Source organism: Lutra lutra, chromosome 13 (assembly GCF_902655055.1).
Source record: "Lutra lutra chromosome 13, mLutLut1.2, whole genome shotgun sequence".
Classification (NCBI taxonomy): Eukaryota; Metazoa; Chordata; class Mammalia; order Carnivora; family Mustelidae; genus Lutra; species Lutra lutra.
This window is the reverse complement of record NC_062290.1, coordinates 39,060,765-39,132,853: the sequence shown is the minus strand read 5'-3', so window position 1 is coordinate 39,132,853 and position 72,089 is coordinate 39,060,765. Positions and strand designations below refer to the sequence as shown.

The window sequence follows — 72,089 nt, the reverse complement described above, 5'->3', positions numbered from 1 at the left end:
AGCCAAAGGCTGAAGACCGTACTTTCCCAGCACTGATGCAAATGGGAGGATAATATGGCAGTCACTTACCCCTTCCCTACTACAAATTATCCCCCAATCTACTATCTGGGGAATAGTGTGCTTACTCTGCAAACTCAATTGCAAGAAAACATATGGGATTAAAAACAGTATGCATATCTTCCAAATGTTTAGAGGCAAGTCTAATGTTTAAATATTTTAAGTCATTAAATGCTCACCACAACTCTATGAAGTAGGTCCCAGGATTATTACACCATTTTACAGATGAGAAAGTTGAGGAGAAAGAAGTTAAGTGGCTCTCCAGTATCCTATAGCTAGGTAGCAGAGCTGGGATTTGAAACCAGGTGGTCATAATTAATATCAGAAAGATCTTTAGACAAGAAGCAATTGAATTTTACTAAATATCCTAGATTTTAGAAATTCTTTTGGGAATGTCTACCATCAGTTTCAAGCTTCCTTTCCTACATCTGTTTTCTGAAGTTTCCTCTTCCTTCTTTGACTCTTTGCCATCTCTCATTTCTAACTTCTTCCTTTCAGGAATAAAACTATAAACATCCTCCCCCAAAAGTTGTCCCAGAATATTAGGTAGAGAACCTCAACTTTCTCCATTTTGTATTATCAAAGTTAGCTTTAAAAACCTCCATTTTAATAGTCATTAACTAGGCTGAGGGTTAAAATTATTTTTTCAAATACCATACACCTATTTAAATTTTAGCAAGGCTTTCAAAGGCTGTGTTTGTAAAATATTCTATTTTCTATAATCCATTTGCTAATACACTGATTCTGATCTTTTTCTCACCACATTTTAGGTTCCAATTTTCTTAGTCATGTTTTGTTTGACTCTCATTTCTAATTAATGGAATCCCAACCCTTGAGGTTTTAAAAGGCACAGGTTTTCCTATATACCTTTGAGAGAAATCTCACAAGATAAAAATGAGAAATTACTTCTCCCCATACAGCTGCAGAAAAGTATATGCTTTTTGATGTCAATGAAGCAATTCTTGCAGAAGTTATTTCTAACAAGAGTCTCATGATACACCCAAATTATAAAGAATATATCTTTGTTTTATGGATAATTCTTAAGCCCTAACAAGAAGTCCATAGCTTGTCTTGGTTATCTTAGTAATATATTGCCCCATTAAAAATTAAAATATCTATTTTATGAAAAGTTTAAGCAGTTATGAGATTTTTTTTTAATCAGAAGTAGATCATTGATGTTTATTTTCTTTTTCTTGGAAAGAGACCAAAACAATGAAAATTTGTGATTATGTATTTTTTGTATTTAAACAGAGTTTGATAGCCTAATCCCAGTTAAATGAATCAGATATAAATATGGATATTTGCATTTTATATATTTATATATATATACGTCCTATGTATATTTGCATTTTATGTATTTATGTATGTATTTTTCCAGCTATATTGGTTGCATGTATTTATAAAGGACTATCTAGTTTAACTAACATTGGTAATTTAATTATATTTGTTCATCCACAGATGATAATTTCTATTCCCCTGACAAAAAATGCATATTCCTATTAAAAGTTGCTTGATATCCTTTGCTGTATGTGTGGCTAAGCAAACTTTCTATTAGTGAGATAATATTCTGGGTGTGGAGTTTCTCTGCTTTGACAGTGGTTAGGTTACCTAAGGCTTTTCTCGTTTCAAAATTGACCCTTTAGGAAGTGGCTTGTAGCTTTATCCCTTTGCTTTTTTATTTTTTAAGATTTTATTTATTTATTTGAGAGAAAGAGAGAGGGAACAAGAGAGAGAGCACAAGCTGGGGTCTTGGGTGGGGGGAGGTAGAGGGAGAAGCAGACTCCTCACTGAGGAAGGAGCCCAGTGCAGGCCTCATTCCCAAGACCCTGCGATCATGACCTGAGCTGAAGGCAGATGCTTAATTGCCTGAGCCACCCAGGCACCCATGTTTCATACCTTTAAAAAACACTGGGTACTAGCAGACTTGGGAGAAGGCACAGAACCAGTGACTCCACAGCCTTTTAATCAGTTAGCTGAGAAATTGTACCACTACCCCAGTGCTTATTTCTTGTCTTAGACCTTGAGTTACTCTGACCACTATGCAGGCTATAAGCTACTTTATTCTGAGGTCTTTTCTTTGGCTGATACAGGGCTGTTAATTTATCAGTCTTATTAAATTTTACATTCAGTCTGACCTTTGGAATTTTATGTATGGAGAAATTCTCATGCTTAAGGTTTGCTAATGATAATCTCCACAAGTTTTTAACACTACAGTGAATCATTAAATTTCTTCTGTAATTTAAGTCTGAGGAGGAGCTCTCTATTTAGTAAGACATCATAAACTGGAAATGTTTATAAAGCTGGAGAAAGTTGTAATAATTACAAAAGGGAAGGACTATCACTATATGAGATTCTTATGGAAAATCACTAATATAATAAAATTAAAGTATAATCAATGTAGTCAAATTGTGTAGTTGGAATTACCAATATAAATGGACACTAGCTGCTAAAGGTAGTATGAAGTAAAGGCTTTAAAAAGGTAATATTAATGGTGTCCAATTTCCTTTTAAATTGTTTTTATAAGATTTCATTTTAACTTGACATATTTATGGTTTCTGCACTCTACAAACTCAATAAACATTTCTCTAAATTATGATTTGATGTAACAATTTACTGAGTAAATGTATTACATATCCCATATTCTGAGCGCTTTCTCTCTAAGGAATCTAAATCATATTTACAGAAGTACAACTAATTTTCAAAGTGTTCCTTTGAGGAAGAAGAATAGGTAGGGGGAAAAAAAAGCTTAGAGAAGCAAATCTCATAGCAATGTCCTAATACAAAAATAACTTTTAAAGACATGGTCTCATATTTATGCAAAATGGGATAAGGGATTTCATTTTATCTTTATCTGAAATTAATAATATATATTAATTATTGACATCCCTGTTATTTAAGTATAATAGAAGGATAAAAAGAAAAGCATATAAAATTCTTGAGGGGTAACTAGGCCTTAATTTACTAAACATCATTCAAAGTAATTTGTGCCTTGTGTGAAATATAAATACTTGGGAATAGACTTAACTCTCTTAAGTGCAAATAATAGAATTGCAATCATTTCTACAGATCTAAACCTCTTTATTGCAGTTATATTTTGTGCTCAGCATTGTGCAATTTCAAGAATCCTTGAAATTCTCTGTAAAGGGACAAAGTCTTAGATAAGGAATGATTATAATAGAACTGCTAAAACCTGCATACTTTTGTATTCTTCTGGTTCATCCACCCGCAAATAACCAAGCATTCACAAGGGTCATCAAGCTAGAGTAGAGCAGAGAATATGTTATTTCTGTAAAAGAATAGCTTTTTCTTTTTGGTGACAAAAATAATTCACTAATTACACTGCTGAGTTCAGTTCAATAATAGTGGAAAGCAAAAATTGTCCAAGTGGAATTTTAACATGTAAAAAAAATCTACATAAATTTTCCTTATTAAAGCCACATTCTAAAAAGTGTATCTTTTATTTAGTAATGTATAATAGAAACTGCAATGTTGTTGTTACTCCTCTGTACAGATATTTTTCACTAAAAATAGGTTTTTCTTAGAACTCTGTGAAGACAACAATGTAAGGCATATCAATAACAACAAAAAATGCCATATATTGAATGTTAATGTATCAGCCAGGTATTAAAAAAAGAAAAGTAATATTTTGTGATTCCAATGAACCCAATATACTGAGAGAATGGGGAAAAAAAAAGAATCTGAACCAGTTGATTATACATATATATTATGTATACAATTTTATTTATTATTTATTTATTTATTAATGCTTTACTCAAATTATTCAGAGCTACAAATGTTCTGAGGAAAGGAAAAGAAAGGAGTAAAGCCTTGGATTCAGAAAATGTTTTCCAGATGAAATAATAGATGCACTGAGTTTGAATTCTAAATGGAAATTTTGATAGGCAAAAAGAAATCAGTATGGACATAACATGTAAAGAAAAAATTAACAATCACAATTCTTTTCCAGACTAATTCTTAGATTGCTATGCTTATTCTTTCATCTTCCCTCCTGTCTCTCTCCCTTTCTTCATTTAGTTAGACTTGTTTTGAGCAAAAAATATATTTGGGTGAGACCATCAAACCCTTTGTCCACTTTCCACGTACTATTTTTTTTTTCCTAAAATAAAAGTATGACCAGTCACCACAACTTCTGTTCCCTTTATTCTGAGGTCCCCAACCACATATAAACATGTGCTCAATCCTTACCCTTTGCCTTGCCTTGACTGATCCCTGGTCCAGTTACTGTCCTTCCCATAAGTATCTGTCTCTTAGAAATTTTATTTTTAAGTTGGACCTCATAATCTGTTCCAATCTTATTACAGAAAAGATCTTATATCTATTCTATTTACCAACTGACCTTCTAACTGATGAATTTAATATTTCTTGCTTTAAAGCCCCTTAGTATGAAAAGGTTAGTTAGAAGCAAGGTGGGTATTTTATCTACTCTGATGTTGCTTTGGAAATCCCTTCATGGCCACTTGGCTCCCTTAACCCAAATTTATTCTCTGGCCTCTACAACATTACTAATGGTGGAAGGAAAAAACTAAATTTACTCCTTTACTAATATTGGTAGGGAAAATTTCATTCTGATTGGAACAAGAAATGTTGTCTTGTACCATCTGTCAAAAACATAACTAGGATAAAGCTATAAATGTGGCTAAGAAAGGGACATTTGCTTCATTGGCAATAAGATTTAATTCAGCTTTTATTCTTTTCATTTTTAAAAACTTTTTATTTATAATTTTACCTTATTTTATGATTTTATTCCAAGTACAGCATTATATTAGTTTCAGGTGTATAATATACTGATTCAAAAATTCCATATATTACTCAGTGCTCATTAAGATAAGTGTACTTTCAATTTCCTTCACCTATTTCACCCATCACCCCATCCACCTCCCCTCCGGTAACCATCAGTTTGTTCTCTATAGTTAAGAGTCTGTTTTTCAGTTTGTCTGCCTTCTTTCTTTTCCTTTGTTCATTGTTTTGTTTCTTAAATTCCACATATGAGTGAAATCATATGATATTTTTCTTTCTCTGACTGACTTATTTTGCTTAGCATTGTACTCTCTAGTTCCAATCATGCTATTGCAAATGGCAAGATTTCATTTCTTTTTACGGCTGAAGAATATTCCATTGTATATATATATATATATACAACCTCTTTGTTGATTCATCTTTCAATGGACATGGGCTGTTTCCATGTTTGGCTATTGAAAGTAGTACCACAATGAATACAGGGTGCAGGGCGCCTGGGTGGCTCAGTGGGTTAAGCCTCTGCCTTCGGCTCAGGTCATCATCTCAGGGTCCTGGGATCGAGCCCCACATCGGACTCCCTGCTCAGCAGGGAGCCTGCTTCTCCTTCTCTCTCTTCCTACCTCTCTGCCTACTTGTGCTTTCTGTCAAATAAATAATTAAAATCTTTAATAAATACATACATACATACATACATACATATAGGGTGCACATATCCCTTCAAATTAGTGCTTTTGTACTCTTTGGGTAAATACCCTGTAAAGCTATTACTGGGTCATAGGATAGTTCTGTTTTTAAATTTTCAAGGAACCTCCATAATATTTTCCACTGTAGCTGTGAGGGTTCTTTTTTTTCTATATCTTTGCCAATACTTGCAGTTTTTTGAGTTTTTTATTTTAGTCATTCTGATTGGTATGCAGTGATTCCTCATTGTGTTTTTTATTTGGATTTCTGTGATGATGAGTGATAATGAATACTTTTTCATGTGTCTGTTGGTTATCAGTATGTCTTCTTGGAGAAATGTCTGTTCATGTCTTCTGCCCATTTTTTTAAATTGGAATATTGGTTTTTTTTGGTGTTGAGTTTTATAAGTTCTTTATATATTTGGATACTAGCCCTTTATTAGCTATGTCCTTTGCAAATATCTTTTCTCATTCAGTATGTTGTCTTTCAGTATTTTTGGTTGTTTCCTTTGCTGTGCAGAAGCTTTTTTTTGATGTAGTCCTGATAGTTTATTTTTGCTTTTGCTTCTCTTGTCTCAGGAGACATATCTAGGAAGATGTTATTATGACTGATGTCAGAAAATTTATTACCTGTGTTCTCTTATAGGATTTTTATGGCATTAGATATCCTTAATCCATTTTGACTTTATTTTTATTCATGATAAAAGAAAGTGGTCCGGTTTCATTCATTGTATGGTTCTGCCCAGTTTTCCCAACACCTTTTATTGAAAGATACTACATTTTTCCTATTGCATATTCTTCTTTTCTTTGTTGAAGATTAGTTAACTGTGTCATTGTGCATTTATTTGGGGGACTTCTATTCTGTTTTGCTGATATATGTGTCTATTTTGTGACCATATTATACTGTTTTGATTATTACAGCTTTGTACTTGAACTTGAATTCTGGAATTGTGACACCTCCAGTTTTATTTTTTACTTTTCTTTTTCAAGCTTGTTTTAGCCATTTGAGGTCTTTTGTGGTTCCATACACATTTAGGATTGTTTATCCTAATTTTGTGGAAAATGCTTTTGGTACTTTGATAAGGACTGTATTGTATCTATAGATTGCTCTGAGTAGTGTCAACATTTTAACAATATTTCTTCTTCCAATCCATGAGTATGGATTTTTTTTATTTCTTTGTGTCATCTTTAGCTTTTATTCCATCAATATTTTATAGTTTTTAGATTACATATCTTTCATACCTTTAGTTAACTTTATTAATACCTATTTTATTTTTTTTTTGAGTGTAATTGTAAATGGGACTTTTTAAAAACTTATCTTTCTGATACTTCCTTTTTGGTGTATAGAAATTCAATAGATTTCTGTACATTGATTTTGTATCCTGTGACCTTAATGAATTCATTTATCAGTTCTGTAGTTTTTTGGTGAAGTCTTTAGGGTTTTCTCTAAATATTATCATGTTATCTGCAAATATGGAAGATTTTACTTCATCCTTACTGATTTATATTCCTTTTATTCCTTTCTCTTATCTGGCTTCTGTGGCTAGGACATTTAGTACTACATTGATTAAAAGATGGTGAGACTGCACATCCTTGTCTTCTTCCTGACCTTACAGGGAAAGCTTCCAGTTTTTTTCTCCATTGAGGAAGATGTTCGCTATGGGTTTTTCATAAAAGGCCTTCATTATTTTGAGTTATGTTTCTTCTAAAGGGAACAGAATTGAGGGTTTTTATCATAAGTGGATATTGTACTTTGTCAAATGCTTTTCCTGCATCTATCAAAATGGTCATATGATTTTTATTCTTTGTCTTAGTGATATGATATATCACATTGATTGATTTGTGATTATTGAACCACCCTTGCATTCTCGGAAAAAATCCTATTTGTTCATGGTAAAAGATTTCTTAAAATATATTGTTGGATTCAGTTTGACAAGATTATGTTAAGAATTTTTATATCAGGGCACCTGGGTGGCTCAGTGGGTTAAGCCTCCGCCTTCAGCTCAGTCATGATCTCAGGGTCCTGGGATCGAGTCCCACATCGGGCTCTCTGCTCAGCAGGGAGCCTGCTTCCCCCCCCCCCTCTCTGCTGGCCTCTCTGCCTCCTTGTGATCTCTCTTCATCAAATAAATAAATAAAATTAAAAAAAAAGAATTTTTACATCAATGTTCATCAGAAATATTAGACTGTAGTTCCTTTATTCCTTTTTTTGTTTTGTTTTGTTTTGTTTGATGTCTTTATCGTGTTTTAGTATCAGGGTAATGCTGGCCTGGAATGAATTCGGAAGTTTTCCTTCCTCTTTTATTTTCTGGGAAAGATTGAGATGAATAGATATTAACCTTCTTCAACTCTTTGGTAGAATTCACTTTCAAGCCATCCGGTCTTGGACTTTCATTTTTTGGGAGTTTTTTATTACTGATTCAATTTCATTGCTAGTTATCAGTATGTTTGAATTTTCTGTTTCTTTCTGATTCATTTTTGGGAAGGTTGTTTCTAGGAATTTATCCATTTCTTCTGGTTTGTCCAATTTTTGCATATGACATATGATTTTTCATAATATTCTCTTAAACTTGTTTATATTTCTGTGCTATTGTTATTTTTCCTCTTTCTTTTTTGATTTTGTGTTCTTTCTCTCTCCCTCTTTTTTTTCTTTTTATGAGTCTGGCTAGATGTTTATCAATTTTGTTAATCTTTTCAAAGAAGCAGGTCCTGGTTTCATTGGTCTGTTCTATTATATTTTTAGTTTCTATATCATTTATTTATTTCTGCTGTAATTTTTTTTTTAATTTCTCTCTTTCTGCCAGACTGGGCTTTTGTTTGATTTTTCTTTTTAGCTCTTTTAGGTATAAAGTTTAGTTATTTATTTGAGATTTTTCTTGCTTCTTGAGATGGGCATGTACTGTTATAAACTTGCCTCTTGTAACCTCTTTTGCTGCATCCCAAAGATTATTGGACTGTTGTGCTTCCATTTTCACTTATCTTCATGTAAGTTTTGGTTTCTTGGTTGGCCCATTCATTGTTTAATAACATGTTATTTAACAATTTTAATTACTATATGTCTGGTTGTGGATAAACTTGGGTTGATTTTGTTGAATATCCTTATGGCCATTACTTTAAATTCTCCATCAAGTTTGTTATTTATATCCATTTCACTTAGTTTTCTTGCAGTGGTTTTGTCCTGACCTTTCATTTGAGACATATTCCTCTGTCTCCTCATTTTATCTATCTCTCTGAGTCTGTTTCTCTGTGTTAGGAAAGTCAACTTTATCTCCTGTTCTTGAAGAAGAGGACCTATAGTGTCCTGTAGTGAAGTGTCCCATAGTGAAGTGTCCCCTATTTACCAGAAACTGGTGTTTCAAGTATGTCTCCTATGTGTGTTGCATATAGCCCCCTGTTTTATCTTGGCTGCTTTTTCCTTCAGCCCATTCATCTACAGTGACTCTCTTTGCCTATTGTGGGCAGGGTTTGTCCTTGTGTTGTTAGTAGACCACTCTGAAGCCATGTTAGGCTTGAATTAGGCAGACTTGGCTTTTGTCAGAGATGCAGTAGCACCAAACTACAGGGTGATTTCCTTATGTTGTCTCCTGAGAAGTTTTCATTGGTGTATGGGACAAATAATCACCAACTGACCATCTGTAGCTTGCTGTTGGGGCTTCAGTCTGACTGGTGTGTGTGGTTATCATCCCCTCTCCCCAGGACAGGAGTCACTTTGGAGTGATGTTGTCCCCTGTCAGGTTCCTTGCATACTTCTAGGCTTGTGGCCCTGATTTGAATGACCTATTGCCAAGAACATTTTGGAAGGGGTATGGTGCACAGTGCCTAAAATACTTGCATACTGGTGAGAAGCAACATGTGATCATTGCAGGAACCAGCCTTCCAGGGCCAGTCACACAGTTTTAACAAGGTGTGTGCTGGTCTGCTGCAAAAAGAGACCTTCCACTGCTGCTCCCAGGATGACGGCCAGCCAGGGCTAATCTGCAAAATGTTTGCAGAAGGGTGTGCAGTTTTAAGAATGTGCAGGCTGGACTTCCACTGTATGTCATTGTCATACAGCATGTATAAGCTTGTGTATGGCCTAATGACTTGACTTGCATATATCATGAAATGATTACCACAATAAATTTAGTTAACATCCACCATGTCATGCAGATAATGTGATGAAACCTCCTAGATTCTACTTTCTTTACAGCTTTCAAATATACCATATAACAATATTACCTATAGACCTTCTGTTTTACATTGCATCCCTAGTACTTACTGATACTATTACAAGAATTTTGTATCTGTTAAGCACCTTCCTCTAATTCCCCTCTCCCCCTTGCCTTTTATAACCACAAAGCAGTTACAAATTTTTTGTAAAAATGTTTTTTATTGGTTTGTTTTAGATTCCACATAAAAGTGAGATCATATAGTATTTGCCTTTTTTAATCTGATTTATTTCACTTAGCATAATGCCTTTAAGGCCCAACCATGCTATCCCAAATGGCAGGATTTCCTTCTTTTTTTCCAGCTGAATGATATTCCCCTGTTCATATATACTACAACTTCTTTACCCATTCATCCATTGATGGATGCTTATGTTGTTTTTCTGACATGGCTCTTGTAAATAATGCTGCAATAAACATGGGAGTACAAATATCTCTTCAACATAGTCTTTTCATTTCCTTTGGATATATTTCCAGAAATGGAATTGCTGAATCCTAGGTGGTTCTACAAAGGCAAAAACTCCCTGCCTTCTATATCATTGTGTAATCATGATTATCACAGGGAATGTAGGTGGTCAGCATAGATTTATTAAAGGACAAATCTCCATAAATTACATTATTTCTATTCCATGCCTGGCTCAGTTAATGTATGGATTTTCAGTTGCTGTGTAACAAAAGAGCCCCAAACTTAGCTGCTATACACAATAAAAATCTATTATTTCTTATTATTACTGTGTTGGTTGAGTGGTTTCTTTGCTGATTTCACCAGAGTTGACTTATACATGTGTATTAAGCTGGAGGATTTGCTGGACTAGAAAATCCAATATGGCCTGTTTGCATGTCTATGTATGCTTCTATGTATTCTCTGTAAGATAATGGTTACTTACTTTAAATAGTACGCCAGGCATGGTTTATTTTTCTCTGACTTCTCAATTATATTTCTTTATTGTTAAGTAAATGCACTTTATACTCCAAAAATCAAAATTATGATTTTTATTTTATGTATCATCTGAGTGACCTTCCTTTATGTAGAAGATCTTTTCACCCTTTTATAGCACTATTATAATCTACTATAATGCTACTCATCCTGTGAGTAACACCATTATAAGTCTCTTACCTGAAAATATATTGCTCAACCAGCCTTGGCACAGTCACTTTGATTTATTTATATTAAATTTTAACCACAGTCCCATGCTTTCCTCACCTGGCCCATATCATCATTCTTATGTCTTCCAGTTCTGACCAAAATCCATTTCTCTCTTTTTTATACACTCCAACATAGGCATGTGTGTATGCACACATATATTCTCTCTGTCTCTCTCTCTCTACCATCCCTCCCCCCACAATCAATGGAGGAAAGAAACCCATAAAATTTAGGGCCATATTCTAGAATATTACTTCTATCTGATTTTAGGTAAGTTTCATGAGCTCATTAAGACCTCATTCCCGGGACGCCTGGGTGGCTCAGTTGGTTAAGCGGCTGCCTTCGGCTCAGGTCATGATCCCAGTGTCCTGGGATCGAGTCCCACATCGGGCTCCTTGCTGGGCGGGGAACTTGCTTCTCCCTCTGCCTCTGCCTGCCTCTCTGTCTGCCTGTGCTCGCTCGCTCTCACTCCCTCTGTCCCTGACAAATAAATAAATAAAATCTTAAAAAAAAAAAAATAGAATGTTCTCTCCTTTCCTATGCCTTCTCAGGTGCCCACCTGCCCAGAGGCTGAGTTGGTAAAGAAACAAATACAAAATATATAAATTGATCACAATTGTTATACGAATTTTGAAAAAAAAAAAAAACACCTCATTCCCTTATCTTCAATAGTAAAGTCAAATTATACTTATCTTAGCAGGTCCCATGAGATAAGCATTAGAAAAAATAAAGTTTTATAAATTGTAAAGGACTATACAATGGTCAATTTGAATTCTATGGACATATTTATGTGAATATATAATGTGTACCCATATTCATATTTTCAAATTTATTGCCTTTTCATTTAAGAATAAGTGATTGTATAACTTACTCAGTTCTTTTACTTAAAAACTTAAGCTGAGATACATTGCAATTTATTATTGTTTTTCCAGTTAAACTTAACTTTGCTATAGTTGACTAAAAAATTAGTAATTATAGAAGACACTTGACATATTATAAATCATTATGACAGGTATTTTTTTTTAATGTGAGTTTGTTTTCCTTCATTCTTTTATTAAAATAAGACAATTCTCAAAATTTGTCTATAACATGTTTAGTAATACATATTTAGACAGAAATTCATTTTTCTCATGTGCCCTTAGTGAAATTTTATTAGTATAAAAATAGCAATTTTTAGTTTTACTGTTAACTTCATTGGAGAATGAGTGAATTATCTGAATTGCGAGAAATGTAAATCAGTCTTCAAATTACCAGAGCACATAATACAATGAAGTGGAGGTGATATATTAAAATAGCATTCTTTCTTTTCCTTTACTTCTTTTCCTCTTCCTTCATATATATATGAAAGCAAGAATGATATATATGTATATATATACATATATATGAAAGCAAGAAGAATGATATATAATATATATATACATATCATATGTATATATATATATCATATGTATATATAGAAAGTTCATGGTTTGGGACACAGTTGATTAAGTGTCTGCCTTTGGCTTAGGTCATGATCCTGGGGTTCTGGAGTCAGACTAGGGCTTTCTGTCCAACAGGAGTTTGTTTTTCCCTCTTCCTCTGCCTCTCCTAACTCTTGTGTGCAATTCGTGTGCTCGCTCTCTCTCCTTCTCTCTCTTACTTGCTCTCTCTCTCTCTCTCAAATAAAAAAATACAATCTTAAGAAAAAAAAAAAGAACATTGATGTTTTGTAATGCATTCAAGAATTTTCTGGAGAAAAATTTGTCTTTCTTTTCTTTCTTAGTTATTACTGCTTTTATAAGGCACGAGTATAATAGTTTACGTGCCCTAATTTTCTATCTCTTAAAATGGAAAACTTATGCTCTGCTTTTTGAGTGAATTTCACTTCTGTTAATGTTGTTTATTTTATCACATCAGGTCACACTTAACTACTTCACAGAATACTTTTTTTATACTGAGTTCATTTGGAAGAGATGTTACAAAGTGAGAAATCTCAATTGCTTTAGAATTTATAGAGCAGGTTCTTTACATTTCATTATTAAAATGTAACTTAATTTAATCACCCAACCTCACTTACACTCACAGTACATTAGCAAAAGCTACCCAGATCTTCATTAATTTAATCTTATCTTACAGGTAGTCATGGAGAATGCCTGTGGAATTAATAAACAAATTTAAGATGCTCTTAAATAAAAATAAGAAGAGCATGTCTGTTTAAATTTAATCTTCCATTTATAAAAATATAAAAATATAAAACTTATGATGGAATATTATGCAACAGAAAGCTTCACATAGACATTTGAAATGGTATATATTGCAAAAATAATCAGGTCTTAGCAATAATTATGGATAAAATTTGTGACTGATCAAAATAATTATCATCAAGATGCTTCAAAATATGTAAGTATGAAATGCATGTGTGAATTCAATTATCCAATTATAGTTTTTGAAATATGTAAATATAGTGGTTGTATCCCTGTTGATGCTATAAAAACTGGAAAATATTTATAATAACATAAATAAGAAATATAGCCTTGAATTTTAATTTTTAATGTACTGCCACATTATCTTAAGGATACAATAAGCAATACAGTATGCCACTTTTTGATTTATGACAAAGATTTACTAATTTTACTACAATTATCTAACCTTCGGGGAAAAATTTTTCAGTAAGACATGTAGTTTTTTTTTTTGTTTTGTTTTTTTAAAGATTTTATTTATTTATTTGACAGAGAGAGATCACAAGCAGGCAGAGAGGCAGGCAGAGAGAGAGGGCGAAGCAGGCTCTCCTCTGAGCAGAGAGCCCGGTGCGGGGCTTGATCCCAGGACCCTGGGATCATGACCTGAGCTGAAGGCAGAGGCTTTAACCCACTGAGCCACCCAGGCACCCCAAGACATGTAGTTTTAAAGAGAAATATTTTACTGAGAGCACACAATTCCTACGTGTACAGGGAGAAACATTTTTAAAATGTGAATACACCAATGCAACTACAGTCCATAATGAAAATACAATATTATTTTGTTACATTTACTTCAAGGTATGAAATATTTCCTATGCTGTTATAAAATGGTATTGAAAATTTTTATTTTTTTCTGTCTGGCTAGAATTGACTTTTGAAAATTAACCTTACCTAAAAAATCGTTGGCAAGATTACTTCCTACTTCCAGGAGTTTACAGATTCTATTGGATTTCCTATGTACACATTCAGACTGCATATTTTTTAAAAATTTATTTTTAGAATTACCTTCTGAGACATTTTCACAAAATTTGAGAATATATTAATTCACTCAATTAGATTTAAGGAAATCAGAAGATCAATACTGGAGTTACAAGAAAGAACTCCAAGGGTGTAAATCTAAGATAATATCTTCTAGTATAAAAGACTGATAATGGACAGGGAGATGAAAAAACTCAAAATTATTTTAAGAAAAAGTATTTATACTTTATGAAAGATCTTCAGTTCAAATGAACAAGTATTTAGATACCATGAGCATGTATCATATCAAATAAGATATGGCATATTTAACATATTAGTACACTTGTTTTTGTAAAAAAATGGTTTGAAAAATTTTTTAAGGACTGTTGTGATGAAGTTAAACATGTTTACTTTTTTTGTGTACCTCCTTTTACCTCTTTCTTATTCTTTAGCCATTGCAACTTTTTCTTTTTCTTTTCTTTCTTTCTTCTCATCTTCTGTCATAGTCTCTGATCCTTTGGAGAAACTATTATAAGTCATATTTTATAGGATTCTTTAAAAAAGGTCTGGGATGTACAGTTGCAGATGGCATTAATCAGCTCCACTACACATTCTTTATTAGTTTTTCCATCCTTTTTGGTTCACTTCCCCACTCATTCTGTTCCCAGGTACCTGCTTCAGACTCAGCATTTGAGGTATCCCAATGAAGATACATACAAACAGGATGTCTGAAAACTCAGCAAATTGCTTTTCTTCATTAGTTAAAATGATTGTAATTTTTCTTTATTCTATTTATGTAATGAATATCAGTGATGGGTTTTTTGTTGCTATATCAGGTATTCCTATATATTAATTTTTTCTTCTTTCATGGAAGATTTGATTAACTGTAACTTATTTAAGTTTTTGTATGTTCATAGGTAAAACAAAATTTTATTATTGTTTAAAATTAATTTATTGAGTTATAATAGTTTTGAATCTTTTTTTTGTTTTTCTATCAAATTAAAGGATTTCCAAATATGTAAAAAATAATTTAGATGTAGAAAACAGATTATTAATAGTTTTCAGCACATCTCTTTGAACTTTGCTAGATCAAATAGAGAAGTGTTAGATAAAGAATATAGGTAATGAATATAATAAATATCTGATTCAGCTTTGCCAAATGTTATATCCATATAAATTATAGGACAAATCTCAAAAAACTTTTTGTTTAAAAAAAGTCATCTCTGGGCCCAACAAAATTAAACTCAGTAAACATGTAAATGTTTCTGTATCTCATGGTAAACAAAAATAAAGCACAAGTAAAATGGTGGCTTTTTGAAAACAAAATAACTTTTGTAGCATTTATTACTGAAAACTGTGACATCTATAAATTAAGAGTTTTCACATTGTAAAGAAGAAAGAATACTCAAAAATGCATCAATAAATTCTTTAGAAAATTATACAATCTTCCAATAATAAATTTAAAAATGTTAAAATTCAAAAGTAACATTGTTTAAAAATTAAATTATAAAATTATATTTTCCTATTGATGAAGCAAAGATTATTTACCTTTCTATGTAACCTATGATCATATGCCATGAAATCAGCAATTGTAGGATACCTGTGATTATAAGCTTGCATAAATTAATGTTTACTCTGCCAACATAAAATAAGTGATAACGTTTATAAGCTTGTCAATAACTCAACTTTAGGAATTCATTCTACAAGCATAATAAGCAATGCATAAAATATTTTGTACTATTTGTAAAAGTGAAAATTTGGTAAGAGACATATGTTTAATAGATAACATTAAACTGATAAAATTAAACAATTAGAGGTCAATTAGACTATGTTTTTTATGAGTTTCTGATGATGTGAAGAAGTGGTTTTTAGAAATAGAAATTGAAAGAGATAAAAGAAAGGAAAGATAATTTTTTTTCTAGTTTAATGAAACTATTTAGGCTAAAAGAGACTGCAGTCCTACAGATTTAAATGTAATCAATGTATAATTATTAAGACTAGCATAGTAAGCTTAATTTTATTATGCTTTGTTATGATTTTCTTAAATGAATATATATAACATTCTACCCACAAAAAAGTTATTCTTAAAAATGAAATACAACAAAAGAGGTTTCCCTTATTATATTTTATTTTCTTTGATTTCTATTATTTTATAATTTATAGCTTTTATTTTATCTCTCTATATCCACTATAATGCAGGAAATAGTTTGTAAAAAAAAATAAAAAACCTTCATTTATCAAGCATAAATAGCTCTTGGAATCATCAAGCTGAGGTGCCTTCTTTCTAGAAAATGTATATAGAGAAAGAAAATTTAAATATCCATAAATATACATTGATGGAAACTTTGCTTTGACTGAAAGCAGAGCATGAATTTCAGAAGCCTCTTACTTAAATAAAGCCTTTCTATTCAAGTTATTTCATTTCTTTTTTCATTTTCCTTCAATCATATAAACAAAATCTTTTGTCAAATGTCATTCCTGCCAGCTTACACTAATCAAATGAATAATTGATCCTTATGTTACACCACAGGGAGTTTCTTTCTTGGCTTGTGTTTTTTTTACAATATATTTGAGGATTTTGTGAGGCAATTGAATCCACTATTTGCTGCCTTGTCTCTCATGTTAGCTATTTTACGTAAATTTATTTACTGGGGAGTTGTAAATGGCACCCTGCTGTCTTCATGAAGAAAAAAAAAATAGCTTTTTTACATTCACAGCAGAGAGCAGAAATCAAACCATGGATGAATAAAGAAAGAAGGATGCTTTAAAAGTAATATATTAGAAAAGATACCTGTTTTAAAATTCCAGCTTCTGACCTCTTTCTAGCAGAGAACTATTGTCTTCTTTATTTACTATAATCACCTGCATTAACATCTCAGAGTTTTTGCCTAGATTCATATTTGAAAAGATATATGTGTGGTAGTAACAGTAGTAACTTTGATGCAGGCAGGCTGGGTCTGAGGACCAAGAGGTGGTTCCCACAAGACCAGCCAAGAGGATCCTTGGCATTATGCAGAATAGAAATCAAATGTGAGCCAGCAAAGGTGTATGCAAAATTCGTTGAATAGCTTAAGTGACAGGTAAAGAATAGTAGATAGAATGTCTTGGAGATTCTGAAAGGAAAGGAGAATGAGTCTCTTTGTTGCCCGGGGTTAGAGGTTTGTATTGGAAAGGGGTTCAGGGATGTTTCCTTCAGGAATTTGGGGTAGGCTCTGAGTAAAGGCAAATGTCAAGTGAACAGTAGGTGTTATTCCATGAATATTGATTAGTGTTGATGGTAGTGTCAACCAAAATTTGTATGAAGCTAATATCCTGGAGCATGTTTAGGATCCAGCTTTTCTTAGATATTATCAGGTATTTGGGGCCTAGGATTCAACTCAGAGTAATTAGCTTCCTTTTTCCCCTTGAAGTGGGAACATAGCTTCTTTGGCTCATCCAGAGGCACTATATAGAACATGGGTAAATATATAGAACATGAACAGAAAGACAGCAGAGATGGTGATTGTAAAGTTTCGCAGGCGAGGTAAACACAACACCAGGCAAGGTAGGAACAAGGCAAGATTTATTAAAGGCATCTCCAGCGAAGTTTTAGGGCTCGGGAGAAGGGGAGCCAGGAAAGTCCTGCGGAAAGGAGGTGGGCACCCTCCAGCGAGGTTCCGGGACTCCGGAAAGGGGAGTGGGGGAAGTTGCAGTGGGAGGGAGTCTGCGGGAGTCTTTTATTGGGCCAAGGCAGGGCATGAGGGCTCCTGATACTCCTGTTTCCTGTATAGGTATCGGGTTACCTATGGAGACCTGACCTGGGCTTATACGCTTTTGGCGGGAGAGTCTAGGGTTAAGGAAGGGGGTGGGGAGGGGACTGGAAGATGGCGGCCCCGGCGGTCATTTCTATTGTTCCTCCTGCATTCCTGAAACCGCCGACTCAACAATGATGTTCTAAAATGGAGGTCCTTTGAGCTTTCCTACCTCAACTTGAGCTCAGAGTGCCTTAGATACTCCCAGAAGCATTTGAGAACTGCAAGAAATACTGGTTGGAAAGTGGGAAAATTGTTCAAGGGAAGGAACCTTCTGAGTATATTCTCTCAGTGATTTTAGCATAAATCTATGGCTACAATTATAAACATCATTGCTATTTTTGTATTTGTCTGTCCATATATAGAAGCCTGTTTTCTCTTGTCCATAAATCAGATTATATTTATTTCTCTTGTTATTACTCCTTGCTAGCTTTTCTTAAAATTATCTAACCAAAGGAAATATTTAAGATGACATTATATACCCATAAGAAGAGCTTGTGAAATGAAGCATCATTAGGTTATCTTTCTTAGTGAAAACAAGTCTTATATAAATTACTTTGTGAAAAAATATATATTTTTCAAACTATAATTCCATTTTTAAAATATTCAAGAACAAATTTAAAAAATATATCAGGAGGAATACCTGGGTGGCTCAGTTGGTTAAGCATATGTCTCTTGGTTTGGGCTCAGGTCATGATCTCATGTTTTGTGAGATCCAGCCCTATGCTGGGCTCCGTGCTCAGCAGGAGTCTGCTTGGATGTTCTCTCCCTCTGTCCCTTCCCCTACACACACACTCTCTCTCTCTCAAATAAATAAATAAATCAGGAAATTGCTACACTCTATTTGAAATTGCCTGTATCCTTGGACATTCTCACCAACCATGTATGAGAGTTTCAGTTTCTCTACCACCTTTTTAACACTTCATATCATCAGTTTTACTATTTTTTTTTTATTTTTTAATTATTCTAATCAGTAGACAGTGGTATCTCATTTTTATTTCAATTTGCATTTCCCCATAATTGATGATGTTGAGTGTATTTTCATGTGTTTATTTGACACCCATAAGGTGTATGCTCTATCTCAAAATGTCTCTTCATTTTTTGTAATTTATCTGTTTATATTATCTTATTTTTCATTTTAACAGTTATTTATATACTCTGGACTTATATCTTTTGTCATAAATGTGATTTATATATATTTTCTCTGTTTTCACCTTATCTATTCATTCTCTTAACAGTGTAGCAATGCATAAGTTTTTTCTTAATTTTGATAAGGTTTAAATTATCTTTTTTTGCTTTTGTGCATCATGGTTTTGGTGAAATAATCTTTGCTGAATCTAAAGGTATTCATATTTTCTTTTATGTTCCATTCTAGAAGTTGTATTAACTTCTGAATCAAGGTCCAAGTTTTGCCGTTAGAGGTTCAATTGTTTCTATACCTTTTTTTGAAAAGAATACACTTTCCTTATTGAATATAGCCAACTTCATACCTTCATTACAAATCAGGTGACTATATTTGTAGGGCTTACTTTCGGCCTCTAATCAGATTCATTTATCTAAATTTCAGTACTTTCACTCAGAGGTGGATTGCTTCACTTTTTAAAAAATGTTGATATTTACATTAGCTATGTTAAAAGATAAACTGAGGCATATTAAAAATTTTAAGACCTTATTTGAACAAAAATGAATTGGAATCAGGTAGTACCAATCCAAAAGTAGTTAGGAGTGGTCCAATGCAAGGAGCTGGAGAAAGACTTTTGTGGAGAAGAGGCAAAAACAAAGCAAGGAAATCATCTGATTGGCTGTAGCTTAAAGCCTAGTTAGCTGTTTGTGATTGATTGTCCTTAGCTTTCAATTCATATCCCAGAGGCACTTACATGCTTGGATTTTGATTTGCTTGCATAAGCTGCTATAGCATGAGAGCCACCTCAGTCTAATGGCTTCCATTTTTAATTAATTTAGCACCTACCTTAACATCAAAGGAATTAATACATGCAAAAATTTCTGATCAAGGGCTAGCATGTAATGAATGCCCTTTATGTGTTAGTTTGTCTATCATAATATCTGACCTCAGATCAGCAGCCTGTTTCTCTGTCTCTCCTTTATGCTCTGGAATTCCCATAGGGCTATTTATTAGACAATTAAGGGACAAGTATATAAGTAATCACATGTGAAAAACAAATTATTAGGAAAATAAGTTACTAACATTTGTTTCTAATTGGAAATTTGTAAGCAGAGTCTCCCTATACTATTTCTCAGAAAACAAGAGTTTCTCAGAGTATGGTTTAGGAAATGCTCTTCTAGCTGTTATGGTATATAAAATAATCAGCTTCAAAAGTTTGCTATATAGCAAAAAAAAAAGAGAGAGAGAGAAATAAAGATATAGGCCTTCCTTTTTTTTTTTTTCATCTTTAGTAAGTGTTTCTTTGGGGACACACAGGTTTGTCATTCAGTTGCATCTGGAGAAATCCCAGTTCTAAACATAACTTGAATTTGCCTTTGAATATAAAAGGGCTGTGTAATTTACATTTTTCCATATTTCTGTGTTTCTCAGCACACCAGGTTTCCATTCATCAAAGTAGGATAATTTTTCATATTGACCATAGCAAAAAACAAGTGTCGTTTCTTCCATTGCTTCTTTTATTACCTGTCTCTAATCTCTCTTCAGCACAACCCTCAAGCATTATCAGCCTTAGAAGAGAATAAATTGAAAAATCAAAGGGTGATTTTTAAATCTGTGCACAGCTGCTCTAAAAACCAAATTCCAACAAGGGGCCTCCCTGTTTCTCTGTCATGAGGTTTGGCTATAAAAGCATGCCTGTGAGGGACAAAGGGACTCAATCTCTCAGTGAGAAGAGCTCTTTATTCAGATCAAACACAGACCTCTGGGTGATTGACAGGGGTTTCAACCTCCCCTCTGTTTTCAAGCACCCAGCACACCCAGATGTAGTCCCTCTGTCCCTTGTAGATTTTCTGGGCAACGCTTCTTCGACAAGGATTTTTAGGACGTATCTTCGAGTCCATAGTTTAGTATGTAATGCTTAAAGTCTTGGTAAAAGAACGATACTGGTAATAACTATTCTCCTTCATTATTCTAGAAAATTCACTTAGGAATAGTTAAAAACAAACATGCACCATCTTCCATTATTCTTGTTAAGAATTTTCTTATTAAGTTTTATTAAAAATTTTCACATATGTGTATGTGAGAAAACATTTAAACCATTTAAAAACAGCATATCTGTGAATACTGTATTCTAATATTCATGATTCTGTTATGACAAATATCAGTGAGAGAACACTCTAGAATATAGAATTAGTAACTCAGGTTTGAAAAGTTTGAAAGTATTTATATAGTCTCTTACAAGGTGTATTGACGTTTATTTATTGTGATATAGAAAAGCACCTTAAGTTGTACCTAGTATAAATGAACCAGATGTCACTTAGAAACAGAGAATGTGTGGGGGCGCCTGGGTGGCTCAGTGGGTTAAGCCGCTGCCTTCGGCTCAGGTCATGATCCCGGGTCCTGGGTTCGAGCCCCATATCGGGCTTACTGCTCAGCGGGGAGCCTGCTTCCTCCTCTCTTTCTGCCTGCCTCTCTGCTTACTTGTGATTTCTCTCTGTCAAATAAATAAAATCTTTAAAAAAAAAAAAAAAGAAAAAGAAACAGAGAATGTGTGAAAGGAAGTGTACTCTGGAAGATGGGGACATTAAGAGCATTATTGAAGATTAAACAATGTAATACAAGGTTTGTGTGGGTTTGTTTGTTTTCAGAAACTTTAGATTATTTTTGAAGGAAAACACCACAAGCAAGAATGAATAAATAGCTCAAAGCAATTTTTAAAAACCTCTTTATTGAGGTATAATTAACATACAAAAAGCTGTACATATTTGATAAGTACAACTTGGTGAGGTTAGAGCAAGTTACACATCTGCAGGACCATCACCACAATCTATGCCATAAACATATCTATCAACTCCTAAAGTTTCCTCCCACCCACCATGCAATTTTTAGACACATGCTGTGTATTTTATATATTCTCTTTTCTTGTGTACAGACATGTATGCACACAGTGCACAACCATTACGTGGATCTATAATGTAATTTACCTTCCTGATGTACCTAAGATATTGATAACTGCAACTAATAATAAAACCAAAGGACAAAAATCAACATGAATGCTTTCAAAAGGTGCCTTAATGGGTTAAAATATCAATATTCACTTTTATTAATTATATGTGTTCCATAAACTCTTAGTGTGATGATGACACAAACAAAAGGTTAACATTGTTTTTTGTGAAAACAAAAACAAAAACATCTATTTATATTATGTTGTGTGTTGAATTGTGTCCTTTAAAATGATATATTGGGGGCGCCTGGGTGGCTCAGTGGGTTAAGCCGCTGCCTTAGGCTCAGGTCATGATCTCAGAGTCCTGGGATCGAGCCCCGCATCGGGCTCTCTGCTCAGCAGGGAGCCTGCTTCCTCCTCTTTCTCTGCCTGCCTCTCTGCCTGCTTGTGATCTCTCTGTCAAATAAATAAATAAAATCTTTAAAAAAAATAAAATAAAATAAAATGATATATTGAAGTACTAATCCCTGAATTTATGAAAATGACTTTACTTGGAAACAGGGCATTTGCAGAAGTAATCAAACAAAGAGGAGGCCATGCTGGATTAGTGTGGGCCATACATCAAATCATTTGTATCCTTGTAAGAGGAGACACAGAGATATAGACACACATATGAAGACAAACAAAGATTGGAGTGATGTGTGTCCAAGTAATGTCAGCTGTTGCCAGTAACTACCAGAAGCTAGGAGAAATCCATGCAACAGATTCTCTCTCGGAGCGAACATCTTGGATTTCAATTTTCTGGTCCCCGGAACTGTGAGAGAATAGATTTCCATTATGTTAAAATACCTCGTTTTAGGATATTGTTACAGATACCCTTGGAATCTAATATGCTGCTTTTTAACTGATATACTATAGAAACAGAATCTATAAAATATAATTAAGAAAATTTTAAAAAACTGAAATTACAAAGTCTAGAAGGAGCTGTAACTTTTATCTGTCCAGATTGTCTTTCGTTAAAATGTTCTTTAGCTTTATATATTTTATATGTTTACCACATTTTAGTTGTTAAGTTTATTAAAAATTCCTTTGCACTTTATTGATTTTTATATCATAATAAAATGGCTTTCCCATTATTAAATATAATTAACTTAAATACTTTTACTTTTTCATTTTTATATTTAAATATTACAGCTCTTCTGTCCCTCCCCTCCCTTCCTCCTTCCCTTTCTTCCTCCCTTCCTTCCTGTAGTGTAATAAGAAAAGCTGAGCTTTATGCTTCAAACAACCAAGACTCAACTGAACAAAAAGTCTCTATTACCTATAGTATTTCATCATTTCTCAAATAACTTGAACTGTGTCCTTTATTACACATTACATTATATATGACAATGACTTCCTTTTGTGCTTTCTACTCTGTTTCATTGATTTTCCTCTTAATTATTGAAAGACTGTCAGCTGTTGACAGTCTTTTTGGTTCAGATTCTCTCAGTTATTCTAAGAAGTGTAATATTTCAAATAAAACTTAGAATTACTTTTTAAAAAGCCATTGTCATTTAACTTTAATAATATATTTAGCTTATATAATCAGGAAACTAAAAATAATAATAGCAGTTATTAGAAGATATTTCAGTATATGTGTTCTAAAATATGTATGATCTATATATCTTGTTCTAAGCAAGAAAAATTTAATATAGCATATTATTCCTACATATATAATTTCATTCCAATCTTGCTCTTTAGTTAACTGAATCCATATGATATATGCTATTTTTCTTTATGGGTACATCAATCATCTGTACCTACTTCAATCATATCAACAGTCTTGCAACTCTATACACAAATGAGCTATGATAATTAACAAATATGTTTTTCCCTCAAAACTATCTACATAATTGCCATCATAAATTTTTTTTTTTTTAAGATTTTATTTATTTATTTGACAGAGAGAAATCACAAGTAGGCAGAGAGGCAGGCAGAGAGAGAGGAGGAAGCAGGCTTCCCGCTGAGCAGAAAGCTCGATGTGGGGCTCGAACCCAGGACCTGGGATCATGACCTGAGCCGAAGGCAGCGGCTTAACTCACTGAGACACCCAGGCGCCCCTGCCATCATAAATTTTGTAAAAATTAAAATAGTTTACTGATTTTAATTGCTTTTCTAATTTAGTTAAGGTATACTCTTTCTGTCTTTCCAATTTTATTTCTTTATTGTTCTTCATTTTGTTTCTTTTCCTTGGAACAATGCAGCAATAAATATGAATTTATTTAAGTACTTTGTAATTGATAAGTTTACAAAGTAGGATAGTTGAATGATCTCTATTTTTGAAATATATTTCAATTTTTAAGATATTGCAATGTAACTATAATTCACTTTTGATTACTCTTTAAATCAAACATCTATCAAATTTTCAATTTTTAATTTTTTTTTTAATTTGACAGAGATCACAAGTAGGCAGAGAGGCAGGCAGAAAAAGAGGAGGAAGCAGGGTCTCTGCAGAGCAGAAAGCTCAATGCAGGGCTCAATCCCAGGACCCTGGGATCATGACCTGAGCTGAAGACAGAGGCCTAACCCACTGACCCACCCAGGTGCCCTGATTTTTATCAATTTTTCAATATTTTCCTTTTTGTAATATCAATGCATGTCTGCCATTTATTATATTCATTATTAATTTCTCTTATTAATTTCTAATAAGAACTTTGGATAGAAATTTTATTTGCTGCAATAATATTTTTATTCAGTTTTTGTTTGTTGATAGTATTTATATCTATTCTCATCAAATATCTATTTTTTAATAGTTTCTTGATTTTTATTCTTATAAATGAATTTCTATACTCAAATAATTCATATAGTGTCTTAGATTTCCTTGTAACATTTTCATGTTTTTAAAAAATACATTTAAATTTTTTTCTTCTTCTGGATTTTAGTTTTAACTATGATGAAGTCTGGAAATTCATTTTTCTCTCTCTCTGTTGAATACAATATGTCTGCTACCATTTATGAATCTAAGATTTTTCCATTTTTAACTCCCAAACTTTTGCAAAACCTATAACCTATTTGGCCCAGGTTTTATACAGTCCAGAATTAGTGCCCTGGATTCATCCTCAAAGAACAAGGGAGTAAAGATGGGGGAGAAACACTGCAGCCTTCCTGCAGTCAGATATGGAGTTGTTTATTCCTTTCCATTCAGCCAAGTGAATGGAACCCCCATACCCACAAACAGAAATCATACACATGTATCTTCTTAGGAATACTTTATTCCACCTTTCTTCATTATCCCTCTTCCTTCACTTTTGCTTGCTAAAATCATCTCCCAAATAAAGTACTAGCACTCAAGTCTTTTTCTCAGGTTTATATACAAGTGAATAAAACTAGAACAATTTTTAAGATCATTTTATTTAATTCCATGAAAAACTCAAGATTCTGTTGGGATTTTATCAAATACTTATATTAATTGTGAACTTATATTTTTAGGATGATATCCAAGGATTTTCTGTAAATAACTTTACATTTGCTTTTAGATATTTTTTTACATCTGTTAATGGTTTTATAATAGTTTCACGTAGATGTTGTCTTTTCTGAGTATTTCTTCTTGAGTTTTTTCAAGTATTTTATTGTATTTCATTGTTGCCAGTGTAATATTTTTGTTCATTTCACTGCTGATATTTAAGGTTAAAAATTAAGATAAATTTTTTCATTCTAGGAACCCTAGCTTGGGAATTTTCTAGGTTTTCATCTTTTCATTTAGCAAATCAAGGAGATTTTATATTTTCTGAAGCTGATGTAAGTCACTTTGTTTTCACCTTCTATTTGCCAAATTCTCCAAGGAAATGTTAAATCATAAATGTGATATTAGGCATCCTTGTCTAGATAATTGTTTTAAACAAAGCAATTCATTGTATCACTTTTTTTTCTCCAGATGTATTTCCACTTTTTACATAGGCTTTCTTTTGGGTTATTGATACCAGTCTTTATTATACCTGCTTTCTGGTCCAGTGATAATTAAGAATTTATATTAGGCTGCTCTGTTGAATTTTATCAAATGCTCTTGCAGCATCTATTGATAGGGTGTAATTACTTTTTTCTTCTCCTTTATTACTGATGTAATTAATTTACTAAGAGGCAACTGGCTTATTAAGAATATTGGTATGCTTTTTACAAAGACTGCATAAAATACCAGACAGGTTTGGGTACTCTTTTAAAGGTTATAATTTATATTATTTTTTTTTAAAGATTTTATGTATTTATTTGACAGAGAGAGAGAGATAGCAAGAGAGGGAATACAAGCAGGGGGAGCGTTGGAGAGAAAGAAACAGGCTTCCTGCTGAGCAGGGAGCCCTACCCAGGGCTTAATCCCAGGACTCCAGGATAGGACCTGAGCTGAAGGCAGATACTTAATGACTGAGCCACCCAGGCACTTCTGTAGTTTATATTCTAAACTAGAAAACTATATAAGGAGTTATTTATCCCATGTCCAGTGTGTATGGACCTGAAAGCCAAGCAATGGAAGTAGAAATGGCTTCTTTTGCCATTATATCTAATGAACCATTTCTACATTTTCTTCTTCTCCTAAATTTATAAACTTTGTTCATCCAGAGGCCTTTACACTCAGGAATTGTTTCCATTAGAAGACACAACAATAATTCCAAGAGAACTAGATATTGAGGTCCTCTCCCTCAAAATATAAATTCCTCATGTCATTCAACAAATAGAGAACAATGGAGGTTACTGCATTTTCTGAGATAATTATTATCAAGGCAGGTGAGATTGGGCACTAAGAATGTATCTGGAATCTGAGAACCATTTGGGTAATTCTAAGTACTGTCACACCCAGTAGTAAAAATTAATAAATTAATTATAGTAGTTCATCTAAGCTATACCTTAAACACTCAGATATTTCATTTTTCATAGTTTGAGTTACTCCATCAAATAAAAATCACTGATTGAAAGAGCTATTTTGGAACTTGGGGCATAAGAAATAAGCAGTAAAATACCATTATAAATAAGATTATGACAAAGTACAAAAATAGAGAATATAATAGTTATCCATATTTTTTACCTTACTGGGTTTCTGTGTATGTTTTGTATATAAAGCAATTATTTTTTTTTCCTGTTATTCCTTTTTACAGCTATTTTATATAAACACTGTTATTGGTGACTAATTATATAATTTATCCTTTAAGTTATAGAATACATAGGGGGAGACTGTAGTTAACCAGAGGTAGAATAAGTCTCATGCAGGAAGAACTATGAAGAATGATATAACTTTACTTATTTTGTGGAGAGATTGAGCAATTTTTTTTCTTTAGCAAAAAAAGCATTGTTACAGTTTTTATTGTGTTAAAATTTAAGGATAAGTAGATGAGTGTATTTAAATGTTGAGTAGACAACAGTTATACTGTATTGCATATAATCAGTTGACATTTGGTATCCATTTCTACTTCTTTCCAGTGAGCTTTCATGAAGAGCAGAAGTTGAATATGTCAATCCAAATGTCTCATCCTCCTTTACAACATATTTAGATGTAAATACGTTTCCATTAAATGCATTCACTTGCCAAATTTGTGCAACAAGCTTTGCTTTGTGCTTCTTTGTCTATCTCTGTTCTTGCAAAATGTTGGGGAAACTTGACTGTTGGGATAACTTTTCAGTGGCAACTACCACCAGACCCAAAGATCATATCACCTAAATCAGGTGCCCAAGGCAAGAGCATCATGCATAGCCTCTTGAATTCCATGTTTATCCAACCCTTTACCTTGAAACTACTTGCCTGAATAAAATCCCATATCCTTAAACATGCAAAAAGTTATTTTTGTTTTTGTTTCTGTTTGATTGCTTGCTTTTGCAATGATACAGACTTATTGGAGATAGGAAAAGGAAAAAAAAATCGATTGGGGAAAAGGAAGATTAAAAAATACAAATGTTAACAAAATGTTTTAACCCATAAAGGGAGACATAGAGAAGGAATTGAATAGTCATGAAAAGAGAGTAATGTACCTTATGAGGGGAAATGGTTGGAATGTTGCTTATAGATATGTCTAATTAAGAGTGCTGGAGAAAGGATAGAATAGGGTTTAAAAACTGGCAAATCTCTTCACGGAGAAGGTGAAATAATTATCACTCATTTTTAGTCATTTATATTTTTGTCTTAAGGTTTAGTTGTTTCTGGCACTTGATCACCCAGGTCACTTATTTGAATCTCAGTAGAGATTATTTAGATCTGTATCTTTGCTACTAAAATATTATATTTAGGAACACATATTTTTTTAACTCTTTGAGTTTTTTAATATTGGATTTATTTAAGTAAATGCATTGGATTCTTTGGTTTGCTCCTTTTCTCTCTAAGGTAAGTGAAAGCTAAATGAAAAGTAACAAAGTGAGATTTGAATATTAAGATTCAATTGTAGAAAGATGTTAGTCCATCTCATGCTAAAAGGCAGTTTATGCATTAATATACAAACCCTTCCCCTTTTTAAAAGCATTTACTTTTTTTTTTTTTTAAGATTTTATTTATTTATTTGACGGGGAAGGAGAGCAAGTGAGCACAAGCTGGGGGAGCAGCAGAGGGAGAGGGAGAAGCAGGTTTCCCACTGAGCAGGGAGCCTGATTCAGGGCTTCATCCCAAAGGCAGATGCTTAACCAACTGAACCACCCAGGTGCCCCTAGAGTATTTACTTAAAAAAAAAAAAAAAAGTAATTGTAATTTTTTTCTCTGCCCCTTTGAAATATAGATAATTTAAAATTCTCCTTCTAGTTTTATAACCCAGGATTGCCTTTCTCAAGTCCTGAGAGCCATCTTTTTGAAATATAATAATCAAAGAAGATAATGCCCCTACTTCAAGGTCTGTATGGGAGGGTAGTATCCTAACTTCATTGATACTGTGCTACAAATGACCTCCAGTTGTGAAGATATGATAAGACAGACTATTCCTTTGTTTTTGGGAAAGGGTAAATGACAAACACAAGTGGCTTATGATCCTCGTGCTGCAGCTATTAAAAATATTACAGCACTTTGTTTCATTAGAGTTGAACTTATCTTGTGTTCTGGATTCTCTGCCCTATTATAGTACTCTTAAAGTCTTCTTTGCTTCCCTTTTTGCTTCGACAGAGTTCATTTTAGAACAGATATTAATAATAAATATTAACAGATACTGATGCTGATATTAATGCTAATTGATTTATTAACAGATATTAATGCTATATTAATTAACATATTAACAGAGGGGTCATAGGCCTTCTATTCCTAAACACTATGGAAACGAGTAAAAAAAAATCATTTTAATTCTTCCTTCTATGCTTTGTTTATTCCTGGAAAAATACTGAAAGGTTTTATTTGTTTGCTTTCCCAATATTTACTTTATTTATTTATTTTTAGTGCATTGAATGAGCTGGTCTTGATAAAATACAAGTTAAAGCAAATTTATTCTGTAAGGGCCTACTTAGCCAGAGCGACTCCATCTCGGCTAAATAGCCATTTTGTTGTTTATGCAGTAAACTTAGATTGACCCTGCCCCCTCCAGAGGAACTTACTTAGAAACAAGTCTGGGAAACCAATAAAATATGGCCCACCAGTCCCTGATAACAGAGCCCATATACCAGGACATGTCAGGTCAAGGGGAGATAACAGAGCCCAGATGCAAGGACAAGTCAGGCCAGGTGGAGACATCCAATCAGTAAAGCGCACATACTATCTCCCTGACTACCAAAGAATGTGGGCCCCGCCTTTTGGGCGCCTTTTGGGTGCCAATTCTGACCAAGGTGATAGGCTAGTTCAAATAGCTAGTATAGGGTGAAGTGTAATTCAATTGGCCACCTGTGTGTGACTGCGCAGCATGGCTGTGCAGCTTTCTCTGTGTGTTACAATCTCATTGGCCACTTGTGTGTGGCCAGGCTCAACCACATGGCCTTTGCTCTATAAAATTTAGTCTGTAAGGCAGGGAGGGGTCGCCCTCTCTGTAAGAGGTGGCCCCGACCGGTTGGTTTGATTCTCGATGCTTGGCACAAAATAAAGTTTTGCTTTACCTTTGCTTTGTATCAGTCTCATCCTTTTGTCCATGGGCCCTTCAATTCAGTGTTACAGCTTATCCTTTTAACTTGCTTCTTTGACTCGCCCCCCCCCCCCCTTTTTTCTTTTAAACATCTGGATGAAATCTTGGGCTTATGCAGTAAGTCTCAGGTAATAAACAAACCCAGCTTACTCTCAAAATCCTTTACTCTCATCTCTTACCCAAGTTGATGCTACTTTAGGCTAGAAGGTGGTGGAATGCAGAAGGTATGATTGGCTTCTTTTGCCCTCTTTCCTTCCTTCCCTCTTGCAAGCTGTTCTTTGTGGCCCTCTGGGGTTAGGCGTAATGAGAAAGGATTTTTACAACCAGATGAGATATAATCCAGCAGATCATGGGCACCAAAGATAGTGCTTTCTCTTATAGGGTGCTTTTTTGAGTTCCTCATAAATGTCTTCTCTGGGCACTTTCGAATATAGTTCCCTGATGTGAGCAATGCCTCCTCATTTTTAACTTATGACCTCCTCCTCCTTGTCTCTATTCTAGTGGTCTACTCCTCTAAATACATTTCTTCTGAGGGTGGATCCTTGTGAAATAACTCATATCCAGATCCCTTCTTCAGTGACTAAATCAAGTTCACAGAAGTGTGCAAATGTCTTCTCTTGACCAAACTTGAAACATGTAGGCAGCTCTCAAGGTAGTTACCTTTCCCTTTCTGCCATCCAGCATCTTGATTTTAAAGATTTTTTTTTTTTTATTTGACAGAGAGAGACCACAAGTTGGCAGAGAGGCAAGCAGAGAGAGAGAGAGGAGGAAGCAGGCCCCCTGTGGAGCAGAGAGCCCGATGTGGGACTCGATCCCAGGACCCTGAGATCATGACCCGAGCCGAAGGCAGAGGCTTAACCCACTGAGCCACCCAGGTGCCCCCAGCATCTTGATTTTAATCATTTGTTTGTAAATTAAGAGCAATCCCTAAATGCCAAAAAGACTTATGCCAAATAGCCTATGTGCTTCTCTTAGTGTCAAAGTCACTGGAATTAAAGGAGGCAAGAAGCAGCCTCAGTCTTTTCCAAGGATCCAACCTCCCTGGTATCTGCTAATGCCCTATAAAGACATTTTTATTCTGCAGCCCTCCCAGTTTCTTCAGTAACCCTAAGTCAGGGCTCTAGTCTTTCCTAATTAAAATTGTCTACGTGAGTAATGAGTTAAGAGTGTCAAAACTTGTCTCATAGTAGCTTAGCATAGTTTAAATGAACACTGGAAAATTTTTCCTGTGTAATTTAGGCCAAGTATATGGTTTTCATATTAAATTGTAGGAGAATGCAACTATTTCTCAGATTTAAGCTTGCCATTGATACCCCAAACCAAAAGTTACAATTAATATCCTCTTACAAATTTTTGCCAGTGAAAATACGGATTTTGGTGAGTAAATGGATAGATGATATTCTGGTATCTTTAAATTTTCTTGTCAATTTTATTAACTTAGCAACAAGATGTAAATCTCTTTCTTTACTATTTTATGCCAATTTATATTGCCATTTTCCCTAATTGTTATGTATTTTACATTATTTCACTAAGGAAAACACGTACTTATGCACGTTCCTTCCATCATTGAATATCCGCTTTTTTTTTATATATTAGGTGTTTGTAATGTTAATGAACACTGCTTTCTCTGCACTCAACTTTAAATGATACCACTAAATTTCTCTATTCTCTACCTTTAGTATATTTTCTTGCTCTACTTTTACCTGTTGTTTCACTTCTCAACATTATATTTAATTGTATTTCACTGTGATCCTTTAGACCTTAGGAAGTCATAATTGGGGTTTTGTTCTTATGTGTTTGCTAGCCAAGCTAAGCACATCTGAGATGTTTCTGTTGCTTTTGCACAATGTCATTGAAACATAACCAAAACTTGGATTGCAGTTTTTTTTTACCATCTGCATTTAGAATCTGTGATCCTTTGGTGATTTTTACCTTGAATGTTCAACAGGAGAGGTCTATTGGTCAAGGGAAACTATTGTTTTTTTTCTTTTAGCTAATCTTTTTTTTTTTTTAAAGATTTTATTTATTTATTTGACAAAGAGAGAGATCACAAGTAGGCAGAGAGGCAGGCAGAGAGATAGGGAAAAGCAGGTTCGCCGCTGAGCAGAGAGCCTGATGTGGGGCCAGATCCGAGGACCCCGAGATCATGACCTGAGCCAAGGCAGAAGCTCAACCCACTGAGCCAACCAGGTGCCCCTCTTTTAGCTAATTTGAACCTTCTTTTTGGATGACTATAGATTTTTTTCTTTGTGCTTAAACTTCAATATCTTAATTAAAAGATATTTTAGCATTAATTAATTTTGTTACTTTATTTTGGTTATTTAATTTATTTATTATAATTCTACTTAAATTATTTTGTGTAGTATTTTTGTTATTTATGAACATTATATATCTAAATATTTGCTCTCTGATGTTTGTCTCACATATTATCATTGACAGGCCCTATGTGTGTTCATTGATTTTTGCTGTTCAATTTCATTAGTATTTGCAAGGTAAATTTCCAAGCTGATAATTAACTCTTTCTTTCTCTCCATTTTGCTTTGCTTCTACCACATCTTTAGTTTATGAAATAAGACAGAGCTTTTAAAAACTTTTCTTAAATTAGACATGAAGATTACTCATAATAGAGTATAATATCTTATATAATTCCAGTTCTAGATTTTTTAATGAGGGAAAGAAACTCAAATTACATTTTAAATGTTAAGCCATTGCCCTGCATGCATTTTCTATCTATATAAAGTTAATCCAATAAAATATAATTTCTTAACATATCAGACATTTTATACTTACTATTTAAAATTGATGTGGAAGTGAGAAATTAATTAGTTATGTTATAATGGTGACTTTATTTTTCTGAATCTTTTTATAGCCCAGAACCAGATATGATAGCTATTTCCAGAGATTAGTTCATGGAATGCATTTTATTACATTTAATTTAGATTTATCTCTCAAAAAGCATTGAGTTTTATTAGGTGAAGACTCAAGGATTATGCGAATATTGAGACTACATAGAAAACAAATGAGAGTAGTCAAGCAGCTACAAAACAAAAATTCCATAGTTAGAATTATAGATATATTTTAACTGCTCAAAAATATATATGACATTTTAAATGTTATGAATGAAATGAATCTTAGGTGAGCCTTAAGTAGGATTTAAATAGCATTGCATGGAGAGTGAAAAGATGTTTGCTATTTCATAATTGCCATAATGTTCATAGTCTATCTTTTTAAATTTCAAAAATAATTGCATTCTTTTATTGTTTAGTATAACAACTGTATGGCTGCTCTAACATATGTGTGAAGAATTTAGAGTGTTTGATGACAAGACATTTTCTCTAAATCTTGTCCAAATGATGGGGACATCTCATTGCCCACAATGAGCCATGTGTGTAATATTAGAGAGTACATAGAATTGAGTAGGAGGATTCATAAGGGAATAAGGAAGAAGAAAATGTTTTAATATTATTCAGCTTTTAACAATATTTTATACACCTAAAGCTAACATTTCTACTGTAACTTACAGAAAGAGGTTGAAAGGTCTACAAATGACAATTTATTAGGAACTAAATCTAGAAAACATGAACTCCAATAACTAGGAAATATATAATAGTTTGTCATTCCAAAATATTGTCTTCACATTCATACATATAAATAATTAGAACCTCTCTCTTCCAGGGGAAGTGGTTTTCTTATGATGTGCTTTTCAGACACAAGTCAAGTAAAACCAGGGAGCCAAATGATGTATCAAAATTACAAAATTAATATATATGTTGTGGCTCCAAATGGAAAATATTTTTTTTTATTCTAAGTGTAATGGCCCCTCCACTAAATTATACTATCTTGCCAGTATATTTCAGATTTAATAGTTTTTAAAAAGATTTTATTTATTTATTTGAAAGACAGCAAGCTAGCGAAATAGGACATGTGTGGCAAGAGTCAGAGGGAGGGACAGAAAGAGAGGGAGAAGCAGATTTCCTGCTGGGCAGGGATCCAGATCTGGGACTCTATCCCAGGACCCTATGATCATGACCTAAGCTGAAGGCAGATGCTTAACTGATTGAGTTACCCAGGCATCCCTCATAGTTTAATAGTTTTTAATCATTTATTTTAGACAGAATTTAATTTATGCTATAGTGAGTAACATAACTATTTTTTAGTAATGTGTTAAGTACAGAAATATATTATGGAGAATTTTTTTCACAGGAAATTCCGTATATGGATGTTCGTTTAAGTTCAGCTAATACAAGTTTAAATTGCATAAAAATTAGCCAAAAAATAACTGAAAAATGATTTAGTAAGAGAAGATCAATACTTTAAAACCATGGGAAATTAATTCTGAGACTATATATTTTAAAACCAAATGAAAAAAAGCCAAATTCTAATTTAAAACTTTCATAGAACCAGAAAAAATTAATCTTATAACAAATGCATTCTGAAAGTGGATTTTAAAATTTGGTTTGGGAAATATTTAAAAAAGTGAACACCAAGTTCTATATGATTCTATTATGATTTTTATTTCATGGAAACAAGTGATTAGGAGAATATTCAATTTTATGGGGAGAAGTTTCAGGGCAAATAGACAATTTTTAAGACCCTCATCTAAAACACAAAGAAAAGTGCATGAAGATGTATCTTAGGACTACATTAAATAGTAGGTCTTTGATTTTCATTAATTGTCTCGTATATTTTAAATTGTTCTGCCTTAAAAAAGTAAATGAAATATTTTTTGTCTTAAGTTAGTCTTAGAGCCAGAAAAGAGAGTCAAAGTGTTGTGCATTTTGTATTTGTTCTCAATCAGTGGCTTTCATAAAGTCTTATGGTGTTTGAAAATGTATATATTTGCAGTGAAAGGGAGCAGCATACACCACCCTAAAATGTGCCATTGTGGCACACAATTAATGTGAGCTGAAGGCAATCAAGACCTAGCAGATTCAAGAAAAACTTTAACCTCTCCCTTAACTATCTAAAACAATTTAGACAGTAGGTTTGGGCCAGAAAAAGAGCTATTACCAGAAGTAAAATTTTAGCTGAATAACCTATCTGTATGCCAAGGCAAGCATGTAATTATCCAATATCTGGAGCTGTTTCTTCTTTTCCTTTTTATTTAAGATTGTATTTATTTATTTATTTATTTATTTATTTATTGAGAGAGATTGGATGAGCAGAGGCAAGAGGCAGAGGTAGAGGCAGACTCTAAGCATGGAGCCCAATGTGGGGCTCGATCCCAGGACTCTGAGATCATGATCTGAGCCAAAAGCAAATACTTAACTGACAAGCGACCCAGACACCTCAACAATGTCTGCTCTTCTTATTGTCCTGTGACTTACTCCTTCCTCTTGATGTCCCAGCTCTATCCCATTCCTTAACTCAGGATGGCATACAAGCCTCACCTACCTGACTTGCCCTCGGATCTCATATTTTTATAGGACTCCCATTCATAAGAAATTAAGTTTGTTTTTCTCCTGTTAATCTTTCTTTTGTCAATGTAATTATTAGGTCAGCTGAAGAACCTAGAAGTTTCTTGTTATTTAGATGACACAGCTTAAGAGAAGCTTCATTAGAAATTGAATAAATGTCTACTGATGTGGGGACCCAGATCAGTGTGGATCAATTAGGCCTTATTATTATTTTTTTTTAATTTGCTCAGTTAACTCAGAAATATAGAAATAAAAATTTGAATGGCTATAACTAGCTTTGAAGGAGATGCTTTGCAAAGTCCATTGAAAAGTTAACATGAGATGATATCAAAGTGTCTTCTCAGTGTCAGAAAATATGGTGACTTTAGATACCAGATATTTATCTGAGTATTCTCTATCAACTGCTATTCTGTATAGATTATGAGCAGAAATAAAGAGAGAATAGTGTGAGGACCTTGGTTAGAAGTTAACCAACGAGTTATCCAGGAGGGAGAATGTGAAGCAGAGTTAGCTAGTTATACAACAAAATGTCATATTCACTTACATGCTGTTGAGCTGATTCTGGAAAGTGGCTATCAAGATTAGTTTTCATAGCCACTTTCTTCTAGGTGGAGCTATATGAGTATCTCTAACGAAAAGTGAGAGGAAGTGATATGTATAACTTCAGGCTTAAGTAAATAACAAACAGGCGGACCTTCATCCTTTCTTTTTTATGCCTGTTAATCAATGATATACAAGTTGCGGTTAAATCCATCAGCCTGAGTCACTAAATGATTTAAAATAGATAACCTCATCCTGTCCCTCTCATCCTTGATCTCTTACAAATATATTTTGATAATCAAGATATAAATTTTATTGTGTGAAGCCACTGGAATTTGGGGAATTTCTTACAGCATTACCATAACATATAAAAATTTCTAGGAATAAAATGAGCTTAAGTAGTATAACTAGTAGTCTGGAGCGTGTGTCCACATGGGGATGGTTGAAAATACTTGTTATGAGTGGGTATCAATGAGCAGAGTCCTGATGTAGATGAAGAACAAGTTTATAAGATGTAAAAGAGGTGAGATAATAGAAATAGCCAGAAAGAAACTGATTACATCAAGTTCAAAATTTATGGTGAATGATTACATCAAGTTCAAAATTTAAGTGTTCATTTATAATAATAGTCACAAAATGGGCATCTGGGTGGCTCAGTCAGTTAAATGTCTGCCTTCGGCTCAGGTCACGGTCTCAAGGTGCTGTAATCAAGCCCTGCATAAGGATCCCTGCTTAGTGGGGAGTCTGCTTTTCTTTCTACCCCTCCCATCTGCTCATGACCTCTCTCTCTCTCTACCTCTCTCTCACCATCTCTCTCCCTTTCAAATAAATAAATAAAACCTTAAAAAAAATCGTTACAAAATGCTTATAATTTGTTACACTATTTTTAATGTTTATTATATTTATTTCTCACATCCAAACTACAAGGTAGGAGGATAAATTTTATTCATTTTATTTATTTATCTATTTTTAATTTTAACTCAGCTTTAATTACAGTCATACATTTTAAATTCAAACAGGTGACCAAAGGTGAAGCTTTCAGAATGATCTCATTCCAAGTCTGGTTAACTGAAAACAAAGACTTCTCCACTAAAAATGCATAGTTTTCTATGAATTCCTGTATAGAACTAGATCTACAAAGTAATTTGATTAACAGGTTGGGACTGTAAGGCAGTGTAAGATAAGTAAGAGGAAATGGCTTAATTCTTAAGAATATATTAGATTTGATGCTATTTCATAATCTGTTTGTAAAAATAAAGATCAATATGTTGTCTTGATTTGTAGGTTTTCCTCCCATGTCAGTAAAATGAAGAGCTTTTCCTGATGTTTTTCATACAAGTAAACCTTGAGGCATTTGCCCTTAGGAATGTTATGGAAAACTGGCTTCTTCCCATGGGCAGACAGCAACCCCTCACTGGGTAAGATTGTCAGGATTGTCAGGTTCCAACCAAATAATTTCCCAGCAAATATTCTCTCACATGTTTTGGATTTTTTTTTTTTTTTCTGCATTTCAACATCTTCACATAACAGCTCTGTTACACCACTGAGAGCCATTGCTCCTGCCACTGGGGAAGCACCTCCCACATTCAGACATAAAAGTTATTCTTCATTTTAAAGATGAAGAAACTAAGATGTGGGGAAGTTAAATAATATTCCATTTGTAAGGCCATAGTTCCAGTATGTAATAAAATCTTTTTTTTTTTTTTTCAAATGATACATTAACCCAAAGTTCGACATAGTCATGGAGGTATAGAAGCCATAATTTTGTGATATAGAAGTCATATTGTGCTGAAAGTAGGATAAAATCTTTTTTTATAAAATTATATAAATACTTTAAAATGCTTAACACTTGGGGCCCCTGGCTAGTTCAGTCAGTTAGTTAAGCCTTTGACTCTTGACTTGGGCTTAGGTCATGATCTAGGTCATTAGATCTCAGAGTTCTCGGATCAAGCTCTACAGCTGGCTCTATGCTGGGCATCGAGCCTGCTTAAGACTCTCTCTCTCTCTTTCTCTCTCTGTTCCTCCCCACTCTGCTTTCTCTCATGCACACATGTACACTGTCTCTCTCTCTCTCTTAAAAAAAAAATTAAAAACTTAAAATTAGCAAAGCATCATTTCATTGAAATTTCATTTAACTTAAGATGGTTAACACCGTGAATTGTACAGTTGTTGATTTCTGATAGGTAATACTGGTAGTAATGCATTAAGATTTGCATCATTAGCTATCATTTCCTCCACTGCTCTTTTAAGCCCTAAAGGTTGGAGGGAGAGTGTACTAAGAAACTAAGAAAGTCACAAAACAAAATACAACCCAAATAAACCGCATAGTAATTCCTGGTAGTTATAAAGTCATTTTGACTAAGCTGTCTAGGCAAACAGCTGGGAAAACAAAACAAAACAAAACAAAAACAAACAAACAAACAAAAAACCCCCAAAACTACAGATATTGTTTCAGAGCTGATAAGAGATTTTGTTTTTACAGCTTAATAAAAGTTCTATACTAGGTGAGAAGTCATAGTTTAACTATGCATGTTCTGCCTAAAATGTTAAATGAATGATGTGACACATGGGTTGCTTTCACGTAGTGACTATTGAGGTTCTAGTTAGAAGTCATCATGATAATAGGTATGAGAAGGTTCTAGTGTATGTTTCAGACATAGCTCCTACTCTCCAGTTTCCAATGTAGTAGGCAAGAAAAGACTATTTTTTTCATATACACAGATAGAAAGTAACCACTAACTACTCACAAAGAAGAATATACTAGAAGTCATGAATTTGTAAGTTTTGGGTGATGGAGGGATCTTCTTGGAAAGAGCAGGGAGACTCCTTGGAGGAGGTGATTTTTAGTTGGTCCTTAAAAAAGATTTATTTTTCTAGAAGAAATTTGGAGGGGAAAGTCTACTGAAACAGTAACAGATGAAACAAAACGTTAAGGCAAGAAAGACAAAGTATAGATATGAAATGGAAATGAGAAGTGCTCTAATTTACCTGGAGGATGAAATTGGGATAGGAACTATACCTAGAAAGAAACAAAAATTAAAGAGAGAGAGTGAGAGAGAATTAAACAGGAGAGGGGTAGAGGGAGAAGCAGACTCCCCACTGAGCAGGTAGCCTGATGTGGACTCCATGACCTGAGCCAAAAGCAGTTGCTTAACCAACTGAGCCACCCAGGCATCCAAAAGAAATTTTTGTTAAAAATATTGTATGTCTGGGATGCCTGGGTGTCTCCATCATTAAGTGCCTGACTTCAGCTCTGGTCATGATCCCAGGGTCCTGGGATCAAGCCCCACATAGGGCTCCCTGCTCAACGGGAAGCCTGCTTTTCCCTCTCCCACTCCCCCTGTTTATGTTCCCTCTCACTGTGTCTCTCTCTGTCAAATAAATAAAATCTTAAAAACATATTCCATGTCTTACATTTTTTATATGATGTCACTTTTGCTCTAAATAGAATCGATTCTAGTAAATTAAAACTTAATACAAAGTTCAAAGGTGATGAAATACTTAGAAAACTTTAGCAACTTGCAGTGTATATAAGAGGTATGAGTTACACTCAAGAGAATCTTATTAAAAACCCTGTTCTTTCTACAAAATACAGTCTTGTCTCAGTTTTAAGTTTAGGAAGGGAAGTTTATGAGGGACTTGGCCACTATGCATAAAGGTTATTGAATTTCTTTTGGTAGTCCCTAGGGAGAAATGAAACTTAATTTTAAGCAAAGAAAACCCATTAACAATAGAAGTTAAAGCAGGTTGACCTGATGAAAACATATACGGTCAAATGAAGGAAAGAATGAAGGTATAGTTAAGAGAGAAAATACGAAGTGGTTGAAGATGAAAGATGTTTGAATGCATCATGGGTCTATTTGAATAAAAGATGATTGGTCAAAGGATGAAGAGCAAATATTGTGGTGTCAAAAGTCTCTACTTCTTAGGCATTCTTAGAAAAATGATTTAGTCTTGAATCTCAATTTTCATATCTGTAAAATGAAGTTAGTTATGAGAACCATCTTAGAATTGCCATCTCATTTAAGTAAATAACTATTGAGAAACATTTTTCATGGTTTCTGGCATCCAGTAAATACAAAATGACAGTAACTAGTATAGTTATCATTCTTGTCTTTGTATTGTCATTCCCTATCACTGTTATTTTCACTTCTATACCTAGGTAAATTCACATTACACATACTCTGAGAGCCACAGCATGAGTTTTTCTTTTTTTTTTTAACACTGGGTGAATAATTAGAGTTGTCTCAATATCCCAAAATGGTCTCCATATTTTATTTTCAGAAGCAAACTGTTGATTAATGAAAGAAAAGAAATAAGTCAGTGATATGTCTGCCATAAAATTAAGGATCTTTGTTTGTATTTTGGTTCCCCTGGGTGTTATTTATTTTATACAGAATCAGAAGCACAAACCAGGGCTCAACTAATCTGGAATCATCTCACTGTGTAGGAAGGTGTTTAAAGATTACTGTTGGCAGGATACTAAGAGGCCAACCTTTAGAGAAAATTACTTTTAAGAGGTGCTGATTTCTCTCTACTTTGATGTGCATATTTCTTTGCCAGATGGTAGTAGTCCCATAAGGAATTACTTTAAGCAATAGGCTTCTACTTACAAAATTTCTCCCTTGGAAACCAATGGATCTTTTCTGGTTGAGTAATTCCATTGAGAAGAAAATGATAAAAACAGTCTTGAATTTAAGTGCACTTAAACTCTCATTGTATGTGGGTGTGTATAACTGTGGCATGCACTCAAATATATATGCATCTTTAATTTCTGGAAAATTGTTTTTCTTTTTTGAAAATGAAATTCAAATATAACTCTATGAGTTATTTTATTTGTTGGTATTTGCTGATATTGCTGAATATGAAAATTTACTGATTTTAAAAATTCTTTCAAAAATACATAAATGTGGGCACCTGGGTGGTGGGTTAAAGCCTCTGCCTTTGGCTCAGGTCATGATCCCAGGGCCCTGGGATCAAGCCCCACATTGGGGTCTCTGCTTGGCAGGAAGCCTGCTTCCTCCTCTCTCTCTGCCTGCCTCTCTGCCTACTTGTGATCTCTATCTGTCAAATAAATAAATATAATATTTTTTAAAAATACATAAATGACTAAAATATAATACAGTAGGGAAATCAAAGAATAGGTGATGGGCCACAGGAGGAATAGAATTATATATATATATATACATATATATGTATATATATATATATACACACACACACACACACACACACACTCGTACACATATATAATATAAAAATAATAAATAAAATAGTGTAAATAATAAATGTAAATAATATAAATAATAAAATAATAAAATTAAAATAAATAAAATTGTATATTTTTTTTCTGGAATACAGGAAAAAGAATACATGGCTTGAGGATCAAATAGTAAGAATTGGTGCCTTGAGTATATAGAGGAGGAAAAATTATTTTTCTTGTATGCTTCTAGGTTCTTGGCTGAGACCAGTCCCTGTAAAAAGACAGATGAGCAAGAGAAAAAAACATAACAAAACAAAAGTTTAATAACATGTATACCTCCTATATATAAGGGAGATATTCAGAAAAGCTGACTCCCTGAAATGGCCCAAGTAACACCCTAAGGAATGTGTTTAGCTAAAGACAAAAGAAGACATTAGGCAACCAACTGTGGGGGGTTACTGGGCAAAGCACAGTAAATGAGGGCAAGGTTGTTATGCATATTTAAGTCCACGTCTTCTCCACTGATAAATTCCTAGATTTACTCCTCCTTCTTTTCCAGTAACTAGAGAGAGACACCCTTACAAATGGAGATTTTCCTTATAAACTTAAATGCCTCTTACAAAAAGATAACTTAATACTTAGTTTGCAGAGCTTTCTCTGTGTGTACAGTTTCTTGAAAATAACCAGGTTAAGATAATCTTTATGCCAAAGATAATCCTTATGCCATTTTGGGGTACTAAATTCTGCCCCCTTAATTGGCAAAGCTGGCAGCAGGATGTTTCTATCAGAATGCCTCCTCTGCTGAAAAGGCTATACAGTGTGCTCCACTAGGAGGAGCTTAAATTCTCTCTCAGTGTCCATCAAATCTGGGTTTACTTCCTTTGCTAAGGCTACATTTCACACTCTCTTTCATAGTTAAGTGGGTCATGTGACTGGGTTCTGACAAATATGATGTGGATAGAACTGATGTGTGCTACATATCAAGCTGGCTGAAGAAACTTCCATGATTCTTCCCTCCTTCCCTTCCCCAACAGCAAAAACAATTGCAAGATGATGCCTCAATATTAACAGCTCCTGAATATCAGTCTCACTTAATACAGAGCTGTCTGTGAGGCAGTCTGACCCAAACTGGACCAAGATATAAGCAGGATATAAATTTAAACTATATCCATTAATTGAAATTTTGGGGGTATTGTTGTCTGTTGGTGTTAACTACGCAGTTGAAATAGCTCCTATCACACTCCTACCTTTTCTGTCCATCATTTATTTTCTTTCTTTCTTTCTTTCTTTCTTTCTTTCGAGAAGGAGAGAAGGTGGGGGGAGGGGTAGAGGGAGAAAGAGAGAGGGAATCCCAACCAGACTCCCCACTAAGCACAGAGCCCCACTCGAGGCTTCATCTCAGACCCTGAGATCATGACCTGAGCTGAAACCAAGAGTCAGATACCTAATTGAGCCACCACAGTGCCCCTGTCCATCACTTTCTAAACATTCACTCCACTTTATTTATTTATTTATTTATTTATTTTTATCTTAGTTTTATCTTAGTTACTATCCTTATGGCTTTCATGTGTCAGAGAGGAAGAATTTTCTGCCCCTTTCAAGGTCTGTCTAGTTAGACTAAGAAACAAATTGACCTGAGATGACCAACAGGGAATATCGAATTTAATTTCTTATTTATGGGGAAAACATACTGACAAGAAAATCCAAAGATAGGCAAAATGAGATATACATGTCATTTGGAACTAAGGAGAAGGGCTTAAGGGGTCTAAGACTTCAAAGGAAAGGAACTCAATTTACAGGAAAATAAGAATAAGAGTATTTGTTTGGTAAGTAGATGTTCGCTTCGCCATGCAGAGGGATCATTCAAATAAAATTATCTTTGGTAATAACCCTTATTCTGGGGAAGACCCCGCAATTTAGATTCTTCTTTGTAATTAAGGGAGGGGCAAAATTTCCCTTGAGGCTGCATGATCTCAATTGCCTTCAGCTCAAAATACTCCACAGACAAAGGTAGCATATTTTGGAGCAACCTGTCCCAAACCCTTTCACATGCATACTGCTGCCCAGGAGAACACAGAATGATACTTGTCTATAGCAAGAACTCAGTCTGTGACTTGCTGAATAAATAAATTATTGTATTCCTCCCACAGTGAAATAAGTACTGTTATTAATATCTCTTTTGAACAAATAAGTAAACTAAGATTTAAGAGATTCAAGTAAATTACCTAAGGTTACATAAGTAATAAGTAAAAGATATTTTAGTTTGATGAAATTAAATGCAAGGACACTGAAATAATGAAAAGCAGTAGAGTACATTTATATCATTGAGGAAAAGAGAAAAATTTTACTCCATAGAATCAGAGAAAACTAAAGACGGGATTTTTATTGTGAGGGAAGTAGCACACTACTCTTCTGAATAGTCCCTAAGAGAATTAATGCATCGGAATAGTGCTAGTAAATTATATTCATAATGATAATACTAAATCAGAGAATTACAGAAAAGATACTATGTGATTCTAAGATGTCATTCTACAGAACAATAAATCAAAGTCCAGTATAGTTATGTAACTTACCAGAAAGACATTTCTAAGTTTCTATGTTAGAACTGAAATTAGGAAACACCTGGGCAGCTCAGTCCTTTAATTGTTTGATTTAGGCTCAGGTCATGATTTTCTGGTCCTGGGATTGAGACTCTGTTTCTCCTTCTGCCCCTCCCCCACTTGTGCTCACTCTTTCTCTTTTGCTCTCTCTCCCTCACTCTCTCAAATAAATGAAATCTTAAAAGAAGAAAAAGAACTGAAATCAGTTCTAATACCTAATACGGTGCTATATGGACCACGTCTTACTGCCTGGTAATATACATCAGGTTCCCGTCCTAAAGGACCTAAACGTCCTAAAGGTTCCTGTCAAAGGTAATTGAACAATTTAAAATTATTTGGATTTTTAGTTATAGGAAATACCATATTTCCTAATATTGCTGTACAAATTTGATATTACACTTCTCTCATCACAAGGATTTTCAAATTAGAAAGACATACACTGTATGCTATGTGTCATATTATTTACAGGCTCTGTAATATATATTAATCTATATGTTATATGGAATATGGAATCTTGCTGATAAATCAGAAAGCAATCTTTTTAATCTTTCAAATGTGCAAGAAATAAAAGATAATATATACATAATACATGTTTATATAAAAACTTAACATGGTCCTACATAAAGGTATGGGTATTTTAATCATTATCCACCATTATGGTATATTAGAGGAAAGAACCAGGAAATGGGGATTCTGAGTAAAATTAAATGGAGAAATTATAAAGAGTAGAAGCTAGCCTTTATGAGGTCCTTATGATAGGATAGCCACTAAGCACTTGTTTAACCTACATAATTCTCTAAACAATCTTTAGTGGTAATTTTACTTTCTCAACCTTAAGAAGGAATGTGGGGATTCACAGGGTCTGGAGAGACAAAATTTGACTTTCATATGCCGCCCTGGATGAGATTAATTGAAAATCAAAGGAGGAGTGCTGGTAACCTGGGCCTGCTTTGAAGTCTCTTGGCTGAAAGTGGCCAGATTCTTACTGCGGCTCAAGGGTCTCATCTAGGAAGTAAATGTTTTAAATTTGGAAGAAAAGCAGGCACCTGTTGTGGTCATGTACCTCACGAACTCCTTTTCTTGCACGCATATTACAAGCACTGTTTGCCCTTATCACCTACTGCCCCATATATTATCATCCTGGTCATTAAAGTTATACTTTTCTTCTTGTTTTGCACTTGAGTTTGGTGTATTGATAAAACCCCAATAAAAGCAGAGACAAAGCTTGACTTGAGAGCTTTCCCACTAGAGCATCTGGTCCATAGGCCTCCTCTTTCTCCTTTTAAAGTGTCTGGGGTAATCTTCATTCACTGTGTCAGAGTTTGCTGGCCAAACCCAGCAAAGAAAAACTAAGGAATTGACGTAGTCATTGGGGAGGGTATGTGCTGTGAACTGTATAAGACTGATGATTCACAGACTTGTACCCCTGAAACAAATAATATATTATATGCTAATAATAAATTAAAAATACATTAATTAATTAAAAAAAAACACATACAAGATTGCATAGTTAACCATGACAAGGAAGTTTGTCACTAGGCTTATCCTACAAATCATTAGGTTATACCTTTGCTTAAAGGGCCAAAGCCAATTCAAGTTGGCTTTGTTTTGGTGTAAATTACTTTTTCCAATTAAGTCTAAATTCCCTCTCTCTCAAGCATGAATAATATTTCTTGTTTTTTAAAGGTAATCCTTGCATGTGATCTGAGGAATTTTCTATTTGACAGTTTTAAGTTCTCCTGTGTACTCTTTATGAAAAACATATGTACAAATATATATGCATGCACATTTTCCCATTAAACCATGAGCAAGAGATTCAGAACTTTCTGGTTAAACAAAACCTTATTTATATTCTGCACAAGATATATTAAGTAAAAATGAGCTCTTTCACAAAATGTTCTTCCAACTCTCAGCTGTTTTCTTTGTTTTGTGTCAAAATCCTGAAGAATGATGGCTCCTTCAATCTTAGAAGGCATAGATAAATTGTAGTCCATTCAGAGCCAGTTTCTGTGGAAACAGCCCTGTAAATTCTTCCAAAAGAAGGAAGGATCAGATCTCTATTTTACAATAAAATTTTTAACGTTATACAGTACAACTCATGGGGAAAACTGTATTTTATATTGTGACAAATTCATAAACATGCATGTGTTTTTAATAAATCAAGATTCATGAGAAATATCCTTTCTATGTTCAAAGTATTGCAATTATTTATATTCTATTTTAATTAAATTCCTGACTTGTCTACTCTATTGTACCATTTAAAAAATTGCTCGTCCTGACTGATTAGATTTAATGATTCACTAAAGATTACAACCTACAATTTGAAATCACTTATCAAAATGGTTGACAGTGATAATGTCCGATTATATTTTTTTTTCCTTTTTTCAGTTGGGCAATTGAAAAGTAGTTTCCTCTTTTTTTGATAGAAATATCAATATAGTCAACACATATAATTTCTTTGGATAGAGGAAGTAGAAATATACAGATGTTTTCTTTGTTTGTTGACTTCTGTTTAGAATAATTCAAATTTATTCCTTTGTTGTAACTTGAATATATTTTCTTTTGGGGTGAAACGTCAGAGCTTTGTAATAACATCGTCAGTCTAATTCCCAGAAAAATAAGAAGTTTACTGACCTGTAATTTTTAAAGAGCTTTTCATAATAAGGGACTATTGATAGATATATGGGCTAGGTGGTTGAAATCAGCTAAGGATGTTGAGGCACTCTGATGTTAGAAATAGCATATCTAAACCCGAGGTTGTGTGTTTCTAAGTGTAGAATTGAAATCTGAATAAGTTCAGGGATCACACAAGGGGAGCTCCCACACAGAATATGTTCTCACAGAGGGGCAAACGTCTGTCAGAACCACTTCAGAGATAGAAAGGTGGGAAAAACAAACATCGTAGGTATGCTCTTTTCCTTATTTTTGATCTCCTGAGGGCACCTCCAAATGACTAACCCCAAGGGAAAGTCACATGACAATGGAGCCCGAGTAATGTGTTCCATAGAGTCTGCTAAAGGATATTATAGGATCAAGAAAGATGGAACATGGATCAAAGGGGCAAATGGAGAATAAATCACTATAATTTTTTAAAGGTGAAAATTTTTTAAAAGTGAAATGAGGATTATTGTTAAGTTGCAATAACAAAGTTTTCCTAAAGATCTCCTGGAATTTCTACTTGCAGTGTTTTTATAATGATTACATGAGATTTTAAAAATAGTTTTGAAGAGCTCTCGACTCATCATACACAGATACACATATATAATGTTCTATTAACCACCCCCCCTTATTTTACTGGCTCTCAGAAAGAATAGTGACTTAAGATTGTACATGTTTTCTGAACTCATGTGTGGACCCAAACAGTCAAGACTAATCAAGGTGAAGGTGAAGTTCAAACCCCTTAGCCCACAGACACATTGTTCATCTTTGATAGGAAGCATCGCATTTGCTCTATTACTAGAGACTCTGGGGAAGGAGAATAAAGGTTAACATGTTGGCAGAACTGTCAAGTGGTTCCTGGAACAAAGAAAGGGGGAAAAACAAGCACTGGGGCTTTGTCTTTATTTTTTTTTTCCCAAATTAACTATGTCATCTGATACTACTCTAATTTACTTTATTTAAAAAATTAAGTAACATTTTATTATTTTCTCATCTAGCTAAGGAGCATAGGATATGTGGTATATGTAGGTAAAAATCAAATGTAAAAATTGCTGAGGTTTTGAGAATTGTTTTAAAAAATGAGAAAATTACATCTTAACACCTTTAATATTAGAAATTTTAGGACATTTGAAGTGTGAAATGTAGTTTGCATAATGCTGTTATTGTGAATCTGTAGTATCTTTCTGGATTTAATTATGATAGAATTATTTTCATCAGATATAGCAACCCAGAAGTCCTAGGTGAATAGTACCAGTCTCTATGATTTCTATTCTATTTGTCTATGACTATCATCAGCTTTTTTAATTGTTTCCATGATGCTGTCATTCTTCTTCCACATATAATAAACCTCTAATGGAAATGACTGACAAAAGAAAAAAATATATACCCTGTATTCCATCACGGGCCTTGGAACTATGTTTAATATTACATGCAAAGGTGGATAAAAACCAAAGATCTCAGAGTTGTAGAGTTGCTTTTACTTTTAGAACCAGTCAGAATTAATTGCTAGATAAAAATTATTTTTCCTCCTTAGTATTTTAGCAATCAATGCTCTAGCAATGTTCCCTTGAATACATACCTTCTCTCAATTTCCATAGCTATCAAAAATTAAATTCCACGTAGGATAATTTGTGGAAATAGGAATTTTGGATTTTGTTTTGTTTTGTTTTTTGTTTTTTCACTGTTGGTATTTTTCTATTCCCTTTTTAAGGAAGTAATTAAGATAAATTCTATGTTTTACTTCATTGCTTGATGTCAGAAGAAATAAGGGTGGCATTTATTGGCCTATGTATTTTAGGATAAAGAAATCAGAAATTTTCAACCACCTGGACAACATTCTTCACTCAGTGGGCTTTTGTTGTTGTTGAGGAAAATGTCAAATAAATAGAGCCACCTTAAGTGGTTTGATATTTCTAAAGACTAAGATGTTTGATGGTTTGCAGAGCTTCTGCATGGGGCAGAAGATACAGAACATTCCCAGAAGCATCTTCTCAAAAGTTATGTAAGTTTATGGTGTGTAGAATGGATCTCTGTAGGAGACCTGTCCTACAGTTCTTGAAAGATGTAAGTGGATTATTACAAGGAGACAATGCAGAGTCCTAGAATGAGTATTGGTAATGGCATAATAATAACTGGAGTTGACAAAGGTTATGGCCCTTCCCAGTTTTCTAGCTCCTTATAAATTCCCATAGACATATATTGGAAACTTTATAAGCAGCTGAAGTTGTATTTATCATCAGTCACCAACTGTGGAGGCTAGAACAAAATAAATTTGTTTAAGAGAAATAAATGAATTGCATTTCATGCTTATGTTCTATAAAACATTTCCTCAATAATGATGTAGAAGGCCCAACAAAAATATGATCTCATTGATGCAGGCTTCATTTTTTCCAGTTGTGTGTGTGTGTGTGTGTGTGTTTGTGTGTGTGTGTGTGTGTGTGTGATTTGTTTCTAGTTTCATTCTGTTTTGGTCAGAAAATATGCATGGTATGATTTTAGTCTTCTTAAATTTATGGAGGATTATTTTATGGCCTAATATGTTACTTATTCTGGAGACTATTCCATATGAACTTGAAAAGAATGTATGTCCTATTGTTTTGAGATGGGTGTTCCATAAATATATCTGTTACATCCACCTGATCCAAAGTGTCATTCAAAGACATTGTTTTCTTATTGATTTTTTGTTTTGATGACCTATCCATCGATGTAAGTGAGGTGTTAAAGTCCTACTATTGCATTACTATCATCAGTATCTTTATTTATGTCTACTAATATTTGCTTTATATATTAAAGTGCTGTAGTGTTGAGTGTGTAAATATTTATAACTGTTATATCCTCTTCTTGGATTGATCCCTTTATCATTATGTAATACCCTTCTTTGTCTCTTGTTGGGAGTCTGTTTTAGAAGTCTATTTTGTCTAATATAAAATGTTATTGGTAATAAGGTCCTTTATTTTTTGTTTGGGAAACTAATTAACTCTCATTCAAATCGGGATGATAACCTTGCTGGGTAAAGTATTCTTGGTTGTAGGATTTTTTTTTCCTTGAATATACCATGCCACTCTCTCTGGACTACAGAGTTTCTGTGAAAAATCAGTTGATAGTGTTTTAAGTTTTCCTTTGTAGGTAACTTTTTGTTTCTTTCCTGTTGCTTTTAGGATTCTCTTTTTGATCTCTGACCTCTGACATTTTAATTATTATGTGCTGTGGTGTGGATCTCCTTGGGTTCATCTTGTTTGGAATTCTCCGTGCTTCTTGAACTTGGATGTCTATTTCCTTCCTTAGGTTAGGGAAGTTTTCAATTATTATTTCTTTAATAAGTTTTCTACATCTTTTTCTCCCTCTTCTTCCTCTAGGGCCATTATAATGTGAAAGTTTGTTTGCTTGATGTTATCCAAGATATCTCTTCATGTGTCCTCATTTTTTAAAAAAATATTTTCTCTTTTTGCTGTTCAACCTGTGCTTTCCATTACCCTGTCTTCCACATCACTGTTACATTCTCTATCCTCTAATCTACTGTTGATTCCCGTGTGTGTGTGTGTGTGTGTGTGTATGTATGTGTGTGTTTTATTTCAGTTATTGTATTCTTCAGCTCTGATTGGTTCTTTTTAATCTTTGAAGGTCCTATTGAAGGTCTCACTGAATTCTTCCATTGTTTTCTCCAGCCTGGTGAGTATCTTCATGATCATTACTTTAAATTCTTTATCATGTATATTGCTTATCTCTGTTTCATTTTTTTTTTCACTGAATTTTTTTCTTGTTCTTTCTTTTGGAACATATCCTTCTGTCTCCTCATTTTACTTGACTTTCTGTGTTTCTGTGGATTAGGCCAATGGCTACATCTCCTAAAGTTGAGGAAGTGATCTTGTGTATGGTGACACCTATGCCAATTTTGTATGTTTGGTGACTTGTTGGCTGCTGTAACTATGGCTGTCTATGCTAGTTACTATTATAAACCGTGGATTTTTACAAAGAGAATAAATAATAGTAGTAATAATAAATAATAATAACAAAAGAAAAGAAAAAATAGAAAACAAAAAAGAAAACAAACAAAAAAGAACAAGATAGAACAAAACCAAAAAGAAAAAAAAAGAAAAAGAAGACAAATTTTAAAAAGTGAACAAAAAAAATAAAATTAAACAGTAACAATTAAAGGAAGAAAAAAACCCACAAAACTGCAGCTTGTTTTCTGTGCCCCAGCACCACAGGGTGACTGGTGTGGGTTTAGGGACTCTGGGTTCACTGAGTCACAAGTTCACTGTAAGCTGGACGCTTCTGCAGTCAAGATTTTTTTTTTAAGATTTACTTATTTATTTATTTGAGAAAGAGAAAATGAGAGACAGAGTACCAGTGGAGGGAGAGTGGCAGATGGAGAAGGAAAAGCAGATGCCCCACTGAGCAGGGAGACTGATGTGGGGCTTGACCCCAGGACCCTGGATCATGACCTGAGTTGAAGGCAAATGTTTAACTGACTGAGCCACCCAGGTGCACCCCAGCCTAGACTTTTAAAGTCAAGGGGGAGGGAATGTTCTTGCAGTTCTTTGGCCTTTTTCAACTGTGGCTTTTTCCTCCTGTGTTCCAACATGATCAGGACTGGTGTGGGTTTCAGAACCCCCAGATTGCTGAGGTTACCAACTTCCTGTGATGACCAAGCCAACCAGTTATGGAGTCAAGAATGACCTTAAGGGAACAGTACCATCCAGTTATGGTGTCTGAATCTGTCCCTTATGGTGGTCAAATCCTGCTCTAATGTAGGCCCTTGAGGTGGAGGAAGAGAGAGTATTCCTGCAGACCCCTGGCCCCTCCGTACGGTGGTTTTTCTTCTGTAACCAGTACATATAAGGTTGGGGTGGGCTTATGGACACTGGGCTCATGGAAGTCACAACTTCAGAGTCTACTAGACTTGTCTGCCAAGGTGTCTGAACTCTGCTCTGGTCCAGGCTCCCAAGATAGGGTGGAGACATAAACCATGTTACTTTCCAGTTCCTCTGACCTAGAGAGCTTTCTCCCAGGTCCTCTAGTGTTTGGCAAAGTTCTAGTGTTGTCTCCTTTATATACTAATTGTTCTTTTAGACCAATTTTTTTTCCTATGCCCAAGGATAGAGAAATTCATTCCCAGTACCTCAGTACCATCCCTCCCCACTCTCTTTGTAGTATTGAGGATGGAGTTTCCCTTTGTTACTGTGTCTCCGTCTCTCTTGCTGTTACCCAGCCATACTTTTAGTCTTTGATTGTTCAATAGCTGTTGAATCAGCCCTCAGTTCTTCTTCCAGAGGAATTGCCCTATTAATAGGTATAGTTTGGAGTATTCTGTGGAGAGAGTGAGTTCAGAGTTTTCCTACATCACCATCTTGAAATGGAACCCTGGAAAGACTAATCATCTGTACTTCAATCACTCTTATCCTTGTAACTATCTTTAGCATTTCTCTTTTCTTTAATACTCTGTATATAGCTCATGGTTAGGTCTTTTTGCCTTTTTCTTTAAAATATATCAGAAAATCAACAATTTCTTTCCAACTTTACCTCTACCTACATAGCTAAATTACTGTCATATCCAAACTCTTCTCTTGTAATTTTATCTTAATTGGATTTCTCTCTTCCATTCTGTGCCCTTGTAGTCTTTTTCTACTGAAAAGTCATTAGGATCCTTCTTTAACATATCAGTTCATCAGTTTCTCAGGTCTTAGGGAGTGCATTTTATACAACAATAATAATAAAAATGACTAATTGTTATATAGCTCTTATTATTTTCCAGGCATTGTTCTAATTTATATCTGTATGAGTGTTTGTGTGTGTGTGTACATATGTCACAGTGTGTCTGTACTAATGTTTCACATATGTGCATGCATATGTGTATGCATATATACATATGTTTCATGCATTTATAAATAAACATATGTATATGTGTGAGTGTGTGTATATATACATATATATACACACACACATACTTTCTAGTGCTCAATAAATATGTATTACCTTATTGATAACTTTTTACTTTTTATTAGTTTTTTCATAGTGCATAGCCAGTCTCCTTATTCTAGACCTACTTTTGGGTAAGTTTATTTGTGGATTTTTTTGCCTTTCATAGTTATTATTTTGTTTTGTTCTTGTGTTTTTCATCTCTTTCATATGCCTAATGGTTAGAAGGCTTTACTAAACACTGATAGTGACATTCTTACTCTAGGTAGCTTGAGAATATTTTTATCACTTAGAAGAAATAGTAAAGATACACTTACATTAAAATCAAATTATTTTATTTTTAGCAGTGATTATTAAATATCCCTTCACTTCTCTGAGTATAGGTTTCTATCTATCTTCTAGAGTTAATGAATTTAAATTTATTGCTCTCTAATACATAGTGGGCACTCATGAGTAGTTGTCAGACAATTTGAGGAAGGGTGAATTAATAGTGAGGAATAAAATAGAGTGTTTCAGAAAGTTTTAGAGTCTAAAAGAAACAGAGGAGGGGATTTTGCAAAATATAGCAATAAAAACTTAAATAATTTAATCCCAGGTGACACAGCTGATATGGAAAACTTGATTCCAGTAGGATACTTCTTATTAAATAATTTTTATCTTTCCATAAAGGGGATACTCTACTCTCTCCCAATGCTCCTGGTCTTTTTTAATGCAGAATTGGTTTAGTTTTTCTTCTATCGCCTCGCCTCTCTGTCACTCCCCACCTCCATAAATGGGAAGATAATGGGACATATTTGCAAGTTTGTATCAATATACTGTTATAACAATGATTACTCTGGGCTTTTGGTCTGGTCAGGCTTAACAAACTTTGCACGATATCTTCAAGTAAGCAGCCCAACTCCTTTATCAGTGAGCATAGGGAATTACAAGATTGGTAGAGCTGTGTGAATCTGACTTCCTAAAATTCAGGAAATAAGATGTCACTCTGTATCCTCTTATTTATTACAAATGAAGGTGTGGATATAGGCAGAGGTGGAGAGATCTCAGTTCCAGGGAGGCTTCTTGGGAGAGACAGTGTGTGAGCTGAGATTTGAAAATGTGAGAAAGAAAAATATGAGAAGATGAGAAACACCTCAATACCACAAAATATACCATATAATATATTCAGAGAATGACAGGTGCAATGCTGTACTGCCAAAGTGCCAAGTACAAAGGGAGGTGAGTTTGGAGAGCCCAAGAAGCAGCATCTAGACGATCTTTGTTATTAAACAAAGTAATTCGGATGTTGTCTTGTAATTCAGTGGTTAGAAAATCCTGATACACAATAGATTTATCCAGGGAGTTTATCACAATTCAAATATTCAAATCTTACTTCTTACTTAAAAAAAAATATATATATATATATATATATATATATATATGGGGTGTAGTCTAAGCATTATTATCTGTCAAATCTCCCAAAGTAATTCTATTGTGTGGCTAGTCTTTACAACTGCTGCTACATGTCATGGAGAGAAATTACCAGGAAGTTATCCTATCAGGAAAAGCAAGAGAGGAATGGAGGTGAAGTGCTGTGAGAAGCCTGGGGGTAGGAGCATGTGATGACACTCTGTGGGTTTGCCCTTGAACAAAGGAAGGAACAAAGGGACCCAGATGCTGGCAGGAGGTGGGTACTGAGTTTTGTCCTCAGGGTATATAACAAAAAAGTGTTGCTAATTTATTTTGTCAGGTGTCAGCCTTAGTGTTGTTCACAGTTCTATACAAAAAGTTAAAGGCAGTGTAATAAATCAATCAATCCAGTTTAGCTAAGGGATATTTGAGTTAAAAAGAGAATATCCGATGGGATTGCCTAGGAGACAATTAGAAATTTGAAACTGGAAAACAACAAAGTCCAGGACTTGGCAGAAACTTTGGGAGTCTCCAGCACAGAGCTGACATTGGAAAACTTAAGCTGGTGAAGTTAGCAATATAAGGGACAAAATAATTATACATTGATAAAGAGAAATCCACAGCTAAGGTGAAAAATGTGGTGATGAAGTAAAAAGAAAATTAGAAGTAACAGAAGAAGTCAGAGAAATATATAGCAAAGAGTTTCAATAGTACACTGTTGTCTATGGGGGATTCATTTGCCCATCTATTCTCTCATGCATGATTTCTTCAATTAATAAATTATATTCAAGTGGATTTGATGTAAATTTTGGATATTCTGGTATTTAAATTAATATGATATCTATTCATGAACAATTAAATAAACCAGTAGTCAATTGAATAAAGTCACAGAGCATTAGATTAAGGTAAAAAAATGAGACAAGGCCAAGGAGTATTATAAGAAAGAAATCCTGAATAATTTTCTAGATTAACTTCAGAGTTGAGATAAGAGGTGTAGGACATGGGAATAAATGTTGAGTGACTGGATAAAAATTTAAGGAAATGTGTGTCATTACAAATATAAACAGACAAATAATAGGATAATAGCAAAGTGAAATCATCAAATAAAGTGATTGTAAATTCAAGAGGTATTTTAATAATGTGTATTATTCTTATCAGTGAACACAGGGTGTCTTTCCATTTATTTGTGTCTGCTTTAATTTCTTTCATCAATGTTTACTTTTTTCAGTGCATAAATTTTTTACCCCCTTTATAAATTTTATTCCTGAGTAGTTTATTCTATTGGGAATAATTGTAAATCTATGTATTTATTTTATTTCTTTCTTCAGATAATTCAGTTCTTCTTTAAATCTTCCAAAAAAATAAGAGAGGAAACACTTTTAAAGTTTTTCTGTGAGACAGAGTTATCCTGATACACAAGCCAGCAAAGGAACAAAAAAAAAAATACAAAACAAAACAATAAAAACTATTGCTGATGAACATGATTACAAAACCTTTAACAAAATATTTACAGATTGAATTCAACAGCATGTTTAAGAGATTATACACCATGACCAAATGATATTTGTTCATTGGATGTAAGAGTGATTCAACTTACACAAATCAATCAATATGATATACCACATTAAGAGAATGCAGGATAAAAAAAAATCACAAATTATCATGTCAACAGCTACAAGAAAAACAATGTCACAAAATTAAACACTTTTTTATGTTAAAATGTCTATATATTAGTTACACAAGGAACTTACCTTAAGACAATATAGGCCATATATGCAAAGCCAACTAACATCATACTAAATTCTAAAATGAAAAATGTTTCTCTAAGATCTAGAACAAGGCAAGGATGCCCATTTTTGCTTATATTCAACCTAGTACTGTGAGTCCTAGCCAAAACAATTAAGCAAGAAAAGGAAATAAAAGATATCTAAATTAGAAAGCAAGAAGCAAAATTATCTGTTTGCAGGTGATCTAATCTTACATGCAGAAAACCTTACAGGCTTCACAAAAATAAATAAATGAATTTAGCACCACTGCCGGATACAAAATGAATGTTCACAAATCAATTGCATTTCTACACAATAACATCATCAAATCTTTAAAGGTGCTTATTCAGTACAGTGAAAACATTTGTCTTTTTGAAAATTGACATAATTCTCATTCTCGTTCTTCCCAAGTGCTTTTCTTCATTATTCTCATGTATTATCTATTCTTCCATCAAAGCATGTATCACCATTTTTTCTCAAAATACTTAGGAATAAATTGATTGGCATTACTTTCTTAGGATGATTAAATCCATGTGTAAAATCATTCCGTTTTCAAGTGAATTTTTTGGGTGGTTGGGAATCCTGTAGAGTTTCTTCATAGCTAAAGTGTGTTTTAATACAGATTAATATATATTAAGCATTTGTTGTCAGCAAAAATAATCTTTTTTACCAATATTTACTCAGATAAAGCTTTCAGTCACCCAATAAGATAGGTATGTTTATTCTCGTTTTAAAGATAGGAAACTGTTCTGAAAGGTTGTGATTATTCTACAGGTACAAAAATCGGTAATTAATAGAACAGGCTTCCTATCTCAGTCACTTATGTTACAAGGTCCATGTTTTATGGAACATTGCAAATTTTAATATTCTGCAATGTGAGGTACTATTACCAAATCTTATTATTATGAGTGGTGTTGTTATCCCTAATTATAGAATTTTGGTGACTATAGCCATTATCTAATTGATAATATTTAAAATAAATCTCTTTTTTAAAAGGAAATGTCTGAGGAATTGTATCAATTTAAATAATTTCCATCAAACTTATAAAAATATGCTTTTTTATACAAAATATTTTCTCATTTATGATAAGGAAGCCTTACAAAGAATAGCTGCATTTTAAATATATTGAATGTGATTACATTTAAAAGAATCCAGTTTCCTATTCTTCAAATAGGAGCATATAGAACACTGACCGTATACTTATTTAAGATATTGGTTTTGCAAATGTAGCATCTGTACAACAATTAAATTTGCATATCAATTAAAATGCACTTGTTCCTAGATATGAAGGCTAATTAAGTCATCAAAACATGGCATCCTGCAAAGCATGAGAGGTTTTTAGCTACCTAGTGACAAACATTTTCAAGTGAATTTCAGAGTAATGGATGGTGTTGCCCATAAAACATCACAAAGCATATAGATAACAGAGAGAAAGAAAAAGACACCTGTGCCAGAAGAGCTTGGTATCATAGGGCATAGTTATCACAGTCATTATGTTGATTCTAAGTAGAAGAAAATCGGAGAACCTATTCAACAAAGGACTGTCATTTATATTTTATTCTATAAAGAAAAATGTATAAGCATTATAAAAGTTTATTATACTTATTTAACATAAGCAAGATGCATTTATTTTATGTAAGCAGAACATATTGAATTGATTGCTTATCAGGTTCATGTAATTACTATAAAATGAGTAGTGACAGGATGCTTAAATAGGAAAATAATAATGAGATTCCTTAGGCCCTCAGTCAGATGAAAGATAATGGTGGAAATGTAGGATCAGGTGGGGCTAAGGCCAAGAAAAAGTCCAACTTTATGACTAGCCCTAAGAAAAATAGTCATTAGAGTCAAAGCTGTTACAACTTTTGGCATTCTAAAGTCAGGCATAAAATTCGAAGGTAATATCTTCTGGCTAAATATTGACAGGATTGTTTTTCATATAGATCCCTGTTACAAGAAATTGATGATAACTCTGGTTTTAGAGTCAATTCTATTCTCATGGGGAGGGGATTAGTATAGGCAAAGCAAGTGGTCAAGGCCTATTAAGACATGAGTTAAAAGCCCTTGATGCAGATTTCTTGTGACACTATGTACAGGGTATGGCTATATGAGTAACTCCTCAGTCACCCAAATGGAAGGAACAGGGACCTAAAATAAGCTGTGTTGATCAGGATTGGTTCAGGGAATTTGGTGGGGTAAACCAATGGGTTAAAAGCATTAAGGAAGGTACTAAGCAGGGCTTGTAATTCAAAGAGTCTGCATAAATATTTGCTAAATCCTGTTCCTCCCTGTGGTCATTTGGTATATTAGTGATGAGACACAGAATTTAGAATCAGTAAAATCTAAGTTTGAATACAAATTGTTCTATTCATCCACTAACTGTTGAACCAGTTCATGATCTAGTGCATAATAAACACACAAGAAATAGCCATCATTTTCATGTTTTGTTTTCTCCATAGCTTCTTTAGGGCATAGTCTATATTATATATATATATATATATATATATATATATATATATATATATATATTTTATTTCTTATATATATATATGTATATATATATATTTTTTTAAATTTCTTTTCAGCGTAACTGTATTCATTGTTTTTGCACCACACCCAGTGCTCCATGCAATACGTGCCCTCCTTAATACCTACCACCTGGCTCCCCCAACCTCCCACCCCTCGCCCCTTCAAAACCCTCGGATTGTTTTTCAGAGTCCACAGTCTCTCATGGTTCACCTCCCCTTCCAATTTCCCCCAACTCCCTTCTCCTAACTCCCCATGTCCTCCATGCTATTTGTTATGCTCCACAAATAAGTGAAACCATATGATAATTGACTCTCTTTGCTTGACTTCCTTCACTCAGCATAATCTCTTCCAGTCCCGTCCATGTTGATACAAAAGTTGGGTATTCATCCTTTCTGATGGAGGCATAATACTCCATAGTGTATATGGACCACATCTTCCTTATCCATTCATCCATTGAAAGGCATCTTGGTTCTTTCCACAGTTTGGCAACCGTGGCCATTGCTGCTATAAACATTGGGATACAGATGGCCCTTCTTTTCACTACATCTGTATCTTTGGGGTAAATACCCAGTAGTGCAATTGCAGGGTCATAGGGAAGCTCTATTTTTAATTTCTTAAGGAATCTCTACACTGTTTTCCAAAGTGGTTGCACCAACTTGCATTCCCACCAACTGTGTAAGAGGGTTTCCCTTTCTCCACATCCTCTCCAACACACGTTGTTTCCCGTCTTGCTAATTTTGGCCATTCTAACTGGTGTAAAGTGGTATCTCAATGTGGTTTTAATTTGAATCTCCCTGATGGCTAGTGATGATGAACATTTTTTCATGTGTCTGATAGCCATTTGTATGTCTTCATTGGAGAAGTGTCTGTTCATATCTTCTGCCCAATTTTTGATATTATTATCAGTTTTGTGTGTGTTGAGTTTGAGAAGTTCTTTATAGATCCTGGGTATCAACCATTTGTCTGTACTGTCATTTGCAAATATCTTCTCCCATTCCGTGGGTTGCCTCTTTGTTTTGTTGACTGTTTCTTTTGCTGTGCAGAAGTTTTTGATCTTGACAAAGTCCCAAAAGTTCATTTTCACTTTTGTTTCCTTTGCCTTTGGAGACATATCTTTTTTTTTTTAAGATTTTATTTATTTATTTGATAGAGAGAGATATCACAAGTAGGTAGAGAGGCAGGCAGAGGGGAGGGCGGGGAAGCAGGCTCCCTGCTGAGCAGAGAGCCTGATGCAGGGCTCGATCCCAGGACCCTGAGATCATGACCTGAGCTGAAGGCAGAGGCTTTAACCCACTGAGCCATCCAGGTGCCCATGGAGACATATCTTAGAAGAAGTTGCTGTGGCTGATACTTAAGAGGTTACTACCTATGTTCTCCTCTAGGATTCTGATGGATTCCTGTCTCATGTTGAGGTCTTTTATCCATTTAAAGTTTATCTTTGTGTACAGTGTAAGAGAATGGTTGAGTTTCATTCTTCTACATATAGCTGTCCAATTTTCCCAGCACCACTTATTGAAGAGAGTGTCTTTTTACCAATGTATATTTTTTCCTGCTTTGTCGAAGATTATTTGACCATAGAGTTGAGGGTCCATATCTGGGCTCTCTACTCTGTTCCACTCGTCTATGTGTCTGTTTCTATGCCAGTACCATGCTGTCTTGGTGATCACAGCTTTGTAGTACAGCTTGAAATCAGGTACCATGATGCCGCCAGTTTTATTTTTGTTTTTCAACATTTCCTTAGCAATTCTAGGTCTCTTCTGATTCCATACAAATTTTAGGATTATTTGCTCCAGCTCTTTGAGAAATAAAGCTTATAGCCTTCCCGTTGAGATCAGGAACACGACAAGGATGCCCACTCTCACCACTCTTGTTCAACATAGTATTAGAAGTCCTAGCAATGGCAATCAGACAACAAAGAGAAATAAAAGGTATCCAAATTGGTAATGAAGAAGTCAAACTCTCTGTCTTCGCAGATGACGATTCTTTATATGGAAAACTCAAAAGACTCCACTCCCAGACTACTAGAACTCATACAGCAATTCAGTAACGTGGCAGGATACAAAGTCAATGTATAGAAATCAGTGGCTTTCTTATACACTAACAATGAAAATACAGAAAGGGAAATTAGAGAATTGATTCCATTTACTACAGCACCAAGAACCATAAGATACCTGGGAATAAACCTAATCAAAGAGGTAAAGGATCTGTACTCAAGGAACTACAGAACACTCATGAAAGAAATTGAAGAAGACACAAAAAGATGGAAGACCATGCTCTTGGATCAGAAGAATAAACATTGTTAAAATGTCTATACTGCTTAGAACAATCTATACTTTTAATGTCATTCTGATCAAAATTCCACTGGTATATTATATTTTTCTTCTACTCTTAGGACTTAACATACTATTGTGCACTTAGTGGCATTTCATGAATGTTTGTTCAATGAATGTTTTCTGGCACACTATCAAATTTAGAATAGAGATCTACTTAACATGATAAGGCAATATAGTCATCATAAGTCATTGGAAAGTCTTTCACTCACATCTAACATCACTGAGTATAATGAAGAAAGGCGTTATGAAAATGAATGTACTTCAATGTCTTCAAAGCCATAAGAAGAGAATCTTATTTTATTTGTGCTGGTCACAAATTCATTCATTTCACATGTAGAATGTCATTGGATTCAGACATGATATAACCTGGTTTAACTCACACAACTAGTCCTTATGATAGGAGTGAGTAACAGTTTTTTAAAGCTATATCTATTTGCACTAGACAACTAATATATGTGATTTTTGTCAGAACTCAAAAATATGTTTTTGAGTCACAATTTTTGGGATTTTCCTTTGGAAAAAAGCATCCCAAATGAATGTGGTTGTGGATAAGTGTGGAATTAAATTTGATTTGGATCTTTGGACCCAGGAATGCCTCTTTGTAAGCTACTAATTGACCTCCAAACCATACTCAAAAAATTCACCAATGTAGGTCCATGATATCAGAAAAGGCCAAGTGTGATTCAGTTTGATTCCTGCCTAGAATGCACCACGAACACTATTGTTCAAAGGTTTCTAAAAGTTTTTGAAGAAAAGACTTTCACTGATAAAACACAGATACCTGGAGGCTGAAACATACCATTTTTCTTTTACAGTATTAAAAGACACAGAGGAAAAAAAATGCCTAAATCTAAAAGAAAATGTTGAAAGGAATGCACTTAGGACATAATTACGAAGATTAGGCAAACTACTTCTTTGGTAGTTGTTGTATGTCTCTAGACTGTGCTTATTGTAATTTCACTCACTATTTTGTCAGAAGAAAGATATATGTTGTGATGGCACTGGGTAATTGGCAATGCCATTTATGTGTCTTCAGTGCTTGCAAATTTACCCCATTGGCTCTCATTATAGTTGAAATGAATTATCCTGAAACAACTCTGTGGGGCACTATTCACACCAAGCAATGTTTAGTGAAAATCGTGTTTTGGCTCTTGATGTACTTATTTACATTTCTCAGCATTTGGAGTAAGCAGACTGCAGTTGTTCAAAATATTTCTTTCTGTATTTAATTCTTTCAATTTAGAAATATTTAAAACATGGGAATTGGTCAAATGTTTTGAGTGCTACATAAGATTATATTAAATTTGGCCAAATTATTTTAAAATTAGAATTTTAAAAAAATGTATTCAAAATATGTGTTATATAAATACATGTTTCTAAATTGAAATATTCCTTACAAAGAAGGAATCTTTGAGAGATGCACGAAACAAGGATTTTCATGGAAGTATTCTCATTTCATTCTCATGAAAGTATTAAAGAGAACAGTGGACTTGAAGCCAACGTATCTGAATTTCACTCTTGGTTCCCTTCTTACATGTCTTGTGTGACCCTTAGCATGTGGTCTCTTAGTGAAAGTGGAAAAAATAATTCTACTTCTTGTGAGGGTTAAATTTACTCTTTAAAGATTTCTCAGCTGGGTGTTTCTGGGTGGCCTTGATTAAGGGCTTTACTCTTGATTTTGGCTCAAGTCATGATCTCAGAGTCTTGAGATTAAACCCCATGTCAGACTCCATGCTGAGAGTGGAGCTTGCTTAAAATTCTCTCTCTCCCTCTCCTCTTCCACCTTGCTCTCTCTCTCTAAAATAAATAAATAAAAATAAATAAAAACTCCTCAGCTGATGAACAATGGTTCCTCCTATTATTAGTGCAAAAAATATGTTATTGTAAATTATGCATATGTCCTCCCAATATAATATTGCTGATAAACATATAAAATATTAAAAACTCTTTCAACTTACCTTTGGTTATATTTAACATTTTTTTAAAAATTTGGAAATATTTTGAAATTCCTTTAGATATTCTGCACCCTTCAGACAACAAAAAATATCTCAGAACAAAGCATTTATTATTTATTCATTGATTGTGATTGGCAATTTTTAAGCTGAATTCTTTGTTATCCTCTTTCACTTTGAGGAAACTGGTATTTAAAATGATTAAAGAACTTTTTTAATGTTTCAGAATGAACATTGAATAAAGGTAAAACTTAATCACAAGATTCAATTCCAAAGCTAATACATATAAATTTCAAAAGTCATACCTGCAAAATTAAATATCTTTAGAAAATAATTTCCATTTTTTAAATTTCCACTTTATATCTTGAGAAAAAAAATGTATTATTTTGATTTCTTCACTTTAAATAGTGAAGTTATGATTTGGGCTTGGCATCAGAAGACCTTGTACTGATGGCTGATTTTCAGTGCTCAAATTATGTAACTTTGGGATATCAACATAAACTCCCTAATTCTAAGTTCATCACCTCTACAGTGATTAAAATAATACCTTTATTATGAACAAATATTGAGTGTCTCAAGGATTGGAGGAGAGGGCTTAAAGAGAGAGTGGGGGAAGAAGTGATGATAAAGTAGATATCAATCAGATTTTGCCGAATTTTGTAGACCAGTCTAGAGTTTGAGCTTTATCCTGCTCAGTCCTTGGAAATAATAAAATATTTTCATAACTCTGACAGCACTTGGATAGTGAAAAGAAGTGAGAGAGGAGGGAAAAAAAAACAATTAGATTGAGATGGCAGTTTAGGTGAGAAATAACAAGGTCTGAAACAGTAGTGGTAATGCACCTATTGATGTGAGACATGAGAGAGTCAAGAAGGAAATTGGCAGCACTTAGTAACAAGTGGTGCATATGGAAGAGGGGAGATGGATGAGTCACGGACGACTCAGGTGTACAATGTAGGGAATAGGTAGAAGGAAAATAAAAAGAATAACTAGAAAATAAGAAGAGGAGTTTGGTTTTGATTACAGTTTCTGGTGGTGATGGACATATATGTGTTACAGTCCCCATCTCTTTGGAAATTTGGTCCTAGTTCTCAGGACATTGGACAGGTATGGAAATACAGAATTGGGAATCACTGACATAAAAATGGTACTTGAAAATATGAGCTAGATGAAAATTTTCAAAGATTCTGATAACAGGGCAAAATTCTGAAACAAGGACAACTTGACTAATATTTACATAGATGTATACGGTCATTGAAGAGGGTTTCATTAAGGAAACAGTCGAAGGGAACACAGAGATAAATGGGGAATCAAGATTTTCTTTGATTTTTCTTTCTTTTTTAAAGATTTTATCTACTTGAGTAAGAGAAAGGGAAGGAGCACAAGCTGGGGATGAGAGTGGGGGTGGAGAGGCAGAGGGAGAAAAAGACTCCCCACTGAGCAGGGATCCTGATGTGGAGCTCTATCCAGGACCCTGCGAACATGACCAGAGCTGAAGGCAGATGCTTAACTGAGTGAGCCACCCAGGCACGCCATGATTATTTTCTTTTATAACAGTAGTCAACAAGCAATAACTATGCAGCAATTATAAATATTCCAGAGCAACTGAAGAGAAGAATTGGAGAGGTCAGCCATGAGCTTTAGAAATGGCTTCACTGTGGAAGACCTATAATGAGATAGGAAACAAGAGTCCACTACATTTTTAAAATCATTTTATTTATGAATGTTTAGAAATATTTACAAAGGTAGAGAGAGTGAACAAATACCACACTTTGCCACACTTTAATCTCTTCTTTAAGAAGGGTTGGAATATTCAAAACAATAATATTTTTATAAATTATATTAGTAAGAGGTTTTGTTTGTTTTCTCTCACTTACTACCTTTTCATTTGTACTAGGCAAACTGTTGGAGATATTAGTCTTCCCTCTTTAATGTGTTTTTGTTTTGTTTTTCTTTTTTATCACTATACACATCAATAAATAAGCAAATATCCATCTTTTCATTATTAGCTAAACCCCTTATTATTCTGCCCACTACTGCCAATTGGTTAGGAAGCATTGCTTTTGATATAATATGCGGTACAGATTCAGTTATCTTTTTGTAAGAGTTTTGAACCAGATAATAGAAAAAATATATTCAAGCTATCGATTTACACATATAAAAGAACATTTAGGCTGTTTAAGCTTTAGCAAGAAATTACCTGTGTTACAATCAGATTAGAAAAACTATCAAGAACCTACATGTTTTACTCATATAAAATACCACACCGACCTTCATGGTTCAGCTATTCTGTTTAATGGTTTTTACTCCGTACAGTTTTAAGGCATAAAATATCACATACTGTTTGTTTGTTTGTTTTCTTTTTTCAAAGCTAAGCTGCTTTATCAAGCATAGCTAATTCCTATGTCCCAGTTCAAAAGAGAATGAGAATCACCTAAAGCTACTGAGAGAGTCACCCAGGAATGCGCAGTATGCTGATATCTGCATTCTTCAACTCCAGTCACACAGAAGTGCAATATCTACATATTCAGGTGGCAACCAAGCATATTAGATGGATGTGAAACATTTTTTAAAAATGAAGGCTTAGATCTCACCAACCAAGCTTTAAAAGATGACAGAATTTCACAAGAAATAAAAGGCTTAAAGCGGACACTTCTTGGTACTATATAAAAAAGCCACTGTTGACTGATGTAGCAGCAGACAAAGGAATGGAGTTGGATGAAAGTATTTTGTATCCGTGTGACATTCAGTTCTTGACAAAAGGGAGTGCACAGTAGAAAGTAGGGTTGGTTTTAAGGGTAGGTTCAGGAAGAGATTTCCCAGAAATTATCAGAGGATGTGAACAGATATCCTCAAAAAGAACCATTGGTCTCCTACTGTCACATGACAATTATGATCTCTTTGAGCATGTAAATATTGAAAATTCCTGGGAATTCTACTTTGTAAAAAAGAATCATCAGTAATCAAAAATACCTTTCCCAGGATGGCATTTGATATATTGGGAGAGGCTAGCAATTTGATTTTCATCCCACATATAGTCATCAGTTTGGCTTTTCAGTTGGAATAATTATCAAATCTTATCAGTTTCTAAATCATCTCTTCCAAACTTGTAGGAAGTCACCATTTATGTCTTCCCACTTCATTTCATGCTCTGTATAACAGATAAAAGTAATGCCTTTTAAAACCAGTATAATCTCTGTCTCAGATTATTCCCATATTGCTTACCTTCTATTATTTCAATCATTTTTCTTCTTTAGGCCAGAAGGTCACTTCCAGTGGATCTTTGAAAGGCCATATTCCACAAGGCCTTGTAGGATTTTCTAAGAATTACTAGTTATTTTTGTGGTCCAGTAGGATATAGGATTGTGACTTGCTTCTTTATGTCAAATCCAGTTTATACTTTTTTGTAATTGTACAAAAATGCAGAAACAATGAAGTATGTTTTTAAATAGCACAGCAGAAATGTAGCTTATTGATAAACCAAGACAATGATAATCAAACTTAATGAGAGCCTCCTTGGTGATTCAATGTACTTGAACAATAAATGTTTATAGGATTTATAGATACTTATGTTTCTACTTATGTTTTCGTATTGTAAGTCTGATAAATTTATCCTTTCACTCACTCTTAAGCTTGTAGAGAACGTTTATTTCCACTGATGAAATTTTCTTTTTTTTTTTAAGATTTTATTTATTTATTTGACAGACAGAGATCACAAGTAAGCAGAGAGGCAGGCAGAGAGAGAGGAGGAAGCAGGCTCCCTGCAGAGAAGAGAGACTAATGTGGGGCTCGATCCCACGACCCTGGGATCATGACCTGAGCCAAAGGCAGAGGTTTTAACCCACTGAGCCACCCAGGTGCCCCCACTGATGAAATTTGCAATATGAATATAGTATTTGAAAAAAGTATATAAATCTTTGAAATACAGAATTAAGTCTTGATCACATTTTCATATATCAAATAGAATGTTTTAAACATACTGAATTTTGTCTCAGGTTTATATTATTTCTATTTCCTAGTTAAATAAAGTAATTTAATGTATATTATGGTACCTAAAAACTATATGTTGCATGTTATGTCATGAAGGAATGTCAGTAAGATAAATCTAGAATATGATGACCATATATAATCTATCTATATATATATAGTTGATAAAATATTTATATAATTAAATATAATAACATTTACTGATTCAATAATCATGTACCCTGACACTATTCTAGGTATTTCATATTCTTTAGTATATATGAGTCTCATGAAAACCATATAGAGTATGTTCTAGTCCTATGGAAATAAGGTCTAATCCAAGGAAATAAGGTCTAGAGAGATGTACAGATGCAGAGTAATAAGCAGCCCAGACAAATTTTGGCTTTGTTCTTGAACTGAGGCACTTAACTACTAAATTCTCATCATGTTAATTTATTGTTGGAATATATATTCTAGGAAAACATGGACAAATACACTTTTTTAAAGGGTCATAGCTAGACAGTTAAAGATGTTGTGAAAGGATCACAAAAGACTGAATTTAAGTATTAAACAATCCATAGAGATGTAATCAATGTTATAATCTTAGTAGATAGCTGTTAAATATGATACTGAATATAGTAAGGTAATATGATATGAACAATTCTGAAAATAATACTCCCAATGAGATAAATTTTCCCAAGAATGTTGAGTCAGAATAGGTTAACAATGGGAATCTTACAGAGAAATTGAAATTGAAGCTTGATATAACATTTTACTAGAATACAGTTATTTGGTGTAGTGAAGGTTAAAGAATGAAATAGCTTTCTTTGACTTAAGAAACATAAAAAGGACAAATGTAGATATATTTTCAATTACATGATATCATAATAAGAATAACTAGACTTATTTAATCAATAAAAACTTTGATTATACATAACAAGAGTGGTATTTGGTATAATTGTGTTTTATACAGAACATATACACATATTTATATTTTGAATATTTGGATTTCTGATCTAGTATTTTTAAAAAATGAATAATAGAATTTATAGTATTGGATGATAGAAATACCTGGTGTTTGTTTAACACTTTATTTTACAAATGAGGAAACTGGCCCCAAGTGGAGGTACCGAGAATAGAATGGGCTTCTTCCAATTTCTAAGGTAGTACACTTGACAACACTATATTTAGGAACAGACTTTGTTTCATGCAAAGACAGAGCCAGATTGTCTCTTGGGGACTGAAAGCAGAGAATTAATTCAGTTGTATAGTACACCGTTAATAAGACCTTAGTTATAATGGATTCTGAATCAGTGACTTACACAATTTAGATTGATTAGCATAGCTGAAGAGATGAAAGAACAGAATGTTAATTTTGAGTTTAAATGGATAATATTTATTTTGTTTCAAAAAAAGTTTCTTACTTTTTACATTTTACTTTCCTTTACATAAATTTTAAAACCCCACAATTTCTGATATGTGTAAAAATGTCAAATTTGGCATCCAACTCTTAATTTTGATTAAATTACACATTCTCATTTCCATTCCTTTTTGTGTAGTCATTTTCACTCTAAAGATACTTGGTAGTTGTCTTTAATAAAAGAGGTTTTTACATGGGTTTTGTACATGGGGTTTGTTCTCTATTAATTTTGATGTCACTGACTTATAATAACTTACTATGCATCAATGGGACAGCTTTCCAATTAGTTGCTTTTGACTTAGCATAGCTTTTCCATTTCTGCTTTGATTGATAACTCATGATAAAACTTCCCTGTACTGTGTGTGTAATGTCTTGGAGTATGTTATAATCCTATTTCAAATACTTTTTCTCACTATCAAATGTATTACTGTGTTTGCAACAAGTAAGATTTATTGAGTAAATAAACCAGCAATTAGGTATAAAGTTGCGAGTTATGTAATAAAGAGAAGACTCAAAATTTGTCCAGTATCTGTGTGAATATGTGCTTGTAGATAAGACTTATTTTTTATTCTTATGAGTGAAGGCTGTATATCTATTCATAATGATAAGGCTTTGCTATTTATAAAATAACTCTACATTCTTGAAATTCTATTTGTGGAGACAATTTTTAAAAGTTATATTCCACATTAGCATTTTTTAAAGTTTAAAAAGCTGCTAAACATTATATATAAAACCTGTTTTATATCACATATAATCACATGCTTTTATAATTAATAAAGATTATTTTATATACCATGTTATTGATTGAATATAGCTTATGTCTGAATTTTATTACACATTAAATTGCCTAATGTTACTCAATTAGTGACATCGAGGACTGTTACTGTAATGAAAGTTTTTTTTAAGTGATGAATTATTCCTTCTGATGCCCTGTAATAATGAAGCAGTCTGACTTGTAGAATAGATTATATGGTTTTACCTGAGCTGATTTTCTATATTTGTTTTCAAAAATAACAAATGCCTCATGAAAACAATATTAGGTTCTATTAGACTTTTTAAAAATAATATTTCAAGTCAATATTTGCTCTAGGGGGAGGGGGAAAGTGTATCAAATTTTGTAAAATAGATTAATTAAGATTATCTGCACTACACTTCTTAAATTAAATGTGCCATTGATATTGCTGATTATTTTTCTTAGTAGTTTCATTCATAGTTAATAACTAAAATATGCATAGGGTAGGAAATGATTAGAAAAGATAGCAACAAGAATGCCCGTCATCTGTCAAAAATGAAGTGCAAGGCAATCAATGTGTTTTGTGTTGGCTATGAGTAGCTGATAAAATAAATAGAAGATGTGACATGATGTCTCTTTCATCTACAAAAGTATCAGCTCAGAGGTTATGCTTCATTAGCTTCAAATGTAGCATGCATAATAAAGCAGGAAGGCAGAGCCGTTCTTCAATTCATTGTGAAAAAGTCTTTCAGACCTCCTTTCAAGTGACAGTTTATTAAATATGTTGAATAATGGAAAATATTCCAAGTAGAACAGAGTCATAACCCTGTGTTTGGTACCTGATTGAAAGTACAGATGACAAGGCTGTGCCTCCATTTTGTGTGATTACAAATTAAATGGCAAAAAATAGACAGTATTCCTTGAATTTAATGATCTTTCTTTCTTTCTTTCATATTGGTTAATTAAATCTCAAAAAGTGACATAAAAATGACTTCATTGCAAAATACAAGGCTTTTTTTTTTTTTTTCCCTTCAACATGGAGATGATCAAGTTAAACATGTAAAATATATTGGAGAAACAGTGACTCCAGCTATAGTCATTTTCGATATGCCTGGGGTTCTTTTGCAAAGAACTTATTTTAATATTTCCATTGCTCTTAAGGGGATTACAGTATATAATGATGTTTAACATTTTTGTGATTTGTAAATTTCCTACTGTAAAAAATGCCAGCTCCCTTCCTCACCCACATACCTCCACTTTAAAAATAGTCAAGATGTTTATGACTTTCTTTGATTAGATTGGTTGCTCCTGAATTGTACTCCATTATTACCAATTATATCCCTAATTGTAGAATTTCTCATACTCTGGAATAATTTTTGGTTATTTACTTATTTTTTCACTAGGTCAGGTCCTAGGGTAATATTCATTACCATTATACCATCAAGGTTTGGCAATTTAGTTAAAGTGGTTAAGAGTACAAAATTGAGTAAAGCCCGTAATGTCTCTCTAGCCCTTGCTGCTTTTCTGACCTTGATTGGGTTTATATTTCTCCAAGTCCCAATTTTTTTTCCTTTCTGCATGCAAATATGCATCTGTATCTCATATGGTTGTGAGGATTAAACAATTTCATAGTACCTAGTAATTATTGTGTGTTTAAACTACTATTGATATTTATTTGGTTATGATTTCAGCAATGTTTAAGGTATTTTTTTAATATAATGGTTTAAAACTCTGGAAATAATATATATAATATTAGGATATTCTGTGGGCAATGCTCAAAGCCTGTATGAATCCAAATAAACAAGTAAAACAGGAAAAAAAGGAAGAAAAAAATCACCATATTCTCTCTTGCTTTGTTAATTTTAGATTCTTGATTTGTAAACACCATGGAAATTCAAAAAAGGAAGAGATAAGTTTCAGCTGGAAATATCTAGAATAAATGCTTTGTGAAGGAAATGTTATTTGATTTGGTTAATTGAATATGTAAGAGCTGAACACTGATGTGGTCATTCTTGTCAAAGGCAAGAGCATATCAGAATAAGGCAGTGAGGAATAGTGCAAAGTGTGTTTGGAAGTAGTGGCTGGTGTATGTAGAGAGAATGAAAGCAATAAAAGAAAAGTTTGATCCAAAATATAGAGAATTGTGAATGTTAAGATGAGGTATTATTGAGTAAGAACATTTTAAAATGGAAGCTGATTGGGGAATGCAGAAGAGATTGAGTTCTGTAATCAGGGCAATAAATTAGTATAGCTATTCTTAAAAGGAAATAATCTGATAGTATAAATTCAGGATGGATACTAATTTAACTTTTAGACAATGTGTTTAGATACTCTGGTTTTCCCAAGTATTTTTACTTTTAGAAATAAAAGTTTTTCACATTTGCTAGTGGGAAACAGGGAGTCCCCTTGAGTAATGAGCATGCTTGCAGTTTTCCTCTTGCGTCAAGTCCATGATACGCGTATTCTGAAAAGTGTCTGAAATAACTGGTATTAGCAGACTTTGAGAAATGCTGTGATTAAACTGCTAAAGAGAGCCTTCCAGATGTTTGCTATGGTTTAATATGTTCTATTGACACTTGATATCTGATAAAAAAAACATTTAGATAGTCATTAAAAAAAAACATAGCAGTAATGCTTCATATTAATCTCATTAACAGTTTAGCTAGAGGAGTGGCTCAAAATTTGGTTCTTCTATGTTGTGCTGTTACTGTCTTTTAAGTACAGCTTTTCATTGATTTGTGCTGGTTAAACCCAAGAGCCTCTGTCAACCAACTGCAAGGTCAAGTATGAAGACGGTGGATATATTGTAGCTTTTGATGGGTCAAAGGATCCCTACCCTGTGAACTATTTGGTGAGTTTTATTTCCTAAAACCAACTGGGTAACAAATGTGAGGTATCAAGGAGAGTGTTGTCTTTTGTTCTTTAGCTTTTCCTGACTAAAGTAAATTTCATGGCCAGTGTGAAAGTTCAGCTCTGAACATAATCACACAGCCTGAGCTCACAAATAAACTAGATTAAAACCTCCTACAGTAGTGTATACTCTGAATAAAGAGAAGTCCATTAGGGCATCAAGAGATATATTCCATTGCACATTCTGATATCCACTTAATCATCCAGACACAGTGATATTCCTTTCAGCTCATTAGAAAATGTGAATTATTCAAGTTGTCCAATTGTTTTCATCCTTTCGTGAAACCCTCATATTACAGAGATGAAGTTTAAGTTTTTAATCTGGGTTTTCTGTGAAATTACATTTAAATTATCCTTTATATTTATAATAACAAAGTAATTAATACTTTTTAATATATGAGGAAATAATACCATTACATTCCATTGATCTGAATGCCTTGCTTAATAGCTAATATACTTCAACTCTAAAAATGTCTGATAATTACAATGCCTAAGTAGAAACTCTTACCACCCCAAGAAAACATATTTTAAAACTGATCTAATTATATTTTTTAATATTTAATAATATAGCAGATTAGGGACACAATCATTCCTTTACTTCAACTGGGGGAAAAAAAAAAAAAAAGTCTTGTTTTTGTATTTCCAGTATGTAACATTTAGGTCAGTCAATAAGAAAGGGAGATTTGTCTTATTTAAGATATCCTATGAAACTACACCCATATATCACCAATTTCAACAAATGAAGTCTTACCCTTTGAATTAATTTTATTTTTTTCAGTCTTCGTACCAATTAATGGACTTTGTATCATTTCATGGGTTGGCTATTTTAGG

General features: G+C 33.7%; 1 long non-coding RNA gene across 1 annotated transcript; it reads left to right on the top strand.

Moving 5' to 3' along the window:
- The first annotated feature begins 40,256 nt into the window (after positions 1-40,256).
- Positions 40,257-56,454, top strand: LOC125084091 (uncharacterized). The gene is made up of 4 exons (XR_007122469.1): positions 40,257-40,334; positions 49,963-50,010; positions 52,347-52,394; positions 54,978-56,454. It is a non-coding gene; the product is annotated as an uncharacterized LOC125084091 (long non-coding RNA).
- The last annotated feature ends 15,635 nt before the right edge of the window (positions 56,455-72,089 follow it).